This window comes from Carassius auratus, unplaced genomic scaffold, assembly GCF_003368295.1.
Source record: "Carassius auratus strain Wakin unplaced genomic scaffold, ASM336829v1 scaf_tig00019570, whole genome shotgun sequence".
NCBI classification, from domain to species: domain Eukaryota; kingdom Metazoa; phylum Chordata; class Actinopteri; order Cypriniformes; family Cyprinidae; genus Carassius; species Carassius auratus.
The window spans coordinates 18,626-86,919 of record NW_020524971.1 but is presented as its reverse complement, the minus strand read 5'-3'; the positions used below and the strand labels follow the sequence as shown (position 1 = coordinate 86,919).

General features: G+C 35.2%; 1 protein-coding gene across 1 annotated transcript; it reads right to left on the bottom strand.

Moving 5' to 3' along the window:
• Window positions 1-14,657: 14,657 nt before the first annotated feature.
• Window positions 14,658-36,282, bottom strand: LOC113076279 (potassium voltage-gated channel subfamily G member 1-like). The gene is made up of 3 exons (XM_026248938.1): window positions 36,071-36,282; window positions 19,140-19,988; window positions 14,658-15,732 (listed from the first exon to the last, which is right to left on the bottom strand). Exons 2-3 carry the CDS (start codon window positions 19,929-19,931, stop codon window positions 14,956-14,958), a joined length of 1,569 nt encoding a protein of 522 aa, XP_026104723.1. The 5' UTR covers window positions 19,932-19,988; window positions 36,071-36,282; the 3' UTR covers window positions 14,658-14,955.
• Between the last annotated feature and the right edge of the window lie 32,012 nt (window positions 36,283-68,294).

Here is a 68,294-nt window from a genome sequence, read left to right as displayed (position 1 = left end):
AACGCCAGTGAGTCACGCTCCTACGGTCTCCTGCTGTCATCTGTAAACAATCATACACGCACGCTTCTTTCCTGCATCTAAATTGGTCATGGTGTGTGTGCGAAGAGCAGAGATCTGCGGTCAGGAGTATTAGAGAGAACAAGGGCGGCTGTGAGGAATGTGTGTGTGAGCGATACTGTGAGAGAGTGGAAGAAGATACACAGATCTTTTGGGGTTTTATCTTTCCCTTGATGATTTCCCTTAATGAAAAAAAAGACTGAACAAGAAAACATGCAACCATCCTTCTTTCACAGCCAGACGTGTAGCATGTGGACAGAACTACACTTTCACAAGACGCAGCAGAAAGAGAATTGCTTGCAGATTAAAACACATTTATCGGGCAGCACATTACGAGAGATAAGCGTTACCTTCAAGTCTAAGCCCTCCTTAATGAAGAGGGAGAGGGAGTCTTTGATGTGAACTCGTAGATGACCATCTTTGCATCCTTCTGTTCTGAAGGGAGCATTTCAATGTATGTCAGCATTGACTAAAGCCCGGCACAGGTCAATAGCTTCAGATTTGCTTGGATTCCCATGATTCAGAGCAAGACGCTGTTAGAGCGAAAGGGTTGAAGAAATGGGTCATTTTGCATTACTAAGCCCATACAGAATTTGCGATGTTTTCTTCAAGAGATTGTTGGGGGAAAATTGGAACGAACGGATTAAAGGAGGAACGCTGGTCAAATATACAAAATAAATTAATAAATAAGTAAATGATGTACAAAAAATTTGTTCGTAATTCAGATTTACAACATTTATTCAGTGTTACTTGCTGCTGCTTTGAATTTATTTGTGAATTTACAAGAAATTTCAAGAGTCCAAAAATTTTTCTACACCATGTTTTTTTTTCAGTCCATGCATCAAAAAAAATATAACTGTGTGCCACATTATTATAGTAAGGTTTAAATATAGTAAGGTTTAATATATTGAACTGAAAGTACTACACTCGCATTGTTAACTGGAATCATTATTAAATGAGTCAAAAATCCAAAGAATTGTAACTGAATGAATTAAAGGCAGAGTAGATTTAGAATTTTGTGAAAAAAGACAGACATTCAAATTCTTTAGAATTATGCAATATTTTTTGTCCTACTTATTACTAGCCGTTACACATGACACAGTTCTGATAAAGGGTGTGTCAGAGGATTTTTGAAAGAAATTATTATTTCTATTCAGCAAGAATGGATTAAAATTATCAGAAGTGACAAAGACATTAAATGTTGTAGAATGTTTACAAAAATGTATATTCAAAATAAATGCTGTTCTTTTGAACTTTCTGGTCATCAAAAAAAATATAATATTACACTTTTCATACAAATATGAAGCAGCACAATTGTTTTCAACATTGATAATAATATGTTTTATATATATATATAATATATATATATATATTATATATACACATACTGGAGTAATGATGCTGAAAATTCAGCCTTGGCATCACAAGAAATAATTAAATTTTAAAATATAATTCAAACGGTAAACAGATGTTCCAAATGGTATTAGTGTTTAACCGTTTTACTGTATTTATATCAAATAAAGGCAATCTTGGTGAGCATCAGAGACGACAACTTTTTTTTTTTACGGTAGTGTATGTTCACCAAAATGAGCAGCTCACTCATCCCTGCAGTAGTTCTGGAATGCAGGCTGCATGAAGAGACGAGTCCTGACATCTCTCCATCTCTCACACAACCAGGGCATGTTAAAGTCACAGAGATGAGTCCATGGGGCACACATTCCATTATTTTACAATTGGTATTATCAGTCCCAAGCTTCCCTGGAGTCAGGAATTGTCTTCTTTACCAAGAATGTGTTTTACACTATCAGTGAAGAACCATTTTTCTGCTATATCAACTACAACATACTAACAGACAAAAGTAAATGTCCAGCCTTGCCATTTCAATACTTCAGAGTTCAGAACTTTGAATTAAATCAACCAGATACGAAATGACTATTTGACTTAGCAAAAACTATTTAAAAACAGAGAACCTGCTGCAGCCCTCACAAATGCACCACACCAAAGCTTGCCACATTTCTCACAGCGACTTCTCTAAATAGTGGATCTCACATCAGGATTGTGGGTAATCTGGCAACCCAAATGATGTACAAACACACTGTACAGTGCACTTTTTTTTTTCAAATTTGCTGTTGAAATGACTTTTCAAACGCATGTGATGGATTAGTGCGCCAGAAATAAAGTTTCCAGCATTTAACACTTACAGTTAAAGACATCATCCGGGTGCTTAAAGTGCACCCCGTCTTCTAGTTTTTTAGTGTGAACACACCACTCACACTACAAAATGTTGTCAATTTTGGCATTTTGCAGATGGATTTATTTAAAGCTTAATAGTATAGATTGTATCAGCTCATGCATTCCCTGGGAATCAAACCTATGACCTCAGTGTTTCTAGTGCTAGAGTTTGAGCTACAATTATCAATGGTGCTCCCAACTTAAAGTTAGGAGCATCAGCAAAAATTAAGATTAAGAAACACTCAGCAAAAATTTAGGAGCATCAAAACTACAAATTATATATTAACAGTTTTTATCTTTATATTATTAAGTTTAATGCAGATTTTAGATTGGTTAATATCAGCTGTCAATCACAATCCACTAACTACCCTGAGAAAAAGAAGAGCTGAAGAAGAGAGAAACTGAATAAAAAACTGACAGATTTATTTTGTAAACAACCAAAGCTCTTCTTTGGCAAGGGTTATGATGGTGTATGCAGTATTAAATTTTACATTCAGCTCTGCCAACTGCATGGAATGGTTGGCACTTGGCAACTAGGGGTATGCAATAATGACAAAAAATGATATTTCTATTTTCTGGGATTTTATCGCTAACAATATTTTGACACTAATGAGTGTTGACAATAACAATAATGAGTGTTACTGTTTACAGCTGAAAATTGTAATATTCTTCTTTTTACCTTAACGCCATGTTTTTCTAAAAGTGTGCATTATCACTTATTCTCATCTGGGCTGTCATCAAGCAAATTATAAAGTATAAACAAAATTAATCTTTGCAATGCAGAGGAAACACAGAAGCTGCATCTGAAATGGAATTTAGATGCATTTACACACTGATTAATGCAGTACATGAATGCATTTAACCTGCAGTTACACATGCATAAAAATATTTTAATATTGTAACATAAAACATTGAATACTGATATTTGAAATATTTGAAGGTGCTGTAGGGAACTTTTGTAAAAAAATATTTTTTACATATTTCTTAAACCTGTCATTATGTCCTGACAGTAGAATATGAGACAGATAATCTGTGAAAAAAATCAAGCTCCTCTGGCTCCTCCCAGTGCTCCTATTGCTATTTGCAGAAACTCTCTTGAACATCGCTCCCGGTAAAAAATAACCAATCAGAGCTGCGGTCCGTAACTTTGTTTGGGTTCAAAATGTAGAAAAGGGTATATAATAAGTGAGTACACCATGAATCCATTTTCCAAACCGTGTTTTTAGCTTGTCCTGAATCACTAGGGTGCACCTATAATAAGTGTTTATATTCGGAATATTTTAGATTGCTTCGGGGGTACCGCGGCGGAGTAACCCAGTACCTTTGTGATTCTTCATAGACATAAACAGAGAGAAGTAGTTCCGGCTACGATGTTCTTCCGCAAGACGCAAGCAGTTCTGTTTATTAACCGCTAGAGGGTCAAAAATTCCCTATCGCAGCTTTAAATGTGAAAATAAAACCACCAGCAGGTGGCAGCAAGTCACTGTTAATAAGTGAATCATTTTGATTGAACTGAATCATTTAACGAATGATTCATTCAGGAACGAAACGCCCTCATGTTGCTCAGAGATGCAAACAGTGATGTGACTGTGTTTGGAATTGTTTTTTGTTTATGAAATAGAGCAAAAACAGGCAATATAGTGTCTAAAACTTAAGTCTCTTAATATTAACAGTTGTATAAAATCAATATCACATTTGTAATCATGCTGATTTGATGAGGAAAAGAAGCACTCTTCTTGTCATATTGATTAACTGTATGAAATTATATAAAGGCCACCTATTTTTTGAATTTTGTTATGCATTTTAATAGACTGAATCATGCAGTGAAACAACGCACGCAGACTTATCTAACCTAATAGACTTCACGTCAGTTCATGCGTGCACTCTCTGTAGGTGTTTTGTTTAGATTTTTTTGTTAATATATAATTTGTATTAACTATTATAAGTACTCGCACAAATGCTGCCAAATATATTTTGAGGTCACACTGATTAAATTTCAGGAGCATATGAGACCAAAATGGTGGCAATTTCGAGCCTTGTATTATGCTAAAAGTCAATTCTGCAACCAAACACAAAGTGTATAAATTAGGGTTAAAACACCTAAAACGTGGCTTTTGCTGAAAATTATTAACTTATAAATGAATGGAATGATATTTAGCTATTTTGGGATTTTTCGGATCATACCATATTCACTTGACCCAAGGATCTAATAAATAAATACAGAAAACAACAAGAACAACAACAACAACAACAACAACAGCTTTGACAATGAATAATGAACATTTCCCAGGTTTCTCCAATCAGTTTCCCAATTTTTGTAAATTAATAAATAAATATTATTTTGTAATTTCACCCATTTTGCCAGCTTTCAAATTCAGAAAATCAATACTGGTCAAGTACTAGTTAAGGTAATATTGCCTAAAAAAATCTGAAAAGTTGGGGATTTTAGAGGTTTAGATAAAATGTATAAACAGCATCGATTTAACTACACTCACATTATTGGATAAAGACTTTGCAACATTCACACTGATACTGAACTGAATCAACACTCAATACGCTGAGCTGAATAATGACACTTATCTACTGTAGAACTGCATTACAGCTAAAATTATTTAATTACTGATACATTTACAGTACTGACACGGTTACTATCCTGTTTATTCTCGTAAAGCTGTTTTAAACCGCCCAATAAGTAAATGTAATTTGATTTGACTTGACTTTCTGTACCGTGCTGCTATGGTCTAGATCTGCCTCTTCATGTCTTCCGTTATGCTGAAGCTACGATCACATTCTGCAAGCAAGTCAAGGCACGACCCATCGGCACAGTGAACACTCAGAATCAGCTGATTACGGATCACTTGGAAAAAAAGACCAAGAGTTTCACATTCAATCACTTTTGAACTTCCTCTGGAAATTAAAAAAAGGTGATAGACATGACTAAAGATAGAAGGCTGCCGAATCTTCTCATTCAGTGAAGGAGATGGAAGAAGCCATAAGTATGGTGATGGTTCCTTCATGTGCACCAAAACAAACGTCCAACGACAAATCAGCCCTGCAATCAAATGCCCCCGTGGATAACAGCCTCTGACATTTCCATAACAGAATTACGGAGAGTGAAGTGATTTCCATTACATCTCACACTACTGTTAATTTTTCAAATGGAACACCAAGAGAAGATTTTGCTTTTAAAAGATGCTCTGCCTTCGTATTCAAATTTAAAGGGGGATTCCAAACATCTACTGCATGAGCATGTGATTCTGAGAGGTTTGGGATTTTAAGTCATGAAGCCACTAATCATTTTCCTTAAGGATTGGGAGAAAATGAGAAAACCTCATTAATATTCACGCACATATTAATATTAAGTAGACTGTGAACTGAGTGAACCTAGCTCAAGCGTCTTTTGAACTCCCAGATGAAACAAAACCTACAACAACTTCATCTATACATAAACACATATTTGCATGCAATTCCACAGGATGAATTCATGAATGCAAGTCTTCCTGTCTTAATAAATATCACAAATGTCAAAAACATTTAATTAACATACATGCAAGCATCCCTGAAGATATTCCAGATCACTCACTTCAAATACAAAGCAAATAAATGACAGATTTTTGGCAGGTTTGACAATGGATAATGACAATTTTGACAAGTAATTGTTTTTCTTGTGAACTTTGAGTGAATATTTTGCAAAATAAATGTAATTACACAGATTTCATTATTGCAGATGAATGGATTAAAGATTACAAATTCAAAGTAAATGACAGATTTTTTTATTTATTTAAAAGTTAAGTTTTAATAACAAGCAAGTAAATGAAACTAACGGTATTTAAGTTCTGTCAAATCTATGCAAAGTTCTGCATGCACAGATTGCATGTGGGTCTAGATGAGACCTTTGACCTTATAAACTACTGGATAGTTTCTTCACATTTGAGTCATTCCTAACCTCACCAAGGTCCATTATAACAGCTTCACTTAACAGACTGCAAGCAGTTTAGATATCAAGACTACAAAACTATGACTCAACAGTTAAGCTATTTTTGAGATAAAAACGTCCAAAACTTAAAACAGACATCAGCTTTCATTAAACAGCATATCATTTGGACGGGTGCACACAAAACCCGTTCAAAACCCACATCAATGGCTAAGCTGAGTGGCACTTCATAATCATACAGGCCTACTTAATAATACAAATCCCATCCATCCATCCTTGTTTTTCTGTCACATAACGGAAGGAGAGAACAGAGGGAGGACTGAAACGAGACGTGAAGCATCTGTGGCCTCGCTCGCCGGGGTTGACAGGAAGTGGCCCTGAACTCTGTGCGGACACAGTAGCGCTGTGTTCCCCCGAACGGACCCCCACCACCACGTCCTCCATTCAAATGACATCATATGAGGACAGATGGGTCCACTGCCGTGAGAGTTTGGAGGGGTCATCCTCTTCAAGCTCTACCAGTGACCAAAAATGGGTCTCAGACACACGGAAGTGACGATAATTAATAAATTCAAGCTACAATATATGAACTGACTCTTTAAAGCAAAGACATGAGGGATAGAAGTACAGGCCATTCAATAGGGTTTTAATGGTTTAGCCAACAAAACAGTGTAAATATGGTGTTCCAAAAAATAAAATAAAATCTGTGAACTGTTTAGTTTAAATATGGTAAAACAATGGTTTCATATGAGTAAATATAGTAAAACGCATGTATAGAACTTAAGAACAGCGTTTACTTTATGCAAAGTTCCTCTGGGCATGACCTTTGACCTTACAAACTACTTGGATAGACTATATATTCATAGTTCACATTCAGTTTTGAGTCAAATCTGAAGTGCCTATTCAAACGGACTCTAATGATTTGATTAAGAGAAAGTTTTTGTACTGACTAAAAAATCCTATGAGGGATAAAACATATCACAGATGACAAGATTCAAGCTCAATGGCAATCCAACAGTAAATGTTAAGCATGTCAGACTGGCAAACTCCTCTCAATGTTGTTGCATCATCTCTAAATAAGCCACTGCAAAAATTAAAAAAAGCTGTCAAAGCTTTTGTAATAAATGCAAAACCTTCAGTGAAGAATTTCAAGACAATCACTGTCAGAGAGCAAATTATTTTCATTGCTGATCTATATGTACACATAAACGGTTACTGTGCCTCCATATTCTGAACGATAAACACTATAATTAAAAGTCTGAAAGCATGTCATAGGTACAAAATCAAAACACAACCACCATTCTCACAGAAATAAAGAAGACAGTTTCACAACTGTCCTTGAGCATTGGTAGAAATGAATTAGATGCATAACTGGAACAGTGCACCAGAACATGGAGAGGCATGCAACAACAGAAGTTAGCCGTCTGCTGCATTAAAAATTTAACAAAATCTGTGGGTGTACACCACAAATCTCGGCGCATTGTCCAAACCCGCAGAGGCCGATAGCGTGACCATTAAATATGCAAATTTCATTGCCAATCACACAAAACGAGGCGTTTGTTCAATCACGTGTGAAGCACTCAATGCCAGTCAAGGACTACTATACTCTGATATCAATAGTTTATATACACATAAGAGAAGTGAGTAAGATATCAAATGTTCCTTTGTATATCTCTTATAAAGATTTAGTGGTTCAACTATAGTTTGGTCAAACTCTTCCTAAAATTTCAGTCTATGGGAGTTGTCCTCTGGTTTCTCTCTCCTCGGCTAATCGAGCAACTCGTTCCCATAATAGCATTTCAAAAGAAGAAGCCACTTTTTATTGCATGCCAATTCTCAAAGCTAGTAAACAGAAACAAGCGCGTCATTCATAACGGAGCCCAAAGCCCAGTGTATCACTCATCACAGACAGAAGGTCCCAGTCAAGGGAGGACAAAGGCCCCACTGCGTAGGCACGTTACCAATTAACAGGAATTTTGCCTTAAATGGGCTGCTTTTCCAATGATCTCACTTGAAGCCAGCTTAAACTTCAACGGCTTTCACTGAAAGACATTCACAGAATTCCAAAAGGCATTAAAGCCACTTCACGGGCTCTGGGCCCCTTCTTCAAGAGTCCTCTATGGTATTATGAGCACATCTAATTAAGAGCATCAATCCCCTTCTTATGAAAGCACCCATAAGGACCATCAACAGCCACGGGCAATGCAGAGAAACAACAGATGAACACAACTGAAGACGGATGCATTAGCTAATTGCTCCAAATCACTATAGGATAAATAGCTCATTGGAGTAACAACAGATTTAAGGGAAAACCTTTAAGTTATGAGACACTCACTCATTACAGAGTCAATTCTGAAGCACTGTTTGCAGCATCTGCACCTCTGAGTCTTGTGTTAGATTTCTTTATTGGTGGTGTGTACATACTTAGGGTTGAGGATTCAAACAAACCCCTAACTCAAAATAACGTTACAGACATGTACCTCAAATCATGCAGGATTCAACTCGTCCCCAAGATATCCAGGATGTACAACGACAGAACTGGAAGTTAAAATAAAGCTGACAGAGAAGGCAAATCTCAAAGATAAACACAAAATATGCTTTACCAGCCACAATGAGACACTTTTCTCACTATTCAACCACTGTTGCACTGCATTTCTCAAACCAGATGATGCTCTTAATGTTCACGTGAGGTTGATGGTTAAAGATGCACTCTTAAAAAAAAAAAAAAAAAAAAAAAAACTTCTACAGGGTTTTTTTACTAAACCTTTTCTAAAAGTTTTTTTTTCTTTTTTTTTTTGTAGCAGAAAAAACATTTTCAGCAAAACAGTTCTTAAATGTAGGCCTACCTGATTTTCTTGCAGTAAAGAACATTTAAATAATCTAAAGAACTTTTTTTCCATTATTAACAACCTTTTGTGGAATGAAAAGATTCCATGGAATGAGTCTTTATTTTTAAACAAGTACTCTTTAAATCGTAGGTTTCAAAAGAAAGTTTTTGCAACAATGCCATAGAAAAGCCATTTTTGGGTCCTCCAGAGAAGCTTTTAGTGACCAGTTCTCAAATTAATAATTTTATCTTAGTCTGAAGAACATTTTCATACTCCAATAACCCATTTTTCTACAATAAAGAACCTTTAGTGGAATGGACAGGATCAATGGATGTTAAAGGTTCTTCATGGAACCATAGATGCCAAAATTATTTAAAGAGTGCAGCCTGCTAAAGATTCAAACCAGGCTCGATTTGTTTAGTAGAAACCACACACTCACTTTCACTTACCTAAGTGCATTTTGCCATGAAGAATGAGGAGGCTGAAACACTCTGAGGAGAGCAAGTGTGGGCGAGGTCTTTGTACCAAGATGAGAAGTGGTAAACTAACAAATTATAGCTTAGTTCTAGGCTCAAAATCCCCTGATATGATTTCTAAGGCTCTTAACCTATGATTTACAGTAGAGTAGCTTTGTACAGGGAATATCTGCTAAAGTAAAACTCCTTGATCTACTATAAAATGATGCAAGGTGTTTCTTATTAACAGCGCAATGGTGGGGGGGGGGGCAATTCATGCAATGTATATGTCTAAAAACAAAAGAAAAAAGCTTAATAATGACCAACCCGATTTCACAAGAGAACTATTTCACGAGACACTTACGTAGGAATTTGGACAATGTGATTCAGACAAAAGTATATGCAAGAATCTCCACGCCTAAACCTAACCCACAACGGGGCATGAACAGAATGCAAAAAAAGTATAAATGAGATTGCGTGAATGCATTCAAATTAGCCACCAATTTGCAAAAGCATAAAATAGCTGCTATGAGAATGTGTTGAAATGAAATGTTGATTCAAGCCGACTACTGCTTTCTTAAATTTAAGGATGTCCAAAAATAGGAATTAAACACTCATGCCTTATGGCAACCTCGATATTTAGAGATTTGAGTCATCGTGAGTGGGAGAACCATAATCCCAAACACCGCCAACAAAACAGGCGAGAAGTTCTCTTAAGTTCACTGAAGAGGTTCACTGGCTGACTGATACAAGAGGTGTTACATAGATAGATAGATAGATAGATAGATAGATAGATAGATAGATAGAATCTGATTAATCAGTCTATCACTAATGCATACCGTTGAAAGTAAAAGAAGCAAGTACCAAATTAAAAGTACAGAATACATAAAGCATTTCTGAGAACTCCAACCACAAACTTTGCCTCAGATGTTTCTACTAAAAGCAGACACAAATGAGAGGATAATTGTATGCATCTATAAAACTGATGTGGATAGCAGATCACATCATTTAGTCTGAAATAGTTGAATTCATATTGGAATCTCTGTCATGTAATCCTGGCCAACCTGAGCGCAATTTGAGACATTGTTGAGATCTGCATTTGTAGAGGAGACACATGAAAATACTGGCGTGTTTTCCCTCAGGAGAAACATCTGAGAAGCTCTGACAATACAGTCTAGAAGAAACAACTGACAGTAGAGAAAACACAAAAAGAAAGAAAGAAAAAAAAAACGAGCTGATTTGCAATTTTCCTTTCCTACATGGAGATCTAGTTCAGGTGTGACGTACATAAAAGACAAATCCAGACTAGTCCTTGACAGGACTTCGGCTAGTTTAGTCATCTGAAACAGCTAGTCACATTGTAGCTGTTTGCCTGCAATATTCACACAAATAAATCAATAATCATGCGAACTGTTTCTAGTTTAAATGGAAAACATCGCGAGTATTTGTTGTTGTTTATGAGAAACAATCTTACAGTTCATTTAAACCGGCGGATCGGAGAAAAATACCCGGATTTATAAACACCATGGCCAAATATTGAACACCCACTTCGTTTTAAACAATATGCCAGGCATTGTATTTATTTGATCAACCGGAAATGTGGCTAAAAATCTCCTTGAGCTGTATTTTGAATCCCAACGCCCAGAAAAATAAGATAAAATAGGCTACGATATAAAAATAATCCAGCCGTACTCACCTTGTCGAGAACCACGAATGTGGTGCGAATAAAACCCTTTCGTTGCTCGGAATGACCTCTGATTTACTGTTTTTGGTGTACGAATGAACGAGACTCAGCTTTCCATAGTCAATAATGTTCACCGGCTCAAACAGAAGAAACGAAACGGAGCGAATGAGCGCGTTCAGTGCGCGTTCATGACGGGGGTTGCCTGGGAACGCGCACAGCTGCGCGAGTCATCGATAATAACAATGTCACACCAGTAACAATGAAAATATCCAGCGTCACGATCAAAAGCGATGGGGAATGATCCGATGTAGAAGCAGCTTATCGCGTCCCTGAGAAAGCGCGCGCGGCCGAAGACGGAGTCAAAGCCATGACACCAGTATCATGAGATGATGGGAAACTGGAAAGACAGAAGGGTGGGAGGGCAGGGCGCTTTGACGTGACACTGTTTTACTACGTTACACTTGACTAGTCTGCAATAGCACGACAGAGAGAGAGAGAGAGAGAGAGAGAGAGAGAGAGAGAGACTGGAATGGGGTTCATTATGACTCTGTTGAGAATTGGAGAATTTAAGGTAACTGGGCCACCTATTGCTGGATCTGGGGCACCAGAAACGTCATTTTGAGTTTGCTCAGTGCAATAAAATAAAAAAAAGAAAAGAAAAGAAATGCATGAATTAAATTAATATATATAAATACACATGTATAAGTGGATTAGATACAATAGTCTGTCATAAATCTATGTAAATAAACAAATAAGAAAAAAAATAATAAAACTAAGGAGCGGAAAAATAACTCATACGGCAAAAGACACGATAAACGACCCCCACCTACTGATGCAACGAGAGACCCACTGAACGAATCAGAGTGAAATGTTTTGGAACTGATTCTAAAGACTCGAATCGAATGCGATGAATCAATAAATAAGTAAGTAAATAAATAAAATTAAACCTTATTTTGAGACAGTAAATAGCAGTATTTCTAATGTGACCATCAGTGCCAATGGAATAATACATTTGCTTCCTAACAATTCCAAGAAATTCTCTCACTCATAAACAACTAAATCTGTTGAATGTCTTTCAGAGGTCAAAGTAATTCTAAAGGATTTGTTTAGGAAAGTTTTGCCAGTATTTCCACAAAGAGAGGTAATGCAGACAGGGGTACGTTCCTCGTTGAATATTTGAGACTAGATTTTTGATTGATGAACTGGATTTATATTTTCTGAGAGCTTCCCTTCAACTTATGACACGTCTCATCAGGTTTTGACAGCCACACACATACCAGAGATGAAAGCCTGAGGCCAGTTCATGCTGTCTTGCTCCATTTGCACAATAAAAATCAGTTTTACAGTAAATCCGAGTTTTTAGTCAAAGATTTAGCACTGCTGCCCCCTAACGGTAAAGACTGGTTGCTCTTAGAAATGCTAAGACGGGACGTCATGTTATTTAATGTAAATTCAAGCAAGCCACAAATATTTGTAAGAAATAGAAATAATGTTTATTCATGTGGTGTGATTTATTATATATATAGGGAGATATTCCTGCCAGTTTTCTTACCATTAAACATTACAGACTGTATATTGTGGTACAGAATTATACTGTATGTCATGAGATCTGCAGGTTATATGGATTTGAATCATACACTTCAGCACATACAAACAGCATGACATTTTGAACATAAACCTGGTGTTTAACCACATGATTCGACTGACCTGTATGTGTGCGATGTGATTTGTGTGTTAGAATTAGATTTGCACAAAGGAAAGGTACTCATGCAGAACGCAATCATATGTGCAGAAGTTTCGTCTTAAAATTTGGTGACCTTTGATGTTTCACCAATATAAGATGTAAACGTCACATGGAGTTTTTATTTTATTTTTTGCATACTTAAAGTGTAGTGTCAGCATCTATAGGCAGAAAGATTTTGAAAAGTGGCCTGAAAAAAAAAAACATTTTTGTCTTAAAGGCATAGTTCACCAAAAAATGAAGATTCTTTCTTTGTTTAATAACTCTCATGTTGCTCCAATACGTACCTGCTGCCCTCCATTGCCTATCCTGACCACTTATTTAATATAATGAACAATAACTGAATGGGAACCAGGCCTGTCAAGCTGGAAAATGACATAAAAGCCCCCCAAAAAAGTATATTCTTAGACTTCCGAAGTCACCTGATGGCTTTGTGATTATTTTCAGTTTTTATTTACTTAAAATGTTGCATTACACCCTAGCTGTCCTAGATGTATTCCGGTGTTATTTTATTATTATCATACATTATTATTTATATTATAAATACTATTATAGCATGCAAATGTATTATTTATTTTGAATTCGTTTTCCATATATATATTTCATTAGGATTTTAAATTAAATTGATATATTTATATTTATATATAGCTTTAATTAGTTAGCTGGGTTCCATTGCAACATTTCTTTGTTTGTTTGTTTTTAAAGTTTAATTGTTTCATCTAATATTTTATTTGATTTCAGCTTTCTTTTTAATCACTGAAAAGAACTGTTTTAGTTTTAGTTAAACAACAACACTGTTGCATTCAGAAGTTCAAATCATGACTGACTTAATTGTTTTGCAATTAATTTAGATCATATAACATATCTAAATGATTCTTCACATGTTGGATCTCAAGTTCAAAGAGAGTAGAGTGGTTAACAGTCCACCAGAGGGTGGCATTATATAGCACACAAATCATTTTTATTAAACTTACAGTACATTACAGTGTTATGCAGCTCAAGTCCTTTCTGATGCTTGAAAAGTGCCAGTCTCTCATTCATCAGTATTTTGTTTTAGGAAAAAAACCTTTTGCATTATTCAAAATTCTCTTTTTGAGTTCCACAGAAGAAGGTTTGAAATAACAGAAAGGTTCTGAAAGTTTTGAAAGTGATCCTAATGTGTTGTTATGATTATACTGTAGATTTGCTGTGGACTTCCCTTTTCTCATGGAATTAGAACAATTATTACAACTTCATGGTTACTGTTATAGTTACTGACCTTGGTGTGAACACACCTTCAGTGATGACAGAATTTTCATTTTTGGTGACCTAATTCATTAAGAACAACCTTATCACATTTACAGCCAGTCATTTTCGAATAAGCTCTGAAAGTTTCAAATGTGTTCAACTTAAACTCTGAAGTCAGTTCTGCTGGAAAGTTCATGACTGAGCACCTCTAATAGACTTTTATAGGGATAGTTCACCCAAAAATGAAAATTCTGTGATCATATGGATTTGTTTTACGTTCGATGGAGAGACTGACTTGAAGGTACTTTTATTTTTAAATTCTTTGATTTACACATCCTCAAGTTTTTCCGAACCTTTACGAGTTTCTTTCTTCAGATGAACACAAAAGTAGAGATTTTGAAGAATGTTGGGAACTAAACAGTTGACGGTACCCACTGACTTCCATTGTATTTTTTTCCATATTATGGAAGTCAATGAGGACCAGCAACTGTTACAGTCTTCCAGATCTCTTCTTTTGTGTTCAGAAGAAGAATTAATCTCAAACAGGTTTGGAACAACTTGAGGATGAGTAAATGATGACAGAATTTTCATTCATTTTTGGGAAGCGCTTTAACCAAATTCTTGGGCTGTGGAAGGACATGGGGGCGAGTAAATGGTGACAGAATTTTCATTTTTGATTTTTTTTTTTTTTACCTATCCCTTTAATGGATTGTTGATGGACAACATGTAAAACGACATTCAAAACAGCAGCTTCATATTTCGCGTCCATTAGCACCCTACACTTTCTTGAACTCCTATTACTCTCGGTTTCTGTGATCAGACGAGGTGCTAGGAAAAAGCACGTCGCTCTCCAGTGACAGGTTGCTACTGAGACCTGCGATGCGGCTGCGCAGCAGAAAGTGCGTCCTGCGCTGCAGCAGCCGCTGCTGCTCCTGCTTGAGCTCCACATAGGAGCGCGAGAACGTGTGGAAGATGGAGGTGACGGGGAACGCCATGAGCAGGATCCCGCTGAGGATGCTGCTGAGCGCCACCACCTGTCCGGGGATGCTGCGCGGCACCATGTCGCCGTAACCCACCGTGGTCATGGTGATCACGGCCCACCAGTACGTTGCAGGAATGCTACTGAACTCTCGCGTGACCCCGGCCTCGTTCTCAATCAGGTAGAGCAGCGGGGAGAAGAGAGCTATGGCCACGCAGAGGAAGAGGAGGAGCAAGCCGAACTCCCGCGTGCACCGGCGCGCCGTCAGCCCGAGAGTCTGCAGTCCAAGAGAGTGGCGCGCCAGCCGCATCACGTAGAGGATGCGTAATGCCCGCAGCACGCGCAGCACCAGGCCCACTTTGTCCAGATAGCTGTTGCCTGAGCCCAAGCGCTTCTCGCCCGTGGAGGTGCTGTCCACCACCAGCGTGATGTAGTAGGGCAGGATGGCTATGACGTCGATCAGGTTGAGCGGCCGCCGGAGGAAGGCCAGCTTGCTGCGGTCTTGGATGAAGCGCAGCGTGAACTCCAGTGAGAACCAGGCCACACACACCGTCTCCACGATGAAGATGTTGTAGCACATCTGAGAGCATTTACCCTGAAACAGACGAATGGAAAGTTAGAAAACTTGGGATTTTGAGCGAAGGTTATTGAACTAGGTTCTTTATGTATAAAACCACCATTTAAAAGTTTAGAGTCTGTTAAGAAATGTATGCTTTTATTCAGCAAGGACACGTTAAATTCATCAAAAGTAACAGTAAAAACATTTATGACGGTACAAAATATTTCTATTTTGAATAAATGCTACTATTCAGAATTTTCATCAAAGAACCCTGAAAAAAATAAATGGTTTCCATAAACATTGGAAATATTATGCAGCAAATCAGCATATACGAATGATTTCTGAAGGATGCTGTGAGACTGAAGACTGGAGGAATGATGCTGAAAATTCAGCTTTGATCACAGGAATAAATTACATTCTAAATGATATTCAAATTATTAAAAAAATTACAAAAGAAAAGTAAAAAAAAATATTACATTTTTCACATGCAGACTTGGTGAGCATTAGATATTGTTTTCAGAAACATTAATATGTTAATGTATTCTTATTTAATTAGCTTTTATTCACTTATTTTATTATAATGTATTTTATTGTTTCGGTGCTAAATTTAATTAATTTTTATTTAGTGTCATTATCATTTGAGTCGGTTATGGGGATCGCGAATCATTTGAGTCAGTTAGGGAGTTCGGAGCGGGATCGCGAATCATTTGAATCAATTTGAGAGTTCGGAGCGGGATCGCGAATCATCTGAGTTAGTTATGGGGATCGCGAATCATTTGAGTCAGTTCGGGAGTTCGGAGCGGGATCGCGAATCATTTGAGTCAGTTCTTGAGGTCGGAGCGGGTTTGCGAATCATTTGAGTCAGTTTGGGCATCGCAAATCATTTGAATCAGTTCGGGATTTTGGAGCGCGTTCGCGAATCATTTGAATCAATTCGAGAGTTCGGAGCGGGATCGCGAATCATTTGAGTCAGTTTGGGGATCGCAAATCATTTGAGTCAGTTCGGGAGTTCGGAGCGGCTTCGAGGATCATTTGAATCAATTCGAGAGTTCAGAGCGGGTTCACGAATCATTTGAGTCAGTGGAGCGGGATCGCTAATCATTTGAATCAGTTCTGGAGTTCATACCGGGTTCGCGAATCATTTGAGTCAGTTCGGGAGTTCAAAGCGGGTTCGCGAATCATTTGAGTCAGTTCGGAAGTTCGGAGCGGGATCGCGAATCATTTGAGTCAGTTTGAGAGTTTGGAGCGGGTTCGTGAATCACTAGAGTCAGTTTGGGGATCGCGAATCAATTTTAATCAGATTCGCGCTTGTAAATTTTCAAATTGCTACCAACTGGGGTGGCAGCAGGGGTGGCAAGGCTTTCTTTTAGGGTGGCATTTGCCACCTTATGCCACCCCGGTAGATCCGCCCCTGGACATGTGACAAACACAAAGGACTTAATTCATGAAAATGGAGCTTGATGGATGCAAGGAAAAAAACATTCACAAGAAATTATTTTTAGAGAGTGGTTTAGATAACATTTGTACTGTTCAGTGTTGTTGCTTGAATTCAGTTGTTGTGAATAATCTTATATCTTGCATAGCATTCTCTTCAAACATATAGAGCTGCTAAAACAACTAAAACTTAGGCCTACAACTTCTTCCAATCATCAAAAAATCTTCTAATATCTTCTTTTGTGTTCTGCAGTATAAGGAAACAAATCCTCATCTTCCTCTGATGCCGGTTGGTGTCTTGTTCTCAGTGTCAATACTGCTAGTAGTCCACAAGAGGAAGCCAGGGATTCATGCAAACACATTCTTCCTGGATCTGTTTCCACAACTTTGCTGCATATTATTATTATTTCACCTCATCTCACCTCGCTTTTTCCGGTGTCTTTTTCATTTTCATAAAATCCTAGGATCTCACTTTGAAGACTAACAACAACAGAGGAAAGAAAACAGTGTTGACTGTGGTAAAGAAAATGTCTTCAGCTCAATTGTAAAAATAGTGTCAGTAAGTGCATTGAAAATGAAACCCCATTGTATAAATATTGTTTGGACGCTTGATGCTTCAATGCTACGAAATAATATGATAAAATGCAAGAACTACTCACCTGCATCTTTGCATCCTGGATCCTTAAAAATGAACCCCGTGCCAGATACACAAACCACCAGATCTGCTAAACCCGCTTGAGATCATTACTATACACTTAAAAAACTATTTTTTCCTCACAGAAGATAAATAGTGACAAACACAAAGGACAGAATTCATGAAAATGAAAGGAGCCTCTGTCTGGCTGGTGCTATGTTGGTTTAAGACTTAATTGAATCTTCTATGCTCTTGTTTTTCTCTGTACCAGGGGCAGCAATTTTAATTATTCCAGTGACTGATCTGAGCCGAGCCAATGGGTGTCTTAATTCAATCAGAGAAGGAGCTGGTTTAACTCTAATTGCCACAAATTATTTCTAGAAAAAGATGACTTCTCCTGAAGAAAAGCCTTTGCTTTGGTTGAGCGGAACGGTTCTGAACAGGGCTCTTGGAGCTTGATGAATTTCAGTAAGTGTACTCGATCTGACTCCTTGAGATGAGCTCTGAGAAACATGACTGTAATTTTCAAGTGAACTTGAAGACCTTGATTAACTGGTTCCCGTGTTTGAGTTCCAACTATAGTCTGCAGGAGCAAACCTGAAGTGGTTTCAACTCGAGTCGAGTCAAACTTATTTATATAGTGCTTTTTAGATTTGCTCAATTAAAATGTATAAAAAAGTATATTTTAATAGCACTATAAAATGTAATCTGTAGTAAATCTCCCTTTTCCATACTTTACATTATAATGTTGTGATTAATAAAAATGTTAAACACTACGTTTTTAAGTGTTAAAAATAGTATTAATATCAGCCATTTATCAGTTATCACCCAAAACAAAAAAAAAAAAAAGTGATTATCTGTGTTGGTCAGAATCTGAATTTAATCCCTAACATTTCATGCAAATCTGATTTACGCTACCGTGTTTGACGTAGGTAGGTTTTTAATTTCATGATCACAAAGGATGCATTTATTTGATCAAAATTACAGTAAAAACTGTAAAATTGTGAATTTTTTTTCCAATTAAAAATAGATGATTTTTTTTAAATATATTGTCAAATGTAATTTATTCCGGTGATGCGCAGCTGAATTTTCATCATCATTACTGCAGTCTTCAGTGTCACATGATCCTTCAGAAATCATTCCAATATGCTGATCTGCTGCTCAATAATTATTTCCTATTATAATCAGTCGAAAACAGGTTATATTTTTGTGGAAACCATGATACATTTTATAGAAACTTTTATTTATTTGAAATAAAATTATTTTGTAACATTATAAATCATCAATTGAATGCCTCCTTACTAAATAAAAGTTTAATTTGTTTCCAAAAAGCCCCAAACTTCTTAACTAAATGGCAGGACAAACTGACACTTACCGTCTCCTCCTCCTCCCTCATAGCAGGCATGGTGCTTATGGACAGGTTGATGGCTGTTATCGTGACGAACAGCACCGAAAGGCAGGCGAAGATCTTCCCCGGCAGGCCGGAGTGAGGCTTCTCCACCATGTCTCTTAGCTTTCCCATCCAGCGGCTGAGGCGAGACTCTCTGGTCAAACTGCTTTGGCTGTCATCCTCATTCTCCTCGTCCTCCTCTGCCACCCGCTCTAACTCGTTGCACTCCTCCACGCGCTGCAGGAGGCGTCTCCGGCAGCACCACTCCAAGCTCTCCTCCGGGACGCCCCAATAGAGCAGCTCTTCTCGGAAGGACAGGGCGCACATCTCGCGCAGAGAGCGCAGTTTCCCGGCGCGCAGGAAGGTGAGGATGGTCTGGAAGGCGCAGGGACTGCGGTCGAAGAAGAACTCGTTGTGGACCACGTCGTAGTCGTCGCACACCCGCATGATCTCGTCAAAGCTGCTGCACAGATGCAACTGGCCCAGACGCGAGAGGGGGAAGTCCTCCAGCGTGGTCCAGGGAAGCTGGTACCGCAGGCCGCCCACGTTAATGATGACGTGCAGCCGCTGGCCGCAGGAAGGCAGGTTGCCGTTGTCGTCCAGATGGAGCGCATCGGTGATATTGGGGTCGGTCAGAGGCAGGTGTTGCGCCCGTTTGTAATAAACACCCTTGAGGGCCTCTCGTTCCTGGATGGGGGGCCCGTTCAGAGAGTCGTCCGAGGTGCAACTTAAAGCACTGTAGTCGTAATCCGAACCATCGCCTCCCAGTAAAGTCATCTTTAGCTCAGCGGCGGTCACATGCCTGTAGCCCAGCGCTTCCTCTCAAAGAATGACCTGCTCAATTAAAGAGAGAGACGGCTGATTAGTGATCGACGTATTAAGGCTTGTTCACTCCAAGATAATGATAACTATCATTAACATTCACACCAGCAGAGAATAGTATTCTGTTTAAGCACACAGTTTTTGTCGTCTGATGCTTGAAATGCTTGAGCTCGTTAAAAATGAGTGGATTCTGATTGACTGTCAGGGTTTCATCGGCTACAAAAAATATAGATCTGAAAGTGATTCCAGTGATGTCGCTCCTCTGTCGTTATCTTTTAGATGTGCTGTGAGCTTCTCTGTTTTCACAGCATTAGAACGATTGTTTTGGTGTGAAAGGGCCTTATTGATGATATTAGTGCAATTTATGTCACTTTTATAAACTCCGACAGAAACCTGAGTGACCATCAACTTCCTTTTTTGAAGTTAAGTTTAATCAGAGGCATTAGGGGCATAATGTTGATTACCACAACAATAACAACTAAAATAAATAAAATAGAATACATTTCAAAATAAAATAAATAACTTGCTTATCCATTGTAAAAAAAAAAAAAAAAAAAAAAAAAAAAAAAACAGTTAATTCAATGAAATTCAACAGACAATGAGTTCTGGGAAATTATGTATTTTCCCTCCCTGGTTAAGAAAGGCTCTTGTGAGGCACTTATAATGGAAGTCAATGTTTAGAAACGAGAAGATTATAATTTCTTAAAAGCACTTTTATTCAGTCTTCTGGTACAAGTTGTGTATTATTTTAGCTGCTGTGTATTCTTCTAGCTTCTTGTCATTTTTACAGTAGTTTTAGTGTTTAAAGCATTGCATTTGTAAAACTGGATATACAGTCACTTCACAAAGAAATGGTTAGTAAGACACAAGGTATGTTTATCGACAGATTGTTATAATATCGGTGTCTGCGCAGTTCTTTGTCATAAATACAGTTTACAAAAGGTCACGAGGGAGCAGTCGGTTTCTCATCTACTGTAAAGTTTTCACTCTAGCTCTTAACACACATGAACACATGCTTTAATTACACTTTTTAAAATATACTTAATCTAATTATACGTACTTTATGCATACGCTACCTTGCAAAAGTCTTAGGCAAGTTAGTATTTTCACCCCAAAGAATGGTGTTTGGCCAATTATTTATATATTTTACTGTAGTGTGCTGGTAGAAAATATCAGTTTACATTTCCAAACATTCATTTTGCCATTAATTTTAATAATAATCTAGTGAGATTATTGAATGCACAAGCAGTCTGACAACAGCCGGTGCTCCACATGGAGATCTGATCTCACCATCACCGAATCTGTCTTTGATTACATTACAAGAAACAGATGAACCTGAGACAAGCTAAACCCAGAAGAACTGTGGGTGTATCTCCAAGATGCTTGAAGAAACCTTCTTGCAGAGCTACCTGAAAAACAATGTGCAAATACTAATGTGCCTAAGACTTTCGCACAGTACTGTACTTTACAAATGACTTTGTTGCTACTTTTTAGAGAATGACCGCACTCATTTTAACTAAATATCAGAGTGACTGACAGAGATACAATAGAAACATTGTGTGGTTTTGTATTAAATAATGACCCAGATCATGAAATACATTTATTAATCTTAGAGTAAGGGAAGCACAACTTGTGAATGCTATGGATTTATTTGAAGTCGTTTTAATGTTCATGTTATCCATAGTTTTTTGTGGCTCTTTTTTTAAAAGTATCGGTTCAGGCACTGTTTAGGCACCACCGTTTTATCGATATGGCATCACTTGTTTTTTAGGAGCATCTGGGACCTTCAGATGCTTTATGTTGAGACTTTTTGCATGGGACCTGCCAGTGAATGAACCCTTACAGAACAAGTAAACAGAATATCTTGTCTGAGCCCACAACAGGAAGCATTCCCAAACAAGTAACAGTGTGAAAATGAATAACTCAAGTGCTTCCAACACCTCTTTTTCACAACAAGTGGAGGATTCTAAACCTTAGATACTCTTCTTGTAACGCCGCAATGCAAACCACAGTCTAAATGATCAAATGAAATGCTCTGGCTCGACGTCTCACCAGTAAAGACATTCACCTCCCAGACAAGGTTAGGCAGAATTTATTAGTTCCTTTTGACTTTGGGAAAATGAATTGAATTGGCCACTTCTCAGAGGAAGAGGAATTCTTTTATTTCAAAGAAAATTATCACAGGTCAAGCATTAAATTAAATTAAATTAAATTAAATTAAATTAAATTAAATTAAATTAAATTAAATTAAATTAAATTAAATTTGTAGTGCTATTTTAGTATCATTGAAGCATTATTATCATAAATTTTAATATTTTTAATCAGTTTTAATTGGTATTTTAAATGTAAATTTTTAGTAATTTCTTTCTAAACGTCTACATAGTTTTCAATTTGGTATTGCAGCTGTATTGTAGTTAATCATGTTACAAAATCAGAAATGCTGTTTTTGCAATTGCAGCTGAAATAATACAAAAAAGTGTATTCTTCTTATTATTAAGATCTTATTTTTAATTAACATTTTTTTACAAGTTATACATTTTTACAAGTTATACAACAATTAACAAGTTACATTTTTATGGTTAACTATAACAAAAAAGAAACTTAATATATAATGTATAAAATGACAAAATTATTAACAAAAATATATGCAATATTTTAAATATATAAAATGTTCAAACTTCAATACTATTTTCCAACAACAGCTTAAAAAAGTCAACATGTCATTCCATTTACATTAAAATTAAAATTTTATATTTCATTATTTAATATTACATTTTAAGTTCACTTAATATATATATATATATATATATATATATATATATATATATATATATATATATATATATATATACACACACACAATTAATTATATAATTCATTAATACTGTATAACAAAAATACTAAAAAGTTAATTTATTTTAATTCTGAATGGTGCACAACCCTGAGAAAAAAAAGCACCACAGAAGCAGTATAATTAATAACATAATGACTAAAAATAAAATATAAAATGTAAAAAGTCGTTGTCATTTCAATTTCGAATGGTGCACAACGCTGTTCCCAGATGCTTTACACCCTCATGGCCAGTGTCCAAACTAATTAAATCAATTACCATGATTAAGCTGTGATGGGTTCACAAGTCACAAATTAGTGTCTGTGGCCTTGTGTGATCAGGCACCAATCAGGGGCCAAGATGGGAGCCTTCGGGAAGCTAAAATCAGGAAGCGTGTGCATCACTGCATGCTTATTAGGCACCTGCACTGTCAGTCGCCACCAGATAATGATTACTCTTTGCCTTTTGTTTCCGAGCTGTCAAATTAAGCGTGCACCAAACATGGTGCTGCTGAGGGGCGTCCACTGCCTTTATCTTCTGCACAAGACGGCCTTTATCTTAAGAAGGGTTGAGTGTCAAAGAAAGGGTGACATGAGAATAAGTGGATGAGAGGAAGGTGAAAGGCAGGGGTCAACAAGTTCCACACAGTGACGGGAAGAAGAAGCTGGGAAAAGGAACGGATGTCTGTGGAAAATGGTGGCGATTGGTGGCTTTTTAATTTGACAGGCAAACACTAGAGTGGGCACAGACAACAAAAACACACATTAAAAGTGAACCAGAATTTAAGTATATAAACTCAATTCAATTCTAAATGGCACACAGCAGGTAAATCTATTAAATTATATGCCATAAAAGCACCACAGATATAGACATATGACTTTTGTGATGTATTCCAGCTGTTTAGAAGCATCGAATCTAGTGCAATGCTTCTTGATGTGCCACATTTGGAAATGTGCATGTGTGATTTTAGGATAATAATGACTTCATTTCAGTAAGTTCCTCATTTAATGCAATCATATGACTTCAGAAGACTTGTATAAAGTGCTGTCAGATAGACGTGTTTCATTGTATGTCCGTGGTGATTTTGTCACCTGGACGCAGTATTACATTGTTCACATTGTTTCTTTCCATTACATTCTCCAAGATTTCTGATCCACAGAAGAAGAAAAAAAGTCAGTGGGTTTGGAAGAAAAAGAGGAGGAGTAAACAATGGCACAGTTTTCTTTTTGGTGAACTCTTCCTTTTGAGGAACTACAGCACGGATGGACAGAATGCTAGAAAAATCGAGGAGATGAGCGAACCTTTGAACTGCAGCGTTGGTAACTGTGAGTTTCAAGCGTAGATTTCTCTCTGACGCAGCGAGATCACAGCTTTGCTCCAGGGCTTTTTCTCCAGATTGCCTCTGAGTCACAGGACTGTGATTCTGACAGTAACATGCTGTGCACACTTCCCAAACCTAACAGTGCTAACCTCCATCATGAAGAAAACTGAGCGCTGAGGACTTCAACCCTCTGCTTTCAAAGAACACTTCTTCCCAAAATGAACATTTTGTCATTTCCTAACTTTCACGTTGTTCCAAACCTGTATTTTTCATTCATCCGTAAAACATATGTATTAGGGCTTTCGATTTAACAAGTTAATTTAATTAGTTGGCTATAGAACCTATGGAAAAACAATCAATTAATGTCACTTTAGTAATCTTACATTTCATACAGTTGATTGGTGAAGAACATGATGCAGGGAAACAACTCACTGCTTTATGTAGCTTATAGAATGTGGTTATATGCCCCTAAAACTCAAGAGTTTGGGGCAAAAATACCCCATATGAGATTTTGTCTCATATTTACATCATATGATATAGTTAAATTATATCACACGAGCAAAGAGTGCATTTTCACACAAGTGATGTTTTTGTCCCAAACAGCACAAGTGCAAATGTGATAATGGTTTTATACAACACAGTTCCATAAATAAGAACTTAATATTGTGTTGTTTTAGACTCAACATTGTCTATTTTAGCTCAATTTTCAACGGAGATGTTACCTATAAAGCCACAGCAGAACTAACAGAAGCAACATGGCAGTGATTTGCTTCTGAACGAAGCCATGTTTTGAACAAATCAGGGGAATCAATGATTCAATTGTCTATTCAGAAAAAGAGCCATTTACTTCATTCCTGAATGAATCAGCCGTTTGAATGAACGAATGACTCAATGACTTACTTTAGTTTCTTATTTAGTGCATAATTTCATTAAAAATTATTCAAAATCAAGCAGTCAATCAATAAATCAATCAATCAATCAAACACTAAAAGGATAGTTCACCCAAAAAATAACTCACCCAAACCTATAGGACTGTCTTTATTTTGCAGAACAGAAATTATCTTTTATAGAATGTTTGTAACCAAATTGTTTTGGTCACCATTAAACATTCGAGAAAATAAAAACGAAAATACGGAGACATTTCTCAAATTGTCTTCTTTTAGAACAAATAAAGTCCTACAGGTTTGAGCAATGAATAAATAATGACCATTTAAATTTTTGGGTGAACTATCCCTTTAATATTTAAAACCCATTAAATCTCAAGGCATCATTTATCTAACTTTAATTTTTCAGATTCGTGCCACCACTGAGCTGCAATAAAAATAAAATCATGGCCTTGTAGCCTAAAAGTTTCTGTGTAATACATTTTGTCTAATCAAATCAAATTTTTCTTTTTTTTCTATATTTATTTGATGCTCTTTTAATTTTGGGTTTGCAATTTCTGACTAATTAGATTAACTCATTGCCACATTGTTTGACAGCCCTAATATATAGGCGTATCTTATGTTTCTTAATATACAGTATATCTATTTTGATCTCTAGACTCTATAAGTCATCACAAGTGAAAGTGCCATTTGAACAAAACGAGTTGTTCCCTGATTTTCAGTTATATGACTGAGCTACTTGAGCAGAATAAGAGAGCGGTCTGGTAATGTGATATTACATATGCGGAGCACAAGAAGATTACAGATATCTCTTATGAACATTGCTAGATTCGGTGACTGTTGAAAGGCAAAAATAATCATACTGTGACAGCCAGAGAAAATTACTTGTGTGTTTAATATACTCCGTGCTGCTTCTGATATATCAAAAAACCCAGCTGGATCTGATATCATAAGGCAAAATCTGACAAGTTTCATATTTTGATCAGCCAGAAATAACAAGTCTTACTCCCGCCGTTACTTACATGAATTCTGACCCATTTAGACCAAATATACAGATCTTTGTTTAAAGTCAATCGTACATTATTCTCTAAATGAATGTATTGTTTAGCATCAAGTACAAACTTATTTTAGAATAGTGCATGTGTGGGAAAGCTTAATGACAAAACAATAACTAGAATATCAGTGCTGTGATGGATAGCATGGGAAATATCTCCTGGCTGATTTGTATGAGGCTTATTGAATTATGTATGGCTGATACTTATTTGCATGTCAAACATAATAGAAGCCAAAGCTTTTCTTCCGGTGCATCTTTACACACAATAAAAGATCCTCTCTGTGCTGTTGAACACATCAAAACACATCATCCAGCAAAAACAGCACGGATGGCCAATAAATTAAATATTCATGATGATAATGCATATACTTAATCATTTTGATGGTGATATTAAATAGAGCGCTGCACTTATTTTTATGCGCTTTTTATTTGGGCATTGAATTCTCAGTGGACTATTGTTTTTATAGTTCTGTTCACATCTGTTTTTAACAATAATAATAGTCAGCATATCAGAATGATTTCTGAAGATCATGTGACTCTGATGACTGGAGTAATGGTGCTGAAAAGTCAGCTTTACATCACAGGAATAAATTACGTTTTAAAATATATTCAAATAGAAAACAGTCGTATTAAATTGTAATAATATCTCACAATATTACTGATTTTACTGTGTTAACTAATTTGAAAATCCAGCCTTGGTGAGCAGAAGAGACCTCTTTCAAAAACATTTTAAAAAATCTTACTGACTCCAAACTTTTAAAAGGTAGACTGTATGTAGGTATATTGCTGTATATGTGTTGTTATATAAGGTCTTTTAGATGAAAATGATTAAATATCATGCTTTCTTGTGCCTAATTAGTCAAATACAGCAGAAAACATATTGTAATTCTTACATTAAGCATTTTTTAACTACCTGGGAGGGGGAGAATGACTCTTAAGACATTAAGACATTAAGATAAATGCATATGCATATATAAGTACATAAACTGGCTGAAAAACATCAAATATTATTTTTAGCTATTTTTTTCACCAGATCCTACTGAAGAGCTAGTATCGTGATGTCAGTGTTGTGCTTCATTTCCATTATGTTCGTCACATTATTATGCTAACTATTTTTGTGCACTTTAAAGCCACAGTGCTTGTCTGTCGTGATTAAACAGGAAGATTCATGTTTTGGGTGATGATACACCATCCTCCACTGCTGTCTGGTGAGAGCACTTGGCAAACCCACCCCTCCCCGTCCCACGCATCTCATGCTCTCTTCTGGTGCCGCCCACCCATCGTCTATGGGGTCCGGTCTGCATCCTGCAGCTCTACGTCTCTACGACTTCTGCTCCCTCAGATTGATGGATCTGTGGCCGTCTGACTTTCCCATCATGCCCATGGATTTGTCAAAGAATGCCAGCAGCAGTTTGTCTGTCACCATTAGATTGATCTGCTCATTTTTCCTCATCACTAATGCACTGCAGAGTTTGAGATGGATGTGCAAAAGAAGTTAGTAGAGTCTTAACAGACACTTTTGTACAACGCACAGCGGGATTTAAACCTACAACAACTTCCTAATTTTCAGTTAAGAACTTCATGGTAAACATGAGGTAAACTCAATTGCAAATTGAGGTGCAACTCAATTTTCCAAAAAAAAAAAAAAAAAAATCCCAATACCAATAATGACATAATGAGCAAAATCACATAAAGAATATGTGAATAATGTGAAAATGTCCGAATGCATTGTAGTAACAATAGAAATGTGCTTAAATGTCAAGAAAAAAAAATTATATATATATAATGAAAATGTATATTAAATTATGTAATAAAGTAAATTAAATAAAACTATAATGTCACCGTTGATGACGTCACCCCCCCCCCATTATTTCCATAAACTTTTTATAGTGAACTATTTGTATTTATTTATTTATTTTATTTATTTATTTTATTTTTTTGTGTATATATATATATAGGCAATATATGTGTGTCATAATGAAAAATGTAACTCTTATCTTAATCTGTATGTAAATCTTTGAAAATAAAATTGTTTAAAAAAAAAAAAACTTTTTATAGTGATATTTACCACCATTCATTTAGTTAATTATGTTAATTATGAGTTTTGCTTAAAACATTGAATATCTGTTTGCACTGCCTAAAATCATCTTTTAATGAATTCCTGCTTTTCTCTGGTCATGACACTTGTAGCTCGCAGCAGAGAATATTCCCTGCAACAGATCGGCAGGGACGCAGTAAGTATATGACTACACACACAACACATGATTTAACTATGCTCATATCGTAAGACATCTGCTTACATCAACTCGAACGGGAATCAGAGAGAGAGGGCCGGATTATCTTTTTTAGATATTAGTGGGTGGATTTAATAAATTGCTGAATCTATTGAAACAAGCAACATCTTCGGGCTATAATTGCTTTCTCTTCCTCGCTTGTGTCCACTGTTCATAAAACAGTCTCTGGGCTTCGCAGCGGTTCAGCAAACCTCTTCATCTTCTCACTGTACTTAACCTCTGCCACAGCACTGCTTCTATTCCTGGCAGGTTTTCATGAAGCGCAGCAGTCTGATGTGCTAAAATCTCTGTTTGTGTTTGCATTTAAATTCCAGCAAGCAGCATGGCCATCCTGACCTCCATTTCTGAAATAATGCCTCTGTTTATTACTGCATTGGTGCAAGCATACTTAGAAAATCTGCTCAAGATCTAAACCTCCTCATCATGGATTGTGATCACACTACTGGGTGAATCTCAAAAACACATGCAAGAACATTTTTCTTTGACATTAACAAATGACAAGAAAGCAGACAATGCCAAGTTTCATTAATGTGATCAAAATAAATACATTACTGTAATGCAAAAAAATACACAGTATATTTTAAAGTATAAAGTATATTAAAAAAATTTGTAAAGTATTTATTTATGGCGGATGTATATGTTGCACTAATAATTTAGGTTAATTAAAAAAAGAATGACACAGAGAGAATCATGAAAAATGGCAAAAATCTCCAGAGGCATTATGGTGAAATAATGAAAAAAATTATCTCTTTTATTTTTTTAGGAAAACATTTGAACATTATTAATTTTTTTAAAAATAATAGCATTATTTTTAGTATTACTTTAATATAGTATTAGTATTTCATAGCGTTTTTAATATCAATGTATTATTAAAAAAGTATACTTCTATTAATTATACTACATTTTATGATAAAAGAAAAATTACACTTCATATAATACCATAAAAAAATATATGCCATATATAGACATGTTTTTGTGAAATTCAACTCATTAGGAATTAATACTGTATTTTTGTTTTGATTTATCTCTTAAGTTTATGAAGTAATTAACATTTTTCTTTTTAATTTTTTTATGGCAATAAAAAAAATATATATTTTTATGGCACATATTTGAAAACAATAAATGTCAAGAAAATAATGCAAAAAAATAATAATCTTGTTGGTCAATAAAATAGCCTTCATTTTCATATAAAAACATTAATTATTAAATATTTCTTAAGTATTTTTATATAGTATAGTATTTTTAATATTATAAAACTATAATAATAAAAACTAAAATCATACTATTATAAAATTTAAAATGTCAGGGCATTTTTATGAGGTAATAAAAATATGTGTATTTTTTGTTTTGTTTTTTACACATTTGAAGACATTAATCTGAAATATTAATGCAGAATGATCCTTGGAATTCTTGCATTTCTAGTAAATGACAAAACTTTAATTTCTCAGAAAAGGGGCACTTTAATAAAATATTCTGATGCCAGTTTATTAATTCACACATACGAGCAACAACCCAGGGGTTTAATCGCTTTCTGGTTCCGTTCTCTCATTCCGTTCAATATTCTAAACTGTTTCATGTTCAGCTGGATCACATGGCCGCACAAACTTCAAAATAAATGATGTAATGATTACATAAGGATTTGTCCAGCGGTTTTTCCTGCAGTTATCATCCATCTCATGTGTGACACCAGCACGCAGACCTCAGTGAGTAATCTCCATTATGCCCAAGCACTTCAGGGAACGGAAACCACAGCGGCCCGCAACGGAAGATGTGGGTGTCAGTCTGAACAGTGTCACTGCCACAGACTGAGCGCTTCCATTAACCGGACCGCAGCGCGCCTCAGGGGGACCACCGCTGGAGAAGATACATTCAAGACCACAGAGAACTGAAAATGTGTTTGAAGGAGGATGAAGAACAAGGACAGCAACACTGGATGGCGTCAGAAAAGCACTTCATCTGATGAGATGGACTGATACTTATCAAACTCCAGATGAGAGGTTTGTGGACGAGAGCTGAAGGTGATGAATTCGAGGCCGCCCAGTGTCACTTCACTTATTCCTTTAGATACCGTCAATGATAAACTCCAGGCTTCAAAACACATTTACTCCACCATCACTCAGAGCCTGTCGACTGGGAGTAAAGCAGCTCAGAATGGATGAGGATCCCTGAGCCCTGCAAGACATTGATTGGGAACAGACTCCTGGCCAGACAACTCTCGCATTACAAAATGTGTCCAAAAATAACTCTTTCGTTATTTACTCCCAGAACCCATGTTTTTCTTTTTTTTCTTTGTCCAGTTCTTTTTCATACAACAACAGTTATTTTAAAGGAATATAATTCACCCAAAAATGAACTAAAAAAATGTGCTGAGAATGTACTCATCATTCAAGGACATCCAAGATGTAATGTGAATGATAAGTTTGGAGATTTGGAGAAATGTAGCATTGCATCACTTGCTCACCAATGGATGCTCTGCAGTGAATGGGTGCCGTCAGATTGAGAGTCCAAACAGCTGATAAAAACATCCGGAATTATCCACAAGTATATTGTGAACATGTCGTGAAAATGACAATTTTAGTTTTAACTTTTTTTTATAACCATTGCTTCCAGGTCCTAGAATACGAGTCCTCTATCCGTCATATTGCTTCTTACGGCTCGAAGCGATGATTTAAAGTTAAAACGTCACAATGGTGAATCTGTTTCTTACAAACACACAGCTTTTCACTTCTTCAGATGTTAACTGATGGACTGGAGTGCTGTGGATTACTGTGATGTTTTTATCAGCTCTCATTCTAACGGCACCCATTCACTGCAGAGCATCCATTATTAGTGAGAAAGTGATGTAATGCTACATTTCTCCAAATCTGTTCTTCTAATGAAGAAACAAACTCATTTACATCTCAGATTGTCAGAGGGTGAGTACATTTTCAGCAAATTGTTCATTGATCAAACTATTCATTTATCAAGCCCTAAATCAACTCCACAGACACCAAAGACCGGGCAGATAATGCCTGTGTTGTAAATTGCTTCTCACTTCAATAATACTGCGGTTAGCAAATCTGCAGACTCACCATCATTTCTTAATTAAACACAGTCACTACCTAACCATAATCTTGGAAATATAGGAAATGACCATTTATATTCTGACCACAGCGCACAATTACATTGTACATGAAGGTATGAAAGACATTAACCGTGCTCGTTGAAACCAGCCCTTTTACACCACACACCAAGCTGATGAAGGCTTTTGTCATTGTTAATCACTAGAGCTCTCAGGGACGTGTCCTTTGAACCTGGAATTGCAGTCAGAGGAAATAAAACGTACCCTTGTGCAGATCCCAGCTGCACTTTTCAAGTCACAATTGACCCTATGTTCTCTATTAATATAGTTTCCTGGTCTTATTGTGAGCGTTTAATCAGTCATTCATGACAACTTTCTGGCTGAGCTCTATTCTGAACTCTTCCTAGACCACTTTGTATTATCAATCAATTCAAAATGAATAGAATTAAGTCACATTGAATATGCTCTAACTCAAAAATATGTTATACAAAGCTAAAGTGGGCTGTTAATGCCAATTCAGGACTTTTATAAAAGGTGTCAAAAACTTTTTTGTTTTCCCTAAAGTGCATTATAATGTTGGTCAAGGTTTCTTGCTATCTGTTATTGGTCAAAGTTTTTTTTTTTTATACTGTTATTTGGCAAGGGGACATTAAATTGATGTAACAAAAAAATAGACAGTTAAATATTGTTTCAAAATAAATCTATTTCAAATAAATGCTGTCCTTGTAAACTTCCTATTCATTAAATAATCCTTAAAAATCCTTTCATCGCAGTTTCCTAAAAAAATTAAATCACAGTAGTTTTTAACATTGATGATGATAATAATAATGATGTTTCTTAAGCAGAAAGTCAGCATATTAGAATGATTTCTGAAGGATTATGTGACTGAAGACTGGGTTAATTTTGCAGAAAATTTTGCATTGTATTGCAGGAATAAATTACATCCTAAAATATATTCAAATAGAAAATTATTATTTTAAATTGTTATAATATTTCACAATATTGCTGTCTTTTTATTGTATTTTCAAACAAACAAACCAACCCCACATGAGGAAAACCATATTTTATCATGTTAAAATTAAATACTGAACTCCAATACATGTTATACAAACATTGCTTAAACATAAGAAATGTCACTAAAATGTATTAATTAATTAATATTTATATGGCATTTGCAAAATTATTTTCCAATTAACACAGAAAGAAGATCAAGTTGCTGCAGCTCAACCAGAAAACACAGTGCTATATTTATTTATTTATAATTTTTGATTCCCAGCGAATGCATGAACACTAAAAAAGCATCTGCTAAATGCATAAATGTAAATGTAGTACCTTGCTCATCCTCAGGAAAAGCTGCTGTTCCTTGTAGTCAAAACACCTATAAATCAATCCAAACTCCTACAGGTTTATGCAAAATGTTTGTTTGTAGAGATCTAATCTCTTCTCAATAAGTTCTGAGCGGGAGTCCATTTCTCACCGTTGCAAATAACTGGATAGAGGAAGTCTCCGGAGAAACGCCGTGAATCACTGTCTTGGTTAAATAGATAGACTCACTTTTATGTCAGTCATCTTCTGGTTTGAAATTCATAATATGTAAATATGACTCATTCTTAACCTGGAGCTACCAGTCCGATATAATGATGATTCACAGAGAGGACACGTTCCAACCTTGGGAAAACTTTCATACTCATGGCCGTAGATGCCACTCAGCCACCGAGAAACTCTCTGACATTCAGAGAAGTGAACTTCATTATGAGTAAGTGTCACCAACTCTTCCCAAACCACCCACAGTGAGATATCGAGCCCTGAATGTGTTGATACGTGCTAACAGAACTACAGTCCAGTCCAGAAGTCTGAGAGCGCTAGTGAAAACAGCACTATATGTCGACCTTTGACCTACATGAACGTTTGACAAGTTAATTTGACCTTTAACCTGGACTCTTTTTACATCATCACCTTTTCTTGTTCTAAAAATAACGCACATTTTCAGTGCAGTCCGGTGTTGTTTTAGTATTTTGGAGATACTATTAGAGTTTTTATTAACATTTTGAATTTGTTTTTACATTTTAGATAAAGTTTTAGTAAAAAAAAATTTTTTTAATTAATTTTGTATTTCAGTTTTAGTTATTTTTGTACATCGAGTTAAACTAAATAAAAATGAGAAATGTTGTCCGAAATAAAATATGTTTTATATTATTATTTTTTAATATATATGGATTTTATTCATTTTATATCAGTTATTTTAGTACATCAAATGAAAATGATAAATATTGTCTTGTAAGCTTGCTAAAACAAGTTTGTGTTTTTTTATATATATTTTATTTTATTTCAGTAAAAGTTTATTTTATTTCAAATAACAAATTTGTTTATGGTTTTATTTATAGTTAATTCAAATAACCCTAGTGCAGTTTCAGACATCTGACCATGTATTCATGCCAATTTATATGAAATATTTGAATTATCAAAAGCTCAAACAGAATAATAGAAGAGAATATCCGAATTATTTCTTAAGATCATGTGACACTGAAGACTGGAGTAATGATGCTGAAAATACAGCGTTGCATCACAGAAATAAATTACATTTTGCAATATATTCAAAAAGAAAACAGTTAATTGTAATTCTAATAATATTTAACAATTTTACAGTTTATCTTTTAATCAAATAAATGCAGCCTTGGTGAGCTTGAGAGACTTTTGCCCTCTGTACATGTCTTAATCTCATGACGATTTATATGAAATATTTAAATGGCTAATAATAGTCCAAATAGATCCTGATGTTGACTGAATGTATACTGTAAGAGTCAGAACAGAATATACTGAACTGAGTCAAAAACAAGAAATTTAGTACCAAAACAGGTTTTTGTGTGTGACAAACATTAGGCCATAAAATAATAGAAAATCCTTAACATTTTGTTATTAAACGAGTGGTGTAATTTTAGTATTAGCAGAGTTTGAACATTTGAGATGTATTTGTGAATGCTGGATAACTGGTGCTGTTAAATTCATCCAAACTGACTCATCCTGACCGCAGTCATTTGGTAATGGCATCTTATTTGGCTTTCATCAGGGGATCGATTGAATGCTTATCAAACACTGGACCAGCGTGCATCTAAAAATGCACAATAAAATGGCATTGACATCAAAATTGAATAGCACTCTTTAAGATTTGTCCGCTCTTAGGACAAAACAAAAACATGAATCACAGTAATAAGATACAAACTGTTGCAATACTGTAGATTTAAAAATATTATGTAAAATGAACAAATTGTTGTATTGCTGATATCAAATATAAAAGGTGTGCAATGGTACTGTTTATCTAAAAGCTAAACTTCTAAATATATTAAAGCATTAAGAGTTGAGTTGAATGTATAGAATATTCAGAGCTGTTGATTTAACATTCAATTATTTATACGATTCCAAAACCTTCATGTTTTTTTTTTATTATTATTTGTTTCCTAGCAGGGTCGTTTCTGGTCATTTTAGGCCTCTAGACACTTTATTTCAAGGTTACTACAAGAAACACGCTGCAAACCACACAAAAGAAGATGAAAAATGAACATTTTTCAAAATATCTTCTTTTGTGTTCAGAAGACGAAAGAAACTAATACAGGTTTGAAAGGATATATTGGTAAGCGAAAGACAATCTAAATTTTGGGGTAAACATATCCTTTTAGGAGACATACAAAAAGCTCAATTGTTTTTCTCTCCACATGGCTTCTTAAAAATAGCAAGACATGATGCAACGGCCAAAAGCATCAGTCTTCTACACACACCAGTGTTTTAAAGACATCAGAGCATATGAATCCAGAGTGTGTGTGTGAAGGGACTGTAAATTATCCTCAAACATACAAACAAACTCAACTGAATGGATTTCTGTGGTGAGCATATGAAACAAACAATATACTCATTTCCAAAGCAACTTTTGTCTACTCTACTCAATGCTGTTCTCTATTTGCCACAATAACAAGCCCTATAGGGATAATTATGAACATTTAAAAACTAACACTGCCATCCTTTTCTTTCACCTTATGTCATTCCAAACCTGTATGATTTTCTTTCTTTACACGAATCACAACAGAATACGTTTCGAAGACCCCATTGACTTTCATTGTAAAAAACAAAACACTGAGATATTGTTAAAATACCCTCTTTGTGTTCCACAGAAGAATGAAAGTCATACAATTTTGGAGCGACATGTGTAAATAATATCGATTCTTCAGTTGAAATCTTCATTCAAGGGCTTTTCTGAGAAAAAAACTGATATATGCAATTAACTGATTGATAAATCTGCATATCATGCATAATAGTTCAAGTAAAATCTTTAATAAGTCCTACTAATATTGCACGATATAAGAAAGTGTTATGAACCGATATTGATTTATCTTTTCTCAAACAGGCAAACTCGTTCCCGTTCAGTCCACAAGCTTTGCAATCGAAGTAGCGAAGCAGCCAGATCAGGTTTGGGGCAGTTAAAAACTTCAACGACTCACAGGACGCGTCCACTGCATATTTGAACAAACAACATTACTTTTTTTGGTTAAAACCCATTCCTTACGTCAGCATTCTGCGCTTAAACTCCCACCACGACAACACAACCAAACTGCAAAAAGCTTAAAAGGAAAACCCCATGCATCATTTGGAAACACTTACCGTAGTTCATCTGTAGTTGAGAGTGTTCATGGCATTTATAAGGATTGTTTCGCTTTTACTCTAGAAGGAGGAGGACAAATACAGTGTGCTGCTCAGCGTTCGACTCCATCTGATCCCTCAACAGGCTGTGGAGCTTCTGGAGCGCTGGCGGGCGGCACATTTGATGATATGAGCAACAGGCTCCGGCTCGCTCCCTCTTTACACACACATCAACAGCTCTGACATCAGAGGTGGGATGTGCCATTATTCTAAGAGCTTTTGAGAGATATCCATAGCAACCAACCAACAGGACTCCTTCTTTTCGAGCAGGAACAGCCAACAAATGTCTTTGAACTGACAGGCACATATGCATCCCCTTCAGCGCTGAGTGATTTTCACAGGCGTTCATTGTGTCTTTTGCATTTAGGTATCAGCTCAACATCTGCTGCGGAGCTGTGTGTATTTCTGGAGATGTGCATGAGTATTTAGCGGCGTAGGATGATATTACAGCAGGCAACAGGAGAGCAACATCTTGTTAGTTGCCTTATGTTAGAGAATAAAAATGCACTTACATTTTCCAGGTTTGGCACAAGCTAAGCTCAATCGGCAGCATTTGTTGCATTATTTTGATTTCCAGACAAATTGGTTTCCACTTGTCTCACTTTTTCTTAAAAAAAAGAAGAAAAATAAATAACTGGGGTTAAAGTGAGACACTTACAATGGAAGTATATGTTTCAATAGTCATGCAATATTGTTATTGTTAACTAAAACTTGTATCCGTTAACTGAAATAAAGCTGAAATAAAATAAAACATTAATATTAGACGATAAACTAAAAACAAAACAAAACAAAACAATACATAAAATTGGAAACTAAGTGAAATAAAGCACATTTCAGTTGAAGAACTAAAATTAATAATAAAAATAAAGCTGAAATGAAAGCAAATTAAAACTTAAAATATTTAAAAAACAAAAACTAATAAGAATGAAAAAAGCACATTGTAAATTGTGACTATTTTAAAAGGGGGGATTCTTTTCTGTACCCACTGTATCTGAAAGACATTTTGGCTAGAGAAAAATAAAAATGTCATTTGGGACAGAAGAAATCATACAGGTTTAAAACACGGACACAGAGTTAAGTGACAGCGATTTCATTCTTGTCAGAGTTGCAGAAGTTGTTGTAAACGTTCATTGGATCTCTTTGATAAACGGTGATTTCATTAAAGCTCATGTGAGGCTTCAGTAGCCCAGAGGCGTTCATCTCAACGATGGCTAGCGATGACGTGACCTGTCACCTCTGTTATTGCCTCTGTCTCAGCAGTTTTCTGTTCTTTCACTCGAAGGTGGCTCGAGGCAGCCGAACAAGTCTCTGATTATTTACAACATGGACAATTCATCTTACAATATTGATTCAATTATCTTTGGCACTGCGAGAAGAGAGCATTGTTTTCCCTTTTCCCTCTTCGAGAGATATTACATTATTAGAGCAGCTTTTTGTAAAACTTTGATGTGCAGCTTATCATGCACCACATATGTATAGTACCTCAGTGAACATTTTCAGTTTGATCAGACTTGAAGCAACCAGCGAAAAATCTAAGAAATCCATTAAAAATGTTCTGCAAAAGCGAGCTCCGCTTACGCTGTTTGAAGTGTCACCGAAAGCCTTATTTCCCGTGATCTGAGAGTAATCGGTGGATGCTGATTTTTTAAGTCCGGTGTTCAACGCAGGTGGATCAACAGCAGAAGAGGGTCTCTAACGGAGCCAGCGCTTCAGAAGATAATGCCCTGTGTCCAATCACAGCACGTGCAGAGCATAGTGAAGATTGTGCGTCTCAAATATTTGTTCAATTATTTGAAACTCTTTCTCCTCTCGGTCTTCGAAGCAGATTTGTCAGACGTTCTGTTTGCGGATGACAAGCACTTAATAACATTTATCGTCTCCTCACAGCTGGTCTGTGACTCTTTGTAACTGAAATGGCTTCTGAAAGAAGGTTGCTTGTACATATTATTGCTCTAAATGTTAATTCAGGTCTATAACAGAATTGTTTTGTTGGTCTTTTTTTGTTTTCCATTTCAAAATGGCATTGGCAACATGAAATAAAATGGGTTTGCATGGGATTTTCTTTATAAAATGTGAATAATTTCCTAATGACGTGTGATTTTATCCAACAGGGATTGATAGGATGGTGAAAAGTGGCTGAATGACCGGAGTTAGAAAAAAAATTTAAGCAAGTTAATGTGTGTTTTTTGAAAGATTACGAAGTCATTTTTGTCTTCAGAATTAAATGCATAGATGAATCATTCACTTTGTTATTTAAAGGGCTTATTACAAGTTCAGCTTAAAAGACAGCATTTGTTGCATTATGTTTCTGTAAAAAAACAAATAAAAAGAAGCATCCCAATCGGATAAATACCAGAGACTCTGAACAAAGATAATGACAGCAGAAGTGTTCTATGCATAAATAGCACATATATATTTGAATCGATCCCACTGCTTGATATTCTGAGCAGCGTGAGGAGGAGAAGCTCTGAGACAGACTGAAGTCAATCCAGGGGAGTTGATATGCAGAGCTGATATTGTCTTTGATTTTAATCAAGTCTGAATGATCTCTTGGGGCTGAATTGGGCTTATTGCTACTGTTTTGCTTTCAGTTTTATGATATAAATTTTCAGAACATTTCTTGGCCATCCACACAGATCTCAACAGTGACCGTCCAATTTTTGCAATATATTTCCCAGCAGGAAATATTTCATATTGCCCATTTGGCTTATGTTTGAAACATATTTCTGCTATTTATTATGCTGGTAACTGTCTAACTTGGTGTATTTCTTACATAAAATTTATATTAAAGTAATGTGGAAAAGGATTATAAAATAAGTCGATTTAAAAACATGCATAAAACACTTCCGAATGGCTCAATAACATAACAAATCCTGTAATTGAGATTTCCGAAAACTCAAGAATGGTGCTAAAATAACACAACACAATAATGACATTTGAATCAGCTAAATTAATTAAGAAAGAATTTCTGCAATTCCCCAACAAGGTCAGCATGGGTGCCCTAATCAGTCAGTAGAAGCAGCACATCTCAAAGCTAGATTGCATTGAAATGCATTAAAATTAGTTAAGAGCAGGGGCGGATCTAGAAAAATATTGATGGGGTGGCGAGAAGGGGGCAGGAATTTTTGAGGGGTGGTAACATATGGCAGACGTATATATACTGAATTTAGTCCCAGTTATCACAGTTTGATGATAAATATATGTGCACACTACAAAAGGACACAGTCTATCATTTACAAACTTAATCTCATGCAATCAATGTCTTGCATTTGAAACAGTTCATATAAGGAATAAGTGACCATACCCCATAAGTACCACCACACTCACTAATGCATACAGTATGCATCAACATGTAATTAAGAGCATTATAAAAGATTCAGTGTTATCAATGTGTCAAATTATTATAAGAAACTCAAGATTTTAACAGCCAATGACATTTCCAGTTTCAGTTTAGTGTTAATCACCATCTAACTCAACCAGTCAAGAGCTACATTTAGCCTTAGATGTTATATGAATATGGTCCCTGAAGCATAGGTTTTATTAGCTGACAATGATAATAAATAAATAAACATTATAGGCACAAATACAAATGTACTTTTAGAAATTGTTTTTGAAAAATATGGTGTTACTGTTTTGGCAAGCTTGAATTAAAACATATATGAAAACTTGTGTGATATTCCTTTAAAATAATGTTTTAGTAGATCTTTTTTTAAAGATTTTTTTTTTTTTACTGTGCAATTTCTTACATAATTTCTTTGAGTTAGACCAAACTTTTATTTTGGTGAGTTGTGGACAGAGTTTCTGTGTTTTTTAATAAACTATTATTATTAGCTATTAAGACTACTTGAAGTATATCATACTCTACTGTGCAATAGTACTATATTTCTGTTTTAATTTCTTCAAGTTATACCGAGATTTTATTTTGACAGGTTGTGGTAAAGACATTGCCGTTTCTGTCAGTCTGTGTATACGATATGAATGAATGACGATAGTTTTATCAAATGAAATGGTGAAATCCTCTCATAGTGTGCTGACGTGCACATGTGTAGCATACATCATGCATCAATATAGTGAAGAGCTGAAAACACCACGCGTGCTTCAGTGTGTGTGTGTGTGTGTGTGTGTAGTAGAGCACACATTCCCAGAGACCTGTAGAACATCACCTACACCTTTAATATCGAGATTTGATTAAATGCTCTACTTTTGATTTATTCATTAAAAAATGGCCGAATTCCGTGACGTTCTGCTTTATACAGCAAGTTCAACTTCTGCGATTCAATCCCTGTCGCTTTTCAAACACAAACAGCTGCTGCTACTGTAGGTGACAGAGGGAGGCCGCCGACAGACCAGGGTCTTGTCTTCATGACAACAGTAGGGGAGAGCGGGGTTGAAAGTAACGTGGGACGAAAGTAACAAAGCGATTTTTTCCGAGCCTCTTTCTGCATTTTCATTCCCAGCTCTGACAGATATTCAGCATGCAATCCTTGATGGAGCTGAGAAATATCACGTGATTTCCTCATCGTTTCCCAAAGTTAGGTCCGTAAAACTGTTTTCGAGTACAAAAAGTAAATTATTGAAGCGGTAATTTTATTTAATTAGTCGTGTTGTTTTTCTTGTTTCATGTGTCACAATAATGATCAATCTACAGGTTATTTAGTGCTTTAACGAATCCTAAAGTTTGCATTTTCAGATTTTTTTGTATAAAATTAAATCGAGTTTAAATGTCAGGAGTTCCTATTGGGACGAAAGTAACAGTTTTTATAACTACTTTAAAAAAGTATTTATTTTGTTCCGGTGCATGCTATATTGTGACTTTCTGCATCTTGCATCATTTCTTATAAATGTTTATGTCATATTATACCAAAAAAAAACATGTCTTAGTGAGGGTCAGAAAGACAGACAGAGGTCTGGTTTTATCCAGATGTTTTTGAGAGGGTGTTTCTGGACATAGAGGAACATCTCTCTCTGGGCAGCTGCTACGTCACATTTATACCTGGGTTTTAGCCATATCTTAGCCTTTACACCTCCACCTTTGAATTTGCAGTGTTTCCAGATGTTTTAATGCACATTTTCAATTTATGCATTAAAACAACAGGATGGAAACATAAATAGGCCTACTGTTACATTATGTTTAGTTTTTTTATTTATTATTATGCTAATGTAATTACATTTTTATATTGTACATTCTGTTGAGTATTTTTTTTAAATGTAAAAATACATTGAAATTGATAATAAAAAATAATACAGTCAGGTTTTGAGACATCTGATGAGACTTAAATTTAAAATGAAAATATGAAGATGTAATTTAATATTTTTTTTGCAAAGATAAAGGACAAAATATGTTTGCAGTTATATTAACAAGGTCACAATCAGGTATACTTAATAAAAATAAGAGTAACAGCAAAAAATCTAGCTTATATTGTTGTGTTACTTTTGACCCACCTGTGTGTTACTTTCGTCCCAACCGATGGGGTTGAAAGTAACAATGTGCAACTTATGTTCAAAGTGAAATTATACTGAAGTCTTTCTATATTTCTACTAAATATTGGTATTGATAGACCACACTTCTGAATTACTGGCTACAGCAGAAATATATATCAGTCTACAACATTATCTTTTAAAATGATGTTTTTCTGAAAAATGGTACTTTCGCCCCTGCTCTCCCCTATTTATACTTCATGTTGAGCATAAATATAAAGCCTACTGATAAAGGACACCGTCAACATTATTGACGGCAAAATAGACTATGTTTGACAGGTGCAATATTTGAAAATCTTTATTTTTATCTTAATCTTTGTCTTACATTTTTTAAAAATGTATTTTTACAGTTCGGGAGTTCATTTGAATTTTTTCATTTGATTCATTTGAATCATTTGAGTCAGTGTGGGGATCGCAAATCATTTGAATCAGTTCGGGAGTTCGTAGCGGGATCGCGAATCATTGGAGTCAGTTATGGGGATCGCGAACCATTTGAGCCAGTTTGGGGATCGTGAATTATTTGAATCAGTTCGGGAGTTCGTAGCGGGATCGTGAATCATTTGAGTCAGTTATGGGGATTGCGAATCATTTGAGTCAGTTTGGGAGTTCGGAGCGGGATCGCGAATCTTTTGAGTCAGTTCGGGAGGCTCTGGGGAGTTCGTAGTGGGGTTCGCGAATCATTTGAATCAGTTTGGAAGTTCGTAGCGGGTTCACGAAGCATTTGAGTCAGTTCGGGAGTTCAAAGCGGGTTCGCGAATCATTTGAGTCAGTTTGGGGATCGCAAATCATTTGAATCAGTTCGGGAGTTCGGAGCGGGATCACGAATCACGAAAGATTCGCGCTAGTAAATTTTCAAATTGGCCATAACCTTTAATTCGTTGCTGCTAACTGGGGTGGCAGCAGGAGTGGCAATGCTTTCTTTTAGGGTGGCTTTTGCCACCCTATGCCACCCGGTAGATCCGCCCCTGGTTAAGAGTAAACATCAGTAATGACATTCAGCCCAACAGCATGATTGGAGGTGTGATTGCTTTTTAGGAATCGCTTGTGGATAATTCAGTGACTCATTCTGAATGATTCAGGGTCTGAATAATTCAGTTGAATAATTCGCTTGAATGAACGATCGGTCATTTTGTCGCCACCTACTGGTGTAACAATGTAATGTGCAGAGAAAATAATAAAAAATGAACTCTGGTAACATACAGATTAAACAAGATTAGTAATACTTTCTTTTGCTTTTTTGCTAACATATTTCACAAAAATTACAAAGAATTGACAGGTATTACATAATGATATTTTCTAGTAAAACAAACTCCAATCATTTTATTTAGTCTATAACTTAGAAAAATTATTTTATGTAGGCTGAACACAGTACAATGAATAATGGCAATACCAAAAAAAGCAACTTGTTATAGATCTGTCTCCATTTTAGTAGCATCCACCTTTTGCTATTCAATCAACTCCAAAAAAAAAAAAAAGAAAGAAAACAAATCTTTCCCTATTTTCTTGAAGAACATGAAAAATATATCATATTACGGACATTAAAGGATTTGCAAACTGCAGTTCTCATTAAGTTTATTCTTGTTGTCATTTAATTCATGTACGTATAAAGCAAATAAGCACGAGAGTTGATTGTGGAGAAAATCTCAATTTCTGGAGAAATTTTTAGTCCTGAACAAAACAACATAAGCTAATTAACTGTTTGGAAACCAACCCACAAAAATCCACTTAGACATTATTGCGGCATTTAAGAGTGCTTGTATTACATTAAATATGACTTTAATGCTGATGAGGGACTGTAAAATCTCTCTGACCACACTAAAGGCTGTAGTTTTGTATCATTATAGTGACATTTTGATCAATATACATGCAGACAACATGTCTGGGAATGCTGGGAACAGCAATGTTTAACCCTTTAGGAATACATTTTATTTTACCAGCTATTAGGAGTGCATTAGCATATAGAACAGATATGGACAGAAAGCCACCATAATTTTGATTGCATGGAGTTTGTAAACAATATGATGAATTTTAGGTTAATGCTGTTTTTTTTTTTTTTTTTGTGCAAAAAGGGTTTATCTTCTGGGAGTCACAAAGTAATTGATTTTGGCACAGTTTATGTTTATCTATTTTTATATACTCACTGAGACTAAATTGAAGGTGCATTATAAATGTAATTACAATAAGTCTTTTTTAATTAAATTTTTTAATTTTCTTATTTTTGCATGGCCTGTCAACCTGAATATTTATGTGAAAAAAGAACAAAATCCAAATATTCTAAATATGCTAAACCTCAATTCTGTTAGGTTTGTAAGAATACAATATTAACAAAACATTGCTATGTTATAATTGCTGATTGAAGATGATGATTATTATTTGTTGCTGTTATTTATTATTGTTGTTATTGATGCAATTAGCAGTAGTAGTAAATAATAAACAACCACAACAACAAGAACCTCTAACAGAAAGATAAATATATTATGTTAATTTATAGTGGTACAATAATGACAACACAACAATAATAATAAAAATAACATTAAATAAATAAAAATATAAATAATAATTTGTATTATTATTAGCAAGCTCCTCTAAGAACAACATATTGTTTTGTTAATTTATAATGGTTCTTGCTAATAATATTAATAATAATATTTTTTTTAATTAACAATATAGAGGTGCTTGCTATTAGTAATAATAATAAATAACAAAATAATAATAACTATTATTATTAGCAACAACAACTTACAACAACATATGTTAACTTATAATAATAATAATATTAATAATAATCATTTATCAATTTATTATTGTTGTTGTTGCTGACAGGACTGTTGCTGCAAAAATGATGTTAATGCAGTGTGCTATAAAATAAAAACGTATAAATATACATTGCTTTTCAAAAGCACATAAGATAATTGTTTGACTCAACAACTGATGATGCATGCTGATTGTTAATGTCAAGAGTAGTTGAAATCTGAAGAAGGTTAACTAATGATCAAGCACTAACATCACAAGTGCTATGTGTCGCACAGACTTGGCAAACTCGTGTGCTGCCTTGAACCATACACTCCAATCCTAAAATAAGACAGAAAACGGCAAACTCATTAGAGGCCCGTTGGAATAGAGTTCATGATGTATCTGTTCACCGGTCTCGCCATGTCCTCTCTTAAATACAGTCTTTATGACATGATTAGCAGGCGATATAAAGGCTTGTGGCAGTTCCACATAAACAACAGTGTCTCCATCCGTGGAGATCTGCGTCTCCCAGTGTTAGCAAGTATTAGCATTCCTCTTCAAGCCTGTTTAGACAAATTACTTTTGTCGGCCAAAATCATGAGGGGAAGCACAGAAGAGCCTGTAATCTGGTTATAGCATCACACCTCAACATCCATCTCCCCACTCTTTCCAATTTCACACCCTCTGTTGTAGATCAGGGGAAATCCTGAGATTTAAAGGAATAGGTCACCATAAAATGAACATTCTGTCATCATCTGCTCATTGTCATGTCGCTCCAAACCTGTACGGTTTTCTTTCTTCTGTTAAGAACAGAAAGAGATGTTGTGACGAATGTATTTGGTCACACTTTTGCATGGAGTGAATAGAGACTCACAAGCATAATGAAAGTATCATATATGTTCACTTGACTCCTCATCTGAGCCATATGACAAACTATTTGATTTTCTTTCTGCTACTCACACAAAGGTACAGTATCATTTGGACTCAGTTTAATGTAGTACATGGTTATATGGATTATGTTTTTTTATGGTGCTTTTTTAAATTTAAAAGCACCAAAGAATTCATCTCCAAGTCTGTATCATATTTTTTTCTATAGTTAATACTTGTCTTATTCATTCAGTATAAGTCTTTGGGATTTTTTATTATTTTATTTTTCTTCTGTTTTGATATCTGTTTTGATAGCTCATTGTGGTTTTATTATTATTATTATCATAATCATTAACAAGCACCACCACTTCCAAGAAGAATGATATAATTATAAAATTAAGAAGATATACATTGTACATTATTATTATTATTGTAGAAGCAGTAGCACTGTTATTATTAGTGTTTGATAATACTATTACTACTACTAATTATTATTATTCTTAGCAAGCACCACTAACTACAACAATTGTATTACTACTACTACTACTACTACTACTAATAATAATAATAGACTATTGTTGTTATTATATAGCACCACTAACAATATTATTATTATTATTATTATTATTTAATTAATTTTATTTTAATTTTATATTATATAATTTTAATTAGAAAGCACCACAAACAATATTAATAATATTAATAATGATCAATTCTTTGATGATTTTCTCTTTAAGAATGGCAGGAAGTGCTGAACTGAGTACTTGAGTGCTAATCTAGTCACTGACTATGCTAATTCACAAACACTTTCAGAATTTAAAGCCTCATCTGCATATAAAGTGAGTCCTGTGCTTGCTTCATATGGTGAATTTACAGTCCGAGAAGATGTATGAATGCCGTATAAATAAATGTTAGTAGCGCTCCGGATCTCAAACAGACCTTGTGCAGCTTAATTCACTCCAAATCAAATACACTTCAGCCCCACAGAGAGCAGCGGTCCGTCTGCCGGCATGCACTGTATGTCTAGTGTTATTGTAAATAAGCATTAAACATGGCAGAACGAATCCTGCATCTAAGCACTTGTTCAAACAGAGCTGAGAACAAAACTGGCATCGCTGATTTATTTAGCATCATTTCTGAGCAAGTCTGTTCAGTTGAGCAAACCACTCGTTAAAATGTGCACAACATAAAAGTTAGTATAAAGCACTCTGAAATAGTTACATTTGCAAGTTAAATTTAAGTTTCACATACAGGACTGCATTTGCACATTTGGAATTTGAGGAGAAAAAAAGTAACTGAGGAGAAAAGTAAAAACAAAGAAAATGTACTCACCCTCAGGCCATCCCCGATATAAATGAATTTTGTTTCTTTATAAGAACAGATTTGGAGAAATGTAGCATTGCATCACTTGCTCACCAGCGGATGCTCTGCAGTGAATGGGTGCCGTCAGAATGAGAGTCCAAACATCTGATAAAAACTTCACAATAATCCACACCACTCCACTCCAACAGTTAACATCTTGTGAAATGAAAAGCTGTGTGCCTGTAAGAAACAAATCCATCACTAAGGTTATTTAACTTCAAACGTCACTTCTAGCCAAAAAGTAAATACAATTGTTTTTATCAACTGTTTGGACTCTCATTCTGACGGCACCCATTCACTGCAGAGCATCCATTGGTGAGCAAGTGATGCAATGCTACAGTCGATTTCTCCAAATCTGTTCTTCTAATGAAGATACAAACTCATCTTCATCTTGGTTGTTCTGCAGATGAGTGCATTTTTAGCCAACAGTCATCTTTGGCTTAACAGTTAACCAGAGTGACTTGCTCTTGGTCCCAAAGTGTTAATAGTTCATCCTAAAAGTGGTCTGATTTTTGGTTTGCCATTTAATGTTGCTCTAGAGAGCTTCATTAGCAAGTATCAATTTCCAGGGCCTGCCATATTGATTCGTCACATGCAAGGCTTTTATACTCACAATCATCATGAAATACTTCCGTGGCACTTCAGCACAGCGAGCCGCATTAGTTGGTGTTTTCTAAAGGGTCGTTTCCCGGCAGGGCTAATGGATGTGGTTGCAAAAAGCCATTGCGTAGTGTTACTTTAAGGTGAATCAGCATGTTATCCATTCACATACTCTGCTCGTTCCAGAGGCAATAATATTCTCATTATATTCAGGCCATATTGTGTAATTCAGCGGAGGGTTCCCGTGTGGTCACACATTAACCCCAGAGAGTCCCGAGCTACTAAAAGCTTTGAGAACAGCGTGCCAGGAAAACTCACAGATTGTGTTTTTTAGTCAACAAAAACAAGGGCCTGTTGGGTGTATCACAGTGTTCATTTTTCAATATAATGGGGGTACGTCACTGGCATATGACACAATGTCTAATTTGGTTAAAGAGTTTAGAACATTATGCATCAAAGAAAATCCTAGGATCCAAAGGATCAAGCTTGTGTTGGTTAACATCATCCTCATGACTGTTTGTAAAGGTCATGATTGTATCTGAAAAATGTATATTACAGCTCTAATGGAAGATGCCAACCACTTCTCTTAGATGTGTTTCACTATTTCAGTCTTGGTGTTAAAAGCACAGAATCCCTAGACACTTATAGAAACATACTGTACTTAAAAGTTTCAAACCAAGTCTCAGCGATTGCTGTTGCTTTCCGAAGCCGAGAGCGTGTTACATTCAGAGACGATTTTAACAGAACAGAATAGTGTGTCAGAATCAATTAGCGCTTGGAGGATTGAGAGATCACAGATTGGAGGGTCATAATTATAACCTGCTCTTGGCTGACAGTTTTTCTTTTCAACAAGATTGATCTGCATAATTGCAGAAAGGACTCAGGAGGCAGTATGTCTGACAGGATGCCTTTTTGAGGTTCTTGGAAGACGAACAAAAGGCTCCTACAGGACTTCTGGACTGACGGGTTTGATAACCCACCTCATAAGACTTATATGGATTTATAAACGACTTGATGGCTCACTAAAACAAATGCATACTATGAATAGCCTGACAGCATAGTGCTTTAGTTTACTGCTACTGAACTGCATTCGAATTAAAATCTCTCATTCGTAGTTAGCACTTCACCTAAAGGGACCATGTTTCAACAAGAGAAAATGTTTCACACAAGCAGAAAGATTTACACGATTAATGCAAATGTCTACTTTTCAGCACTGAAAAAATGCATGCCATTTTTTTTTGTTTAAAATTAATCACCAACAAAATAAACATGCATTACATTTTTTTTTTTTTTTTTAGATTGCATTCATTTATGGTTTGAGGTTATTGATACTGTACCTTTAAAGTGGAACTCAAACTGATTGGTCAGTGGTAATCACCGCCTCATGTTGAGCCATATTTGCATAATAATGGTTGAACTTAGTAGCATCATCAACATCTTCACATCTTCAACTGTTCGTCAATAAAATAAATGTCTTTCATTTGCTTTTTGACTTTAAATGACAAAAATATACATGTCCCATATGGAAATATAATATGTGGCCTTGGACCACCAGTCATAAGGGTAAATTTTTTCGAAATTGAGATTTATAATTTGAAAGCTGAATAAACAATCTTTCCATTGATGTATGGTTTGTTAAGATATAAGACATCTTACTATTTGAAAATCTGGAATTTGTGGGTCAAAAAAACACCAATCTAAATACTGAGAAAATTGCCTTTAAAACTGTCCAAATGAAGTTCTTAGCAATGCATTTTACTAATCAAAAATGATGTTTTTGATATATTTATGGTAGGAAATTTACAAATATCTCCATGGAACATGATCTTAATATCCTAATGATTTTTGGCATAAAAGAAAAATCAATAATTTTTAAATACATAAATAAATCAAATCAAAGCAACTTAAGTTGGTTTTGTTCTCTAGGGTCACATATTGTAATATGGCAATATAAGTTATAAGACAATATAAATTTTTCACATATACAGACATTTTCTCTCTAGATGAATATATAATTTTATAACATATATAAAACCCCCAAAGTAAAATGTGTATACTGTATGTACAAACATTAATAATATCTATATGATGACTTTTTATATGGTATTACATATGTCAATACCAACCCTATATATCAGCAATATATATTTTACTTATATGCACCTTGTTCCAATGTATATTAGGTTTCACATACATTTTTACTTTGTATGACAATATAGTTCAAATTTTACATTTGGGGTAAAACCACAATTATGACTGACTGTCTTTATCAATGTAAATGAGGAGTTTTGCATTGTGAACATCAGCGCAAGTCTATGTACATGGTAGACTCAAATACACTCTTCAAATGCTTTGTTAAAGGGCTAATCTTGTTTTTATCTTGAGTTGTTAATTGTGTTATTACTGTGGACGCTGTCTTCTTCTTCATCTCTGGAGACTGATCCTGCTACTCTGTTCCTCACAGCTAGTATACTAATATTAGCAAACTGTTATGCTGATAGCACCCTGCCCCCACAAAACAGCATTTACACAGCCCAAATACCAGCTCCGATGCACCTTTATCTCACTGTCTTACAGAGACAAATGTAATTGAAACAATACATAGAGGTATAAGGTTGTATTTGTTGTATTGGATTTAAATTATGCATATTTAAATACAAAGATCACAGTGATCAGACAAGATAACTTATACTGTATTACAGGAATGAGAACTTCAGAAATAAAAGTGCTTAGTTGTCATGAAAAAAAAAAGTAAAAAAAAAAAACACTATTATAAATAGATAAATTCTAAAATATGTAAAAATACATACATAGTTTATATAAATTTTACATTAATTTATACAGTTTAGGATCTTCAGGATAAAAAGTGCTGACTTTTCACAAAAAGAAAAGATTACAGATATACATCTATAGTTGTTATAGATATAAAACAGTTTATGAGTTTAAATAGAATCACTAAAAATAAAAATGCACAAGATTATAAGGAATATTAATATATATAAAATATATAAAAATATATAGTTAATTTACATTTTAATATACTGTATGCAAGTAATCCCTCTCAAATGCACACACACACACACAGTATGGACACACACCCACTTACACGAAACATAAACGCACACAGAAATATGTTCTTAGTGCTGCTCTGACAATTTAAACTAAAATCTGATGTAAAATAGCTCAAAAACTTCAAAGTTGCATGTCATTTTTGACAAGTGATGTAATACGGTGCTGTTTTTGAAGCGGATGAACTTACAGTTTTGCTATTAGAAGAGACGCTGCTGCTGAAGGTAATACAGGAACAGTAATTCACACGTTTAATCTCTCTCTCTGATAACTTCAATAATAACTGCTATCAATTGCTCAGTCCTCCATTGCTAGGTCTAAAATGACATTTTGAAATTAGCAAGGTGTGCGATGAGATGCGTAAGAAATTCATCCTACACAAGAGTGTTTTAATGGCAAAAACCTGATGAATGTCTTGAAATACAACATCTGAACAACTTTAGGTGTGGTAACTGTAGTATAAGTGGAATAATTGAAAACATAACACACACACATATAATTTATATAAATTATACAACAAATAATCGCATAAGATTAACAAACAATATTAATTATAAAATAGCACATTATTTTTAAAATATATTTATTATACATATTTATATACATGTAAAATATTTTTTTTCTTTACTTTTTTTAATTTTGCAGTCTCCTGGTTATTTCTCTCTCCCATTTCGATGTCACACTCCTCAGACTAAATTATACAGAGCAGCAAGTGTGGTGCGGAATTGCATCTAACAAAGAAAATCACATGCAAGCATCCCCGTCACACTCAGCATGCAAACTGAATCTGTGAAGACAGTTTGTCAGCTGGTATTGTCTATCAGCACACAGTTTTTTCCAGCTATCTATTAGATATCACATAAAAATACTCTCCTTTTTTGAATCGATAAGAAAAAGTGTTTTAGGACAATAAATCAATTATGAGGTCTGTTTTCTGGAGAGTCAGAGTTTAAATAACTACACAAAAGATCACGTTATGATAAACACACAGCTCATGCCGTGGCCTCAGTAATGGCACAGGGCAGGTTCAGGTGTAGACAAACATTTCCAGAGCACTCACGACCCACGAGGGCTTTTTAAAAATTTTCATCCAGGTGATGTTGATCCAGGGTCATGACCCTTTCCTTCCACCAGCGGGAAGCGTTTCACCTTCTGTTTTCACACAGCGCGGAGGGAATGAAAGACTTTGTTCTCCAGTGAAGCAGGATGACAGCCTTTGAAAGACACTGAGGCGAAAGAAAACCCTGAAGAGGCAGCTGTGACGTGGAGCTTCGGGCTTCAAAGGTGAAGGAGACAATGCGAGAGAGTGTTTGTGAGTCTGTGCTTGTACCTGGTGTGAGCGTCTCATCAGAACGGCTGATTGCGCCGCAGGACACGCTCTGATTGAGTGCATGACAAGATCTCTGGCAGTGTAAGGACATTTACTCGAAACAATGACAAAATGCAATGTCATTTACAAGTGTTTTGACATTTTAAAAAAGAATAGTTCACCCAAAAATGAAAATCTGCTTAAATTTACTCCCCCTGAGGCCATACAAGATGTAGATGAGTTTGATTCTTCATGGGAACAGATTTTGGGGGAATCTATTGTCCTCTCACATCAAAATGTACTGATATATTTATTTAGAACTGTTTTGGGCTATTGATTTCTATCCTGATTCAGACAAGACAACTTTTTTTTTTCACTATAGAGAAAGCAATATTATGCTTAGAGCCAGGGCTATTTTAGATGGAAGCAGTGATTTGAAGTTAAAAACATTTGTTATGGACTGGAGTGATGTGGATTGCTTGTGGATTATTGTGATGTTTTTATAAGTTGTTTGAACTTTGATTCTGACGGCACCCATTCACTACAGAGGATCCACAGGTAATGCTACATTTCTCCAAATCTGTTCCAATGAAGAAGCGAACTCATCTACATCGTGGATGGCCTGAGAATGAGTACATTTTCAGTAAATGTTAATTTTCAGTGAACTATTAGTTATTCAGTGAATAATGGGGCAGGATACATTTTTAAATTATACCTAAAGGTATAGTTCACCCAAAAATGAAAGTTTTATGTTTATCTGCATACCCCCAGAGCCTCCAAGATGTAGGTGACTTTGTTTCTTCAGAACACAAAACACAGATTTTCATCCTAGATTAGTTAAAAACTATAATATAATATAATATAATATAATATAATGCATTTGATTTATTTAATAAATGTAATGATTCAATAATTGCAATATTAAATATTAAATTTAGTTAAATATTCCTGTTACCATATTACCAAGTTTCTATTTTAGAAACAGCTTCTATTTCTGTGACGTCGTGGCTGTTATTATGTTTTATTCAATGTTAAAAGTGTCTAATGTGTGTTTGAATATAATTTAGCTAGACATTTATAGCCACATTGTAAGCAACAACAGATAGTTTAACTCAGATTTCGAACATAAAGCAAGCATGTACGTTAAAACTGAATGAACCAACAAGTGTAGTCATGTATCAGTCACTCAGAATGTAGTTTTAATAATGTTAAAAAGGTTTAATATTTAGGAATTCGATTCTAAACTTGCTCATTTCGTTGGAGGTGCAGTGCGCTTCTGCACTTCTTAATGGCTGTGATATTTGAGTGATTCTGTCACGCCGCGTTGTCGTTTAACATTTTGTGTGAACTGCCAATATGCTTGTCGCTGGAATTGTGTTGGTTAGGACACAGCTTAAGTGGTAAACTCAAAAAAAAGACAATGCAGTGACACAAAGTCTATGCATTACAATTAGAATTCTTGTTTTGCTTTAGAGGGAAAAATGGAGAGATAAAAATACATTTTGTTTTAAGTTTAAAGCTGTTTCTATGGTTACAAAATTGTTGCTATGTAACAGTGAGGGCAGAGAACATGTGGTATGTGATAGTGATTCAGTCTAATATGTAGTCATGCCTATTACGATCTGTATTCTGTGTGTTTAAATGCAGTAGCAAAATGCCATCACACAAAACATTTGATTTTCGATATACTTTTCTAATTTGAATTGTTTTGCCAGTCACTTAGTCATTAAATTATTAAAGATGACAGCGTTTCTTAAGAATACCATGACACCTGCATCAAAAAAGCAAGTTAATATTTTTATTTATTATTTCATATATTTATTTATTTATATACTGCATCTTATTTATGTATTACTTAATGTTTGTAATTCATTTGTGGTAGAATTTATTTCACTTCTAATCTGCGCATATTTATCACACAGTATACAAAATCATTGGTGTGCTGCTTAGGAATGTTTTGTTTTACTGTTATAAAGCATAAATAAAAACAAATTAATTATGTAATTATCACAATCACTACATAATGGATATGGCCATCATTATATCCATTATGGCATCATACACATATTCTGTTACATTAGAGTTCGTTTTATCATTAGTTCTTATTTAGAAGCTATTAAGATTAAATCAGCTTTAGCCTGAAACTGGATATCAGTTAGTTCAAGTCCAGAAGCTCTAGCAGTAATCATGTTATAGTGATTTTTATTACTGAAGTCCTGTCCGCAATGAATATACAGAATTTCAATATTTTAAAAGAAGTCTATTATTTAAGTATCGAGATACGATAATAGTTTTTAAACATTTTTTGAATAAGGTTAATTTTTATTTAATTTAAAGTTTTAATCATTATTTTTGCTTTTGTATTTTTTTTCCTAGGTTTTATATATATATATATATATATATATATATATATATATATATATATATATATATATATATATATATATATATATATAGTTTTTAATAATTTTCAGTTTTATTTTTATTTTATTTTAGAATATCAGGTTAAAATAAAGGAAAATGAGCAATGTTGCTACTTTAAATAATATCTAGTTTTATTTAATATAAAAATGGTTTTAATTTTAGTTGACTATAATAACCCTGTGTAGAGTCTGTTATATAGTTCAATACAAAATACTGAAAGTAATGAAATTTTAAAGTTTATAATGAAGTCCAAGGCAAACTGATAATAACTAACCCCTGTCACATTCAAATAACTTTGTCATCATTCCTTTATTATTGGTCATTTTGGAGGAAAGCATCTGGTAAATGCATAAATGTAAATATAAATCAGTGTCATTGCATGCTGTTTACAAGCAGTCTACACCAGTGACTCCAACAAAACTGAGAGACAGAGAGGAATTATTCAGATTATTTGCTTTGCAGTAAGTCTCTCATCCCCATCAGTCTGGACACAAACGCCATCCAGAATTCCCAAGCAGCTCAAAACCCATTTTAATTCTCTTCTGCTCTATTCACTCCAGCTAAATGTGAACAACAGTTTTCTCTGTCAGTATATGCTGATGAATAAAGGCTATATTTTCTGTGAAAGTCTTGTGTTCCATACGTTCATGCTCATTACAGTGCATACATACACGACCTGTCACCATCACACATCTCTGTAATAGAGCGCCACGCCATAAAGACAATCCTTGTCATTCCCACTGGAGAAATAACGAGCTACTTCAGCCAGTTATTTGCGCTGACGGACAGCTCTACAACAGAGATGAAACTACCAAAGATGCTTCTAACAGCTGGAAACAGCTCAGAACTCATAACAAAAAGTTGATTTGTCTGTCGTATTTTCATGAATAACAACAGCACATTCACAACACATACCTAGTCTTGCATTTCAAGCAACCAATAGACACAGACGCACTGTAGTGTATAACATAAAAGGATAATACTCTCTTGTAAAATACCTCAATTTAATCATGTAAAGGCAGCATTATTTATATTTTTACCGACTAGGCAGAATGCATCATATATAGCAGGTTTATTATTAAAATGTAATAATAATAATAATAATAGTTAATTGAAATAAAATAACATTAACTGGAATGTAAAAAAAAAAAAAAAGAGAGAGAAAGAAAGAAATTCAGAGTTCTGGCATGAAACTCTAGATGGAGCAGTCCAATAGGTCTAACTCAATCAGACCTAATGACATCATCACATGGCACAGCTGATTGGTTCTCTCCTGTATCTGTAGCCAATGAGCTTGCTGCTCAGCATTCAAATATATGCTTGCTGTAGCTTGCCTCAGAAACCCTCCACCTTCCCCAGCTCCACCTGTGTAGATCTGCTACAAGGTGACTCATGTTCACAATATGGGGGTTGTTTAATACGTTATATTTGTAGCAGCAATATTTCTTACATGCTCACAGCAGCATGTTGTGGATGTATTGGCAGTAGCAAGTCTCGGTACTTGCTCTGCCGTAGCAGTAGTGTAGCAGATCTATTCCGCCAAGACCAAATACATTAACATTAGCATGTGCATTACCCTGCCTATCCCTCCGAAAGTTGTCATGACAGGAATCATTTTCAATTTATTGTTAAACTAGTAGCCAAGGCAACATTTCTCATTTTCATTTACACTAAGAATATTTTTGAAACAATTTTAACTCTAGTTAACTGTAGTAAAAATTGCTAGTAAATTTTACAAATATTTAAAAGAAACAGCAAGTTTCAAAGTAGAAATAAAATAATTTAGTATGAAACAGTATTTTCTTGTAAAACACACTCCAATCATCTGTTTTATTTACAACTTGGAAAAATAATATTTTAAATAATATTTTTACTTTATGTATTAAAATAACTAAACTAGAAAAATAATTAAAAAAATGATATCGACATTTAGATCTATAAAAACGTCAAAATCACAACAAAATTACTAAAATTTAAATTAAAAAGAAAACAAAATATAAAACTAAAAAGTAAATTGAAATATTAATATAAACTATAATAATAAATCAATGGGTGTAGCTCTGTAAAAAAATCATTCATAATAGTTAATAGCTGTAAATAATTAAATACAAAAATTAATGAAAGAATATTACTGTTTTATTTTTCAGTGTTACTTTTTTGTTTACTATTTTTGACTCTGAGGTGGAAATAAATAGTGCATATATTTCAGTCCAAAAACAATTGCCAATTCACTTAACATTTGCGTATTACATTCTCTGTTGATTAATAAAGTATTGTGTGATTATCTTTTCAGCATGCTAACATCAAGTTAGTTGAGGTCTTAAAGTGTTTCAAATCACTCACTTACGGTATGTGGATCCATTTTACTATGTTGCCTTGGACATGCAATACACAGCAAGCTTGTAAACATTTTTATTTTATTATTTATTTATAGTTTTTGTGTCTGTTTTAGTCTCAAAATGAAGATAGCCCTCGATTGCTCTACTAGCTATGGCAGATGTTCTCAAGGCCACTAAGAGTCAGGCCTGGCAGAATGATTCCAGCGACTGTCCACAGGAGCAGCTCTTCATGAAAAAGCCACAATGATCCATCTTCGCTGGACAACATGCCATTAAACTGGTTTCCTCTTACCGATGAGATCATATGCACAGCTGCCCAGCTGATCATGCTCTATTATTATGACTTGTGCTATAATAGTCATTTAAAAAATACTCCTGACTGGATTATGGAAAACACCAGGAAAAAAGTCATAATAATAAAGCACTGTGATATAATAATGACAATTTATTTAATTTCTGCTTCAGAAATAATAAGCTACTTTGATGGATCATTAATGGAAATATCACGGTTCTCAAGGTTGTTTTTTTTATACTGATAGAAGTTAATATTGAACTATTTAGGATCCTGCAGAACTTCTTAAACGTTTTATTAATTTGCCTTCTCTCAAAGCCGTTCTTCTTTTCTTATTAAGAGCATAATGAATATTCGCTGTTGGAGAGACAGCTGATTGTTTGAAATGATTTGGGATGCCACTAATTACACATGTAAAAAAAAAAGAAAGAAAAAAAAGATAAGAGTCAGTATAATTAAGCTTTCCACTCGCTTCACTTTAATCTGTGTGTGTGTGTGAGTCAAGAGACCCGCGAATGCAATGGAAAACAATTTCAACAGTCGGAGAACATGTGATTTGGTCTTGGCAGATCCATCACTGTGCAGCTGCACGATCTGTTGATGTAGGCCTGCGAGCCAATGGAAATCTCTAAGGAATGATTGCGATGATGCCTCCATAACAGAACAACAAGAGTCTGTGAAGCCAACATCAGGGGACGCTAGGTCATTTTTGCTAAAGAAAAATTATTGTGATAGTAAACCAGTAAAAGAACTTTCAACAAACATAAAAAAATATAAACTTAAATTTGCAAATGAATAAAAATGACAATATGATTATAATGTGTACAACAATATGAATACAATTAAATACAAATACAAATAAAAACTTAATTTTCATATTGTCAAACTTAAATCAAATATCTTAAACCAGACTTCAGACTATCGTTGGATACTGTCAAAAAGGACTTGGACAGGACGTGACATATAGAAAGCCACCATCTATAGGTTATTTTATTAAATTTTTTGATGCAGGTAGAGATTTTTTGAGCAAGTAGAAATTGACACTACTGGTATGACCTGGTGTGCAACATTAAGAGCAGCTCATGCCAATAACTGCCAAAATCTGACACCGTGTTATTCTAGTACCACTGACATTCATTTTTTTTTTTTTTTTACTATAATTATTTTGATTTAGGTTTTATTTTCCATTTTCACTTTAATATTAGTAAAAGTTTTAGTCATTTTGATAGGTTTTTTATGTTTATACAGTATTGTGATTTACAAACACTGAGCTTTTTACTTCACAAGAAGTTAATTGATGGACTGGTGTAGATTACTTTTGGGTGTTTTTATCAGCGGTTATACTCCAAACACCTCAAACTATTGAATACGAATATATTCAAATATACTTACAAGTATAGCAGATGGCACATTTAAAGTGTTTTAATGCAATATTAAAGCTGCGGTAGGGAACTTTTGACGCTCTAGCGGTTAATAAACAGAACTGCTTGCGTCTCGCGGTGGAACATCGTAGCCGGAACTACTTCTCTCTGTTTATGTCTATGAAGAATCACAAAGGTACTGGGTTACTCCGCCGCGGTACCCCCGAAGCAATCTAAAATAGTCCGAATATAAACACTTATTATAGGTGCACCCTAGAGATTCAGGACAAGCTAAAAACACGGTTTGGAACATGGATTCATGCTCGCTAATTATATAAATGAGCGAGTATGTACTCGCTCATTATATAAATTTTCTACATTTTGAACACAAACAAAGTTACGGAAATATGTAAAAAAATATATATTTTTACAAAAGTTACCTACTACAGCTTTAATTTGAGCTTCGGTATTATAATCGATGAACGCCAATCAGCTCGTCTGTGTTAGGTGTGTATGACTCTGAGGATGGATCCGGACTTTCCCTCCAAATGTCGGAAATGTTTGCACAGTAGTTTATTGCGCAGGGAGACTTTTAAAGACGTTGCTTTGCTAGCGAGTCTCATAAATGCTCAGATTGAATTGTCTAGAGAATAAAAGAGGGAAAAACTGTTGTTTAATTTCCAAATTAGGGGTGTTGACAAAAGAATAAAAAAAATAAAGTATGTATTAGGAGTTTTTCAATGATGATAATTCATATTTTGTTCCATATGTTTTTGTGCTGGTTTATACCTGTCATGGATAAATAAATAAATACAACACTAAACCCACCAGTAGGTGGCGGCCAGTGACATAATGAGTAATTTATTAATTCATTCATTCAAATGATTAGTTCAAAATGGCTGATTAATTTAGAAACCAGTGCTGTGTCCCAAATGACACACTATGCACTATGCCCTTATACACTATGTACTCAACCATGTGTGGATAAATTATATAAGGTTATTTTGTCAATTATAATAGGAGTCTGATATTCCCTCCCACTCCGCAACAAGTGCATGATGTGGAGTGTCCAACATTCCACACTTTTTATTTAATTAAATTAGTTTTTAAGTCATCTTGGTATTTAAAGTGCATTTTTTCTTTTTGGAATTTTCAACACACTATTTATGCTACAAAACAGCACTCTTTACGAATGAATCACTGAATCGCTGACTCAAAAGATTTGTTCAAAAACAGATTCATTCAGGAATGAAACACCGCGGGGTTCCTCTGAGATGGTTCTCACAAATTTTCTCCTCTAGCTTTTCTGTAAACATCAGTATTAAAAAGAAAAACAGACAACACTGTATCTAAAACATAACAGACTCAATATTAACTTAGTTTGTTGAAATGTATAAAATATCACATTTGCAATCGCGCTGACACGCTAACAATTAGGAAAACAGCACTGATGCTTGTGCGATATTATTTAACTTTATATCTTAAAATTATAATATTAAAAACAAAAGCCCGTACAGGAATATTTTTGCTTTCATAACTTAAATTATAGTGACATTTAAAGTATTAAGTATTCATCACACAGTGAATACTTTTAACACGTGTTTTTGTTTGTTTTTTTGCAAAATGAGTGGCATATTTGATAACGTCAGCTCACATATCGTTAAAACAACAATTACAATATCATTGCAGACACTAAATATCATCCACCCTTCTTCCAAATACATGCAACATGGTTAAACCATCCAGACCACCACCAGCATGGACATTTGTGCTAGTTAAACTGGTCTTGTCGGAAAGGATATTAGGACGTCCCTTCCAATTGCTGTACTAAACAAATCAATATATTTCAGAAACACAATGCAGGTGATCTGCATTCAAGTCACAGAGAGCGGACAAATCACAGGAATTGTACAGATCAATGCACAGCACACTATTACAAACCCTCTCTCCACCAGCAGCAGAGGCGATGAAAGAGCATAACATGAATCACTCTGCTGGAGACTTCACTACAGATCTCGTTCTGCACTGAAGAGGCCGGTTACATGCCTTTGTCTGCTTTCTCTCAAACAGGGTCCAACTGGACATCTCTGTGGACACACTGACAGCGAGGGGGAAATCTAACTAGCAGACAGTGAACCTGATTAGTGTTACATCTCAACAGGGGCGGATCTAGAAAAATATTGATGGGGTGGCGAGAAGGGGGCAGGAATTTTTGAGGGGTGGCAACATATGGCAGACGTATATATACTGAATTTAGTCACCGTTATCACAGTTTGATGATAAATATATGTGCACACTACAAAAGGACACAGGCTATAATTTACAAACTTAATCTCATGCAATCAATGTCTTGCATTTGAAACAGTTCATATAAGGAATAAGTGATCATACCCCATAAGCACCACCACACTCACTAATGCATACAGTATGCATCCACATGTAATTAAGAGCGTTATAAAAGATTCAGTGTTATCAATATGTCAAATTATTATAAGAAACACAAGATTTTAACAGCCAATGACATTTCCAGCTGGGGAGACTCAACTGATTTTCTACTGTTTAGTGTTAATCACCATCTAACTCAACCAGTCAAGAGCTACATTTAGCCTTAGATGTTATATGAATATGGTCCCTGAAGCATATAGGTTCCATTTCCATATAGGATCGCGAATCATTTGAGTCAGTTTGGGGATCGCAAATCATTTGAATCAGTTCAGGAGTTCGTAGCGGGTTCGCGAATCATTTGAGTCAGTTCGGGGATCACAAATCATTTGAATCAGTTCAGGAGTTCGTAGCGGGTTCGCGAATCATTTGAGTCAGTTCGGGGATCACAAATCATTTGAATCAGTTCGGGAGTTCGGAGCGGGATCAGGAATCACGAAAGATTCGCGCTTGTAAATTTTCAAATTGGCCATAACCTTTAATTCGTTGCTGCTAACTGGGGTGGCAGCAGGAGTGGCAATGCTTGCCTTGCCACCCCGGTATATCCGCCCCTGCATCTCAATACTCCTTATAGGATAATGAGAATATATGTCAAACACATAGGGGTCCAAAAGTCAAGAGCACAAGGGAAAGTGCATTTATTTTTCATTTTTCTAAATATTGAATTTATTTTGAATAAATATCAGCTCTTGGGCAAGTTGACACATTTAAATTAGGATATTTGAATGTATTTCTTACTACATAAAATAATTTATATATATTAATAAAAACATTGCTTTTAATTTCTCTTAGCCATGGTTTGATATTTAGCCTAGTTTTTTTCTTTTATTAAATGAAATGAAATGAAATTAAACAGTATTGCTGTTAAATTACTAGTTTGTTTTTTAAATTGTTTTAAACTCTTAGCCATGGTTTGATATTTAGCCTAGTTTTTTTTACTTTAAATTAAATTAAAGTATTGTTGTTAAATTATGTTCAATAATGTTCAATAGCTTTTCTGTAGTCAAGATTTCAATCTTCCCTTCATATATAAAAGCAAAATATTATCTCAACATTTAATTTTTTTTTTACATGCATAAGTAACAATAATTCATATATTCACAGCAAAAATGGTGGAAATATAAATAATAATAAAAAATAAAAAAAATCCATCTGCATAGACAGAAAAAAATAAAAAAAATGAATATTTATATACTGTACATATAATTTTTTTTATTTTATTATGAAAAACAATCACAAGCAATTTAAACTAGGCGACTTGCTAAAATAATAATAAAAGATAATAAAGGACAGAAGTGCAGCGTGCATGCATCACAGGCCATGGATAATAATGCATAAACCTGCAAAAAGAGGGCAGAGATACAACTCTGAAAGAAATGCTCATCTTTCACTAAAATTGCACTCTCCTTTGGTACAATCAGCCTGACTTGAGCTTTTTGATGGCATGCTTCTTCGAATTTAATTTTTTATGAAACACACATTTACATGTTATGTCAAATAAATTCTATTTTTATGCATTAACAATCATGCCATATTGTCTCATTTTCTATGACTGGACATCCCTCTGCAGGCTGTGAGAGGAACATGCACACTTTAGTTCAACATTGAAAATAAACTAATAAAATACCATTAGACATATTCACAGTTGACAAGATAAACAGAATGAATCCTATAAAAACACAACCAGACAATCAAAACAACAAGACAAAACAAAGAAATTGTTCATAATACATTTTAAGCCTTCAAGTATTTTCTTTTGTGTTCGAATAGCAGCAGCAGACTGGTTCAGAATGACATGAGGAAATGATGATTTTAATTTTTGGCCGAGTTATTGTATTAATGACAGCACCAGGTAGATCTCAGCAGTAATTTGAGGTTCATTTACCACATGGAGAAGTGACAGACTGTACTGAAGGAGTCTATCAGCTAATATCAATGACAGACAGCATCAGCTGATATAAACATCACTTTTTTTGCCACCAGGGGGCGAAAGCGCAAAACAATTCAGCATTATTGACTATTACCCACAGAGATTATTTGATTCAAAACTTAGGCTACTTTTTTACTTTACACGTCTGTTGTTTAATTTAATATATGTAGTATTATGTTCACACATCCACAATACATACCATAAATGTTTACTTTTTTATTTATTTATTTTTGTCTTTTAAGCTCCCCAAGGCTCCAATTATTTTATCAAAAATACAATAAAAACCATAATAGTGAGAAATATTACCATTTAAAATCATTGTTTTCTATTTGAATACATTTTAATATATTTTAAAACATATTAAACGAGAAAACTGTCATTTTTAATTGTTCATGTCCATATTATATTTAGTCAGCTTTCCAAATTTAAAAGACAGCTTTTTGCTTGATATATATATATATATATATATATATATATATATATATATATATATATATATATATATATATATATATATAAATGTCTCATGTTTTTGAAATAAATTTCTTCTGTTCACCAAGGCTGCATTAACTTGATCAAAAATACAATTAAAACAGTGAAATATGTGAAAAAACTGTTGAAAACAGTTTTGCTGCTTAAAATTTCGTATATATATATATATCACTTTTTCAGGATTATTTGATGAATACAAAGTTCAAAAGAGCATTTAATATAGAAACATTTTTAGCGATTAATGCATCCTTACTAAATTTCTTAAAAAGAAAACCTTACAGACCCCAAACTTTTGAATGGTACTGTTTATATAAAGCATTTATTTATTTTCTAGGCCTTTATCACAATTTCTGTCAGAGCAAACTGAGTTTAGGATTAAAAGGGAACTTTTACCTGGACAAACTCACTAGAAGACAGATTTAAGATCTTGTTGTTTACTTGCTCTTGGCAACAGTAAAACGCTGTTAATGAGTGCAGCTCAGTTTGATTGAGTTATTAAACGTTTTAACTTTTTGATGAGGTAATAAGTAGTACATTTGAACCTCGGGAAGGTGACTAACGTCTCCCGCTCTATGATGCAGTCGTCCCAGCTTCTGTACAAACGCAGCATTATTCAATCAAAACAAGTATTTACTGTTGGTCAGGGGTGTGACATGTTATTTCTATTCGAACAGGGCCTTCTTTACACGAGGTCTGCAGCGATTACTGCCACGCAGGCAGCCTGCAATACAACAGGTGGCCTTTACAAACCCGAACCCGCCTGAAAGCAAGATTATTGGGAAATATGCAGCCGGATCAATCATGCACAACGTCTGAGGTCATAGTATTTAGCTGTAAATGTCCATCAAATTTTTCATTATGCAAGGAACTTATTAAAATCGACCTTCATCGGCTATAATTTCACTATGATGTCACTACTACCCAAATGCATGCTGTTCTGTAGATCAAACGCTCCGGTTAAGTCATTCGCTGGCCGCTTTTCCAGTTTTACACAATCTTACTCAAGGAAAACTGGTCTGAAAAGACTCTTCAGTGACACAATGTTGAATGAAATTCCCATCCAGTGAAAACATGCACGTTATTTGTTCTCTAGCCCTTGTGCATGAGATCTGATTTGATTATCTAATCCGAGATAAAGGGCATGATTCATTGCATATCTGCAATAATGAACATAAATGGGGGGAAATGTGTCTGCACTGTGTCGCGCCCCACGTGCTGCTCTATTTATTTATTTTGCTCGAAGGTAGTGATGTCATACCAGGCCGCTTCCTGAACACTGGGTTCATTCACGCCATTCGCCCCAGTTAGGGCCCAAACAAGCTGTCGCCTAGCAACCAGGCAAATTCTACAAGAGGTTTATTTGTCTGAGAGGCAAAGAGCTGTGAAGTCACAAAGGGCCACACGGGCCGATGCCATCAAAGGCACAAAGTTGTGTGCATTTCTGCTCAGATTTAATGATCGAAATGTCAAGCAAGCATCTGCTGAATCAATGCAGAAGTGTTTAGAGCTAACTGAGATTAACAATGACTAACTGAATTGATTCAGAGCAATTGGGAGACATAAAGTGAACAGGTGTTTCATAGAGGAGCATGTACAATGACAATCAATAGCACCATAAACACAGTACACAAAACTTGTTAACTGATTTTTAAAAAGTCTGCAAGTCTCTGGATCACACTGCTTATAATTTTTCTGGCCAAAATATATATTGAAATATAAGCTAATATGTGAATCTCAATTAAATGTCTTTTTGAAACTGAAAACATATTTGGTTTCAAACTCCATATGCCAAAATATATTTTAAATGTATTTAAGAGGTAAGAAAATAGGCCTACATTCACAACTTTCTTATATTTAGGCTAAAATGTGGATGGATTATAGCCTACCAGAGATCAAAAATCGATTCTGAAGACACCATTTAAAATGGGCTAAAATAATTACATTCTGAAATTGTTTATATTTGTTAACATTGTGAGTAATTTTCAAAAAATAATAGAGATCATACTAAATGCATGTTATATTTTATTTAGTACTACTGTCCTGAGCAAGATATTGTACATAAAAGATATTAACATTTAGTCCACAAGACAAACAAATTGCTGAAATTATTAAAATAACCCCACTTGGGTGAAAGTTTGGGAACCTTTGGTTCTTAATACTGTGTTCTGTTACCTGATGATCCTCGACTGTCTTTCTGTTTTGTGATGGTTGTGCATGAGTCCCTTGTTTGTTCTGAACAGTTAAACTGAGCAGCGTTCTTCAGAAAATCTTTGCATATTTGAACCCTTTCGTCCGCCATGTTAGTGAGGGCAGGACTGCCTTAAAACAAATGAAAGTAAACGGGGGAGCTGCGGTTTTTACTGAATAAAAACACGATAACGTTCACAATTTATCAACCGATTTCAGAGGTTTGTGATATACCTGCAGTTAAAAAAAAACTTTGCCTCCAGTTATTTTGTTAGGTTTGGAAAATTATTAATTGAAAGCTCACATTTGTCTCACTTGTTGATTTCGTTGATTTTTTCGGTTTAAAGATCTGTTAATTAAGTATAACTGTAACATATTCATGTAATGTAATTTGAATGTACCTTCAAGACTGAAAATGTCTCTTTTTTGAGACCCCAGGAGCCCAAATTCAGACCCAGAACAAACCTACAGAAGAGGTGGGAGTTCAAAAGAGGAATCTTTATATTACCAAACTGCAGGGAGAGGAAGAGTAGATATAAATCATGATCTGCAAGATTAACCACAATCTGAGGCATCGGAGCGAGTTCGCAAAACATTTGATTCAGATCGGGACTCCAAAGCGCGTTTCACGAATCATTTGACCTGGGAACATTTGATTCTGATCGGGACTCCGAAGCGCTTTCACGAATCATTTGACCTGGGAACATTTGATTCTGATCGGGACTCCGAAGCGCTTTCACGAATCATTTGATCTGGGCTTCGGAGCGAGATGGCAAAACATTTGATTCTGATCGGGACTCCGAAGCGCGTTTCACGAATCATTTGATCTGGGCTTCGGAGCGAGTCTGCAAAACATTTGATTCTGATCGGGACTCCGAAGCGGGTATCACGAATCATTTGATCTGGGCTTCGGAGCGAGTCGGCAAAACATTTGATTCTGATCGGGACTCCGAAGCGCGTTTCACGAATCATTTGACCTGGGAACATTTGATTCTGATCGGGACTCCGAAGCGGGTATCACGAATCATTTGATCTGGGCTTCGGAGCGAGACGGCAAAACATTTGATTCTGATCGGGACTCCGAAGCGCGTTTCACGAATCATTTGATCTGGGCTTCGGAGTGAGTCTGCAAAACATTTGATTCTGATCGGGACTCCGAAGCGGGTTTCACGAATCATTTGATCTGGGCTTCGGAGCGAGTCTGCAAAACATTTGATTCTGATCGGGACTCCGAAGCGGGTATCACGAATCATTTGACCTGGGAACATTTGATTCTGATCGGGACTCCGAAGCGCGTTTCACGAATCATTTGATCTGGGCTTCGGAGCGAGTCGGCAAAACATTTGATTCTGATCGGGACTCCGAAGCGGGTATCACGAATCATTTGATCTGGGCTTCGGAGCGAGTCGGCAAAACATTTGATTCTGATCGGGACTCCGAAGCGCGTTTCACGAATCATTTGATCTGGGCTTCGGAGCGAGTCGGCAAAACATTTGATTCTGATCGGGACTCCGAAGCGCGTTTCACGAATCATTTGATCTGGGCTTCGGAGCGAGTCTGCAAAACATTTTATTCTGATCGGGACTCCGAAGCGCGTTTCACGAATCATTTGATCTGGGCTTCGGAGCGAGTCTGCAAAACATTTTATTCTGATCGGGACTCCGAAGCGCGTTTCACGAATCATTTGATCTGGGCTTCGGAGCGAGTCCGCAAAACATTTGATTCAGATCTGGACTCCGAAACGCGTTTCGCGAATAATTTGAAATCAGGTCTTTCGAGCGGATTTGCAAAGCATTTGATTCTATCATGTAGGCTACTAGATCAAGTTTTAATAAAGAGAAAAGAGGTTTAGAGACAAATTTTTGTTAATAGCCTGTTAGTAATCCCACAGTCCATAGCATCAGTAACTGTATAATGGAAAATTAAAACAAAATAGGATGAGTTTCAATTTTTATTTTATTTTTGTAGCAATGGTCATCTTAACCTCTTTCAGGACCCCAAATTAAATTCTAATTCTAATACTGCATCATACAAGTGTCTATTTGAGTTGAATATTTCGATATTCATGTTAGGAAACTAAGCCATAATTTGATAAGTTTACGTTTACATTTATTCATTTAGCAGACGCTTTTATCCAAAGCAACTTACAAATGAGGATGAAAAACAACACAACAAAACAAAAACAACAAAAAGTTTATAAGTGAGAATAAACAAGATGCATGCACAATGAAGGCAGATATTGTCTGATATGTTAAGAAATAATATAAAATAAAAATGCTAAAAAAATCTGCCAAAATATTTGACTCAAAAAGTCCAGATGATTCTAGCTGTTCGTGACTGTGAGTGTAACAGTAGCAGCAGAGATTATTAACCGTAAATGAAAACCTTTAAAACTTTGATTCCTCGATTTAAAAAAATAAATAAAAATGTAGCAAAACATTACATTCAGATGATATGTAGAACTCTCTGTGATTATCAGTGTCAGACTGTGTGTGTTGTTTTGTCCGGGGCTCGTGGGACAGGCGTACTACTCTGGCTGTGACATCATCATCCTGGGGAGGGACTTGGATCCAAAATGCAAAAGTCACACACCATGTCTCTCTCTTGAACACACACACACACACACAAACACATACACACACACAAACACGCGCGCACGCACGCACACTCTCACAAACAGAGTAAGTTCAAAGGCCTATTGCAGCACCTATTTATAAAATCAAGAAGCCAATCACAGCAACTGTTGACACACACACAAGGAAATACTAGACTGGTGAGCCTGTAACAGAGAAATATGAGAATATGTGAAATAAAATCAGTGAATAAAATAAAGGGGAGACATTGGGTCCAAAATTCAAAAGTCACATACTATGTCTCTCTCCAATAAAAGCTTAATAAAAAATATGTTATGATTGAAATAATGTAATTTATTTTATTAAGTTAGGATTAAAACAATAGGTAACAAAATGCTTTCCATTTGTTCTCTTTCTAGTGCAATGTTCAGGTTTGACTGTATTATAAAGTAAAACTGGCACTTGAAATTCCCATTTAAACCAACAAAAAAAAAAAAACACCTTGACAAAAATAGTCTTTGAGAATCTGTGATTATATATTGAAATCAACAACCTGAAATAAATAGGAAAATATGTGCAAAAATCACTAGAATTCACAAGCCTTTCTACAGAGAGCTGTATTCTCTATAGTGGTAAAAATGTGCTATTGCATGATAAAAATGCTTAATTTGTCCACTAGATGGCACCAATCTAATTTCAAAAATTGTTTTCTATAGGCCTTGGCTGT

Bases quoted from the DNA above. Each gene is read 5' to 3' on its own strand.
- LOC113076279 (XM_026248938.1), bottom strand. From the start codon at position 19,931: ATGACTTTACTGGGAGGCGATGGTTCGGATTACGACTACAGTGCTTTA. The intron at 15,733-19,139 runs GTAAGTGTCAGT...CGTCTGTTTCAG, and splicing joins TGAGGGAGGAGGAGGAGACG to GGTAAATGCTCTCAGATGTG.